General features: G+C 34.5%; 6 protein-coding genes and 1 pseudogene across 16 annotated transcripts; 2 read left to right on the plus strand and 5 right to left on the minus strand.

Moving 5' to 3' along the window:
• The first annotated feature begins 1,175 nt into the window (after nt 1-1,175).
• LOC110806626 (ArfGap/RecO-like zinc finger domain-containing protein) lies at nt 1,176-21,286 on the plus strand. 9 transcript variants are annotated; one of them, XM_088208706.1, is made up of 15 exons: nt 1,176-1,496; nt 1,945-2,063; nt 2,939-3,000; nt 3,226-3,313; nt 3,388-3,449; nt 3,569-3,662; nt 3,906-4,295; nt 16,443-17,018; nt 17,423-17,587; nt 17,661-17,768; nt 17,859-17,942; nt 19,119-19,248; nt 19,354-19,393; nt 20,569-20,640; nt 20,885-21,024. In XM_088208706.1, the coding sequence occupies exons 2-14, from the start codon at nt 1,965-1,967 to the stop codon at nt 20,594-20,596; spliced, it is 1,926 nt and encodes a 641-aa protein (XP_088064832.1). In that variant the 5' UTR covers nt 1,176-1,496; nt 1,945-1,964; the 3' UTR covers nt 20,597-20,640; nt 20,885-21,024. The 9 variants fall into 9 exon arrangements, with proteins under 9 accessions (XP_088064832.1, XP_088064833.1, XP_088064834.1 ...); XM_088208707.1 differs by lacking the exon at nt 20,569-20,640 and adding an exon at nt 19,511-19,570 and having other exon boundaries at nt 20,885-21,012; XM_088208708.1 differs by lacking the exon at nt 20,885-21,024 and adding an exon at nt 19,511-19,570.
• Nucleotides 21,287-21,606: 320 nt separating this feature from the next.
• Nucleotides 21,607-23,193, minus strand: MOT1 (molybdate transporter 1). Its single transcript, XM_022037814.2, has one exon. The coding sequence runs from the start codon at nt 23,089-23,091 to the stop codon at nt 21,760-21,762; it is 1,332 nt and encodes a 443-aa protein (XP_021893506.2). The 5' UTR covers nt 23,092-23,193; the 3' UTR covers nt 21,607-21,759.
• Nucleotides 23,194-25,713: 2,520 nt separating this feature from the next.
• On the minus strand, nt 25,714-34,144 carry LOC110811318 (Enhancer of polycomb-like transcription factor protein). Its single transcript, XM_022037776.2, has 5 exons — nt 33,917-34,144; nt 30,896-33,757; nt 28,774-30,555; nt 26,972-27,227; nt 25,714-26,889 (listed from the first exon to the last, which is right to left on the minus strand). The coding sequence occupies exons 2-5, from the start codon at nt 33,671-33,673 to the stop codon at nt 26,336-26,338; spliced, it is 5,370 nt and encodes a 1,789-aa protein (XP_021893468.2). The 5' UTR covers nt 33,674-33,757; nt 33,917-34,144; the 3' UTR covers nt 25,714-26,335.
• A 9,184-nt stretch (nt 34,145-43,328) lies between these two features.
• On the minus strand, nt 43,329-46,780 carry PPD5 (PsbP domain protein (Mog1/PsbP/DUF1795-like photosystem II reaction center PsbP family protein)). The gene is made up of 11 exons (XM_022037772.2): nt 46,656-46,780; nt 46,419-46,585; nt 46,066-46,174; nt 45,545-45,594; nt 45,209-45,276; nt 45,024-45,122; nt 44,495-44,554; nt 44,205-44,264; nt 44,058-44,112; nt 43,671-43,720; nt 43,329-43,565 (listed from the first exon to the last, which is right to left on the minus strand). Exons 1-11 carry the CDS (start codon nt 46,703-46,705, stop codon nt 43,467-43,469), a joined length of 867 nt encoding a protein of 288 aa, XP_021893464.1. The 5' UTR covers nt 46,706-46,780; the 3' UTR covers nt 43,329-43,466.
• An 8,364-nt stretch (nt 46,781-55,144) lies between these two features.
• Nucleotides 55,145-58,331, minus strand: LOC148252929 (uncharacterized). Its single transcript, XM_088207823.1, has 6 exons — nt 58,272-58,331; nt 57,070-57,139; nt 56,596-56,714; nt 56,378-56,497; nt 55,760-55,825; nt 55,145-55,597 (listed from the first exon to the last, which is right to left on the minus strand). Exons 1-6 carry the CDS (start codon nt 58,329-58,331, stop codon nt 55,145-55,147), a joined length of 888 nt encoding a protein of 295 aa, XP_088063949.1.
• A 5,000-nt stretch (nt 58,332-63,331) lies between these two features.
• CID5 (CTC-interacting domain 5) lies at nt 63,332-67,089 on the plus strand. 2 transcript variants are annotated; one of them, XM_022037853.2, is made up of 3 exons: nt 63,332-63,506; nt 64,622-65,037; nt 66,605-67,089. In XM_022037853.2, the coding sequence occupies exons 2-3, from the start codon at nt 64,684-64,686 to the stop codon at nt 66,764-66,766; spliced, it is 516 nt and encodes a 171-aa protein (XP_021893545.1). In that variant the 5' UTR covers nt 63,332-63,506; nt 64,622-64,683; the 3' UTR covers nt 66,767-67,089. The 2 variants fall into 2 exon arrangements, with proteins under 2 accessions (XP_021893545.1, XP_021893544.1); XM_022037852.2 differs by having other exon boundaries at nt 63,333-63,506; nt 64,561-65,037.
• Nucleotides 67,090-67,812: 723 nt separating this feature from the next.
• LOC148252930 (polyadenylate-binding protein-interacting protein 5 pseudogene) lies at nt 67,813-71,068 on the minus strand (annotated as a pseudogene). The gene is made up of 2 exons (XR_015813504.1): nt 70,568-71,068; nt 67,813-68,994 (listed from the first exon to the last, which is right to left on the minus strand). The product of XR_015813504.1 is annotated as a polyadenylate-binding protein-interacting protein 5 pseudogene (transcript).
• Between the last annotated feature and the right edge of the window lie 43 nt (nt 71,069-71,111).

The following is a 71,111-nucleotide window of genomic DNA, read 5'->3' on the forward strand; positions in this document are numbered from 1 at the left end:
TCCACCATATAAAGTCCCTATTACCTAGTGTGACAATCAAAGTGCAATTTCATTGAGAAGCAATCCTGTTTTCCATTCTCGAACCAAATATATAGAGGTAGATGTTCATTTCATAAGAGATAAAGTCATTGAGAAGAGGCTGAAGATCAGATCTGTGCCGTCTGAAGAACAAATTGCAGACAGCTTTACAAAAGCTCTTTGGAACAAGATTTAGTTACTTAAAAGACAAACTTGGAGTTGAAGAAATACTCCTTACAATTCCAAGTTTGAAGGGGGATGTTAGAATACATACTACTGCAGAAAATTATGCACCAACAAATGCAGATCATAAACCAACAGTTGTAGGAAATTATATATTTACAGCTACAGAGCATCAAACATCAACAACTTTTCAGTCCCTTCTCACTGGCCAAGATTGTCATTCTACAAGTTCTTTATAACAAACTTTGTCATTATTTGCTTTCTCTCTTACAACACATGTTCATCTTTCATTAATACATGTATAATCTTAATCCATAACAAAAATTATAAATCTATCAATAGAATTGATTTCTCTAAACAAATATAACTGAGAGTTGTCCGGTAATATTTAACAAAGATTTATCTAATGATATATTAGTTGAAGGATCTATAAATTATGCTTTATTGTATACTCTTAAAGCGTTTTATGCTATTTAAACTTTAAAAAGTTTTTGAAAATTTTTATAACTTAGAGTCATAAAGAATAAGTGTACCGTGTACAATTTTAAATAAGAGAAAGAAGTGAGGAATCATTTTTTCTATTACGATCTTCCCACTTTAATTGTAATTTTTTATATATTTGATACAAGGATAAGGAAGTTTCAATAGAAAAATAAAGTATATGTGCTTTATTTTATAAATGAATTTTAAAAGATATACAAATATAAGAATGTGTATTGTACCCCTTGTTCACTGAAAAATTGATAAAAATAATATGTAACAAGATTTTTTCAAACCATTAATATATGTGTGTGTGTATATATATATAGTCTTTAAAATTAAACATATATCTGATTTTATTCCTTTGCTGAAAATCCAGTATTTTCACCAGACCTTATTCGTTACTTTGGTATTTTCAGTTTTTTTTTTTTTTTTATAATAATTTTTTTAACTTTTTTTTAATATTCTAATTTGGAGGAATGGATGACCGCATATTATACGTCATTCCCTCTTTTTCACAACGGTAATAACTCTACCGACTCGTCAGCGGAGTTTCAACGGCAAAAAACCGGTGACCGTCCTTCTGTTCCGGCGAAACTTCCGCTCTCGCTTTATTTGACATTTTTGTCTATTTTCCTCTAGTTTCTGTTCACCGGCTTTACTGTACACATGTCGATTTTTGGATTCTGCACATCCTGCAAAAGATTCCTTAGGACTACTGTGATCATCTCGCCATCTCCATTTTCTCTTCCATTCCCTAGGTTTTCTCTGCTAATTTTCCCTTCTCACCTTTGTTCATTGTCGAAGTGTAAAAGGTTTGTTAACAATCCTTAATCTCTCTCGGAAGTTTAGTCTCTTTTTATTGATTCGAAAAAATTACATATAAAATGGATAGGAGTTGGGATATGGTTGCATTCTGAGCATTTAGGCTTACTGAACGAGAAGTATTTTGTTTAGTTGGCAAGAAATATGGCATGCAGGGAATGTTGGGTTCTTCGGAGATTTTAGTATATTATTTGGGTTGCTAGGTAAATATGGGAAAGGAAAAGAAATATAAATTTCCAGCCTCAGGGTTTATAATCAATATGAGTTGACGGGAAAGTTTTGATTGAGAAAGAGAGAAATTTTATATAATTGCTATTTTGAATAAATTTTAATCGCTGTTGAGAACCTTTTTTTTTTTTTTTTTTTTCCTACTGATATTATCTTCTACTCTATTTGAGAGGGTAATAAATGCTGGTTTTTGTTTTTCTTTGGCTAAAGTAGGCATAAACTTCTGGAAAATGGCAAACCGGATGAAGGAAGATGAGAGAATTGAAAGGGCCATTCGTAGTCTCTTGAAACTTCCTGAGAATCGAAGATGTATCAACTGCAACTGTCTGGTATGGATTTCCTTTCTTATTTTTTCTATTATTTGCCTGATTTAGACGGGATACTATGGCAGCTTACAGCTCTGCAATGACAAGAATGGCTGAATATTTGTTTGTTCTATTTATATTTTCTTCCTATTTGACTGAGTGCTAAATTGTGGCACTTCCTAATTGCTTCATTTTCATATATCCCTTGTGGGAGATTGAAATATTTGCTTGTCACTGATGCTACCTCACATATTGCAAAATAGATTGCTTCAATTGTTGTTTGGAGCTCAAATGATTGGTGAGGAAACTGCAGTAAAGCTCTCGATATTAAGATGTTATGAACATTCTGACAGCATCTTTGAAACAATTCTAATGTTAGGCGGATACTGATTTGGGTTTGTGATTGACAGTTGAAGTCACACTTACTATTTATCATTTTTTATTTATTGCATTCTTTATGTTTGAATTTAATACATTTAATTCTCTTTGAGCTCTATCCTATGGGTGAAAGCTCATGGCTAGTTTTTGGACACTGGTCTCTAGGTGTTACATAGGAATTGGTAGGCATTAATCTTCTAATGTTTTGGAATATGGACACTATACTCCTCTTGTTGGTCTTTTTTTTTTTGTTTTCTCATTTGTTACTGTGCTTCTTCTAGTTGAATATGCGAGGAGGATGTCTTATTCTTCACATTTGTAACTTCTTTCTCTTCCTAATAATTCTTCTTTTTCTAAATAAAAAAAAAATCTCTTTGAGTTCTATTGGCTTAAAAACTTTATATGTCTATCTATTATTGCATATGAGCAAATGATCGAATTGGTTATAGGAGAAGGAAAATCATAAAATTATATCACCATGATGTTACCATGACAGTAGACCTTACATTCCTTTCTAACAGGGTCCACAGTATGTATGCACAACGTTCCTGACATTTGTTTGCACAAACTGTAGTGGAATCCAGTAAGTCTTGTAGAAAATCCCTTAACTTCTTTAAATTTCATTTCGTAGTTTTAGGTTCCATTACTGCACATGTAAATTAGACAGGTGACCAAAAATGAATGTTAAAGACTCTACATGAAATTGGTGGAGGTTGGAAGCTTGAGCCATATTCAGTCTAATACTAGATTTTCTTGTATAAGCAAAAGGCAATGAGTTGATTTTTTATGCGTTTCTAAACAATTACAGTCGAGAATTCACACATCGCGTGAAATCTGTATCAATGGCAAAGTTTACTGCAGAAGAAGTTAGTGCTCTTCAAGAAGGAGGGAATGAGGTCTGCACATGGATTGGCTAGTTGCTTCATAAATTTTGTGGTTTTATTTGTCTAACTTTGCTGTTATTTCATAGCAAGCAAGGAAAATTTATTTTAAGAAGTGGGATCCTCAGCGTAACTCTTATCCTGATGGCAGGTTATTAAGCACCGCTTCTATATTTATTTTTTATAAGCCAATTAGTAATTTATCGAGTTTACTTAGGATACACCATAGAGAAATGTCATCTAATTCAATTTTTTGATTGTTTGCTTCAGTAATCTCCATCGACTTCGAGATTTTATCAAACATGTATATGTGGACAAAAAGTACACTGGTGAGAGCAATGATAAGCTCCCAACTTTGAGGCTGGTAAACTATTAAAAATTTAACCACATTGAACACCTTAAATTGATTCAATTATTCTTCTTCTTGTCTGATCATGGCTGCTGTATATTTCCTTATGATATTAACAAACTTGGACACTAAGAAAATAAGAGTAACTCCACTGTCCAAGTTAGCAGCTGCATTTATTTACACTGTCTAGTTGGCTAGATTCTTGAGTTGCTTTTTGGAATTATAATGCTGCCATCTTTATTAACAATTCTTGTGCAGAATGACAGAGATGAGACGTATGGAAGCAAGAAGATCATCAATGCATATTCTCTCAGGTCTAGAAGTCCACATTATGAGGATAGGTACGAATGGTCTAATAATGAAAGAGTTGTTAATGCTGGAAGAGAAAGAAGAAGTCCACATTCTGCTCAAGAAAGTTCTAGATCTGGAAGCTCTCGGAAAACTACTCTCCGGTTTGAGGTTGTTGATGATAGGTTTCGAGATGATGGAAATGGCAGGAGATATGAAGGTCTTAACTTTGCAAATAGGGATTCCAAAATAGCCAGGTCAAATGATCCTAAGAAGAAAATGGAAAGGTCAAGCTCTGCAGTTACCTGCCCTGATATTTTAGGGGATTATCCTCCTCCTATGCAGGAGGGCAAGGTTCAGGTATGGTAATTACTATTTTTTTTTATCTAGAACAAGGGTACTCTCACTGTAGTTCTCTTGGGCTCTTCAGGTGTCTGTTGCTTGCGTGCAACATATACACGGGGACTTTCATTGTGATTAAACTTAGGAAGGAAGTTTATGATTTTAGTGATTTTTTCTGAAAGAAGTTTGTTATCAATCAGTAGCAAATACGTACATGTATGTGTTTATGTTTATGTTTAGGAGACAAAGTTATCAAGATAAGGTTTTGGTTTCAATGACAACATAGAATCAAATAGGATATAAAGTTATTAGGATAAGAATTTGGTTTCAATCAAATTATTGAAAGATTTGATCAGGCACGGATGCAGCACTCTCTTTAGATTTTACATAGAATGCAGCAACTCAAAGTGATGGGAAAGAGTAAAAGGCATGCTAGCATGCAATGATTGTGAAAGAATTGTCTGAATCTGTGAGGACAGAATCGAATGAAGAGAAAGATTCAGGGCTAGTTGAAAAGTGAAGGGAGGATGAAGGATAAGAAGAGTCGCTTAAATGGGTGGCAGTTTCAGTGGAGAAACTGAAGGCGATATCATTGGTGGTTGGGGCTGAGGGGATGGAATCATTGGCCCAAGAGGGAGAAGTTTATTTATGAATGGCAGATGGAGGAAGATGATGAGACTGATTCAAATATTAACAGTATCATTATTCGACTTTCTGGAGGTAGAGGAAGAAGTTGAATTCTGATATGGGCAGTGGAGAAATGGAAGCTGCAGAAGAGGAACCAGGTGTGGGTAAGGGTTTTGAGGAATGGGAGGGTTTACAATGTTTTGGGGAATTACCCTGACTTGGAGGAGCATGGAAGGTCTCCTAATGAGTGGCAACAAAGAGCTGTTGATAATAAGAACAAATGGCAAGCCAACGATCTATATCTGACTAGGGAGTTGAGCCTTCCAGGAGTCGCATTGGCAATCCATCCAGTTCTTTTAAAATAGTCAGTAACCCCTCTAAGGCCAAAAAAAATATTAACGTCAATTCCATGGTAAGCAATGAAGGTGGTAAAGAGTTTGTTGGCAATGGCATCCTAGCCGTTTGTGGTAACTATCAGGGAGACTCAACGACTTACGTGGCATAGACGGGAAGGTGCTGTTAAAGGACTTCCTTTTCTTGAAGTCTCTATTCAAAAATCTTGATACAGAAAATCTAAATGTCTTGCTGGGGGATCTGGATTTTAGGCTAGAGGGGGAGTCGGGAAAGGAGGTGAGAGTATTGGTGTCTCCCAAGACATATATGTGGAGAAGGAAGAAGGTAGACCCAAAAATTAAGAGTTCAGTGACTAGAAGAAAACATTGGGAAGGGGAGGGACAAAATGTAGTTGTCAATAGATATAGTGAGCTAAAATGTTAATGAGTTGGGATGAAGGATTAACGAAGAAAATTAATGAGATAATTTATAGGGCGGACCTAGATGTACTCATGCAAAACCTGGGATCAGCAGCGGAATCCAAAACCCCGCATATAAATCAGTAGTTAGAAACTCAAATCCTTAAATAAACTCTCTCTATTTGTGTAACGACCCCGGAAATATTAAAATGAAATTAGTATTTAAATATATCAAATGCGGAAGCGAGATCAAAATTTCAGTTAACATCCCTTACACGAAAAACCAAAAACGTATTTAAAATATAAAAGATTAAACTAACTAAGAGAGAAACTCGAAAATAAAACTATGAGTATGACTACAGAGTCTCTAGGCATCCCCTTCGTCGTCCTCCTGCGGAACGGGCTCGGGAACCATGTCTTCCTGATCTGAAATGGTTAAATAAGGAGTGAGCTACACTAGCTCAATAAGAACATCACGATATCTCACCGTCACGGAGGTAAAGGTGGGTAGAAAAACACAAAAAGACCAATGGAGCATAATTTACAACAAACTCGTTTATTAACATGAAAACCTTTACCATCCACTTACCTCGGTGGAATTTATGAAAACAATATAAGAAAAACAATAACATTATCATAATCATTGAATAATATGAGCTGTAAAACATAACACTTATCACGCCTCTTGTAATTCAATCATTGTACAACATATCCTTTTCTCATTTACCAGCCTACTAGTATCCGTGGGGGTCCATAGGGGTTCCGCTACCCGTTAATCTTTAACATTCATAATCAGTTTCCAGGGCCGTCCCCATACCCCGTCCGGTATGGGCGCCAAAACCATGAACCTCAATACCCCGTCCGGTATGAGGGTGAAACGGGCCGTCCCCATACCCCGTCCGGTATGGGCGCCAAAACCATAAACCTCAATACCCCGTCCGGTATGGGCGCCAAAACCATAAGATCTCCATACCCCGTCCGGCATGTGAGACCACAATCCCGGTAGGGTTCCCTACGGACCCGGTCCGTCCACCATCTCCCAGGATATCTAGTCAGGCTGACCCCCATAATACAATTATCAGTCTACACAATCTTTCATTTTCATTTTCCTCAGTCAGCATCATCAATTCACATACAAACAAGCAAAACAGTAATTCATGCCAAACAGACAACATACAGTATCAGTTTTTTCAGTCATTCAACCCATGATAAATAAAAACGTAGTATATGCACACAAATCTGTAAAATGAACACATCAAACCTCATTTTGCATTTAAAGCTGTAAACAGGCCAAATAACAGTAAATCACCAATCACACTAGACTCGGGCTCCATTAGCCACCTTAAGCAATTTCACACATTCGTTAATTCAAGAAATACCGTTTTATCATTTTGAACTTTAATACCGTGATAGGAAATAGAGTGAGGGGTCCTTGCTTGTTTTCGGGATCCGAATACGATTCACAGTGAGCCTGCAGGCCGTCCCTAATTTTTCCCTGAATTTTTTCCGGGGAACTGAAACACACTAACAGTACCTGCACGTGTTCCAAAAAAAAACCCAAATTAGGCCCAGGGCCTCTTTCGGCCCAAATCGCAACTCCGGCATGGCGGCTCCGCCGTGCTCCGGCGACGGCGCCGCCGCTGGCGGCGGCGAGTCGCCTCGGGTTGGCTGTTTTCGGCCGTTTTCGGCCGAATTCGGCCACACTCGCATTGGTCATTGTCAGAAAACAACCCTAGGGCCCTCGGGGGGCCAAAAAATCACGGAAAAACGGAGCTTACCGGCGGCGGCGCTCTCGGGTGCGGCGGCTCTCCGGCGAGGTTCGTGTTTTGGTGATTCGGCTCCGATCAACCTGTAGAGAAAAGAATGGTGATCACGGTGATATAAAAATTGCATCGAACGGAGGCCGGGAAGGGCCTCGTCGGAGGCAAAAACCGAGAGGGGGCGCGGCGGCGCCGCTGGGCTTCGGCCGCGTATTCCGGCCGTTTGGCCGGGATTTCGGCCTCGATTTGGCCATAGGAGGAATCAGCGGAGAAAAACGAGTCGGGGGTATGAAATTTACCTCGATCGGCGGTCGGAAATTTCCCCGGTGCGGCGGCGGGTGGCGGCGGTCGGCCTCTGGTTCGTCTTCTCCGGCGAGCGGCGGGCGGCTAGGGTTTGTGGTCTGGTGTGGGGGTTCTATTTATAACCCCTTGCCTTTTAATCTCAGCCGTTCATTTCGTTTTAATCTGGGCCGTTCGTTTTTTATTGAATCTGGGCCGTCCGTGCGATTGAATCTGGACCGTCCGATCGCGCGATTGATCTGAGCCGTCGGATCGCACCCACGCGGATCGCCAACGTGGCTCCTTTCGGAGTGACGCGGTCTTACCACGTGGCAGGCCCCGGTTGGCCGGGACTGCTGACCGGGCCTGCTGACATGGCTGCTGACGTGGCCCCCTTTTTTTTTTTTTTTTTCCTCCTTTCCGGGTGCTACAATTTGACTCACAGTCAATAGAGGAGTGAAAACCAAAATAATAGAGATAAATGAATTAATTAGAACGCCACAAGAAAAATCTCGATAAATTCAAATTAATTAAAAATAAATAAACGCTATAAGTTACCTTAATAATGAAACATGAATTCTACACTCAACAAGAAAATTGAAGAAAATTTTACTGGTTGAAATTAAAATCTTGTAATTTTATTGTTCTCAAAACTTCAATTATTATGAGTAGGAATTGATGACCTATTTATAGTGTAGGTCATGTGAATAATAAGGAAAATAATCTCCTAATTTAATGAAAAAATTAAATAGAAAATCAAATATAGAATAGAATAGTAAACTAGCAAAATTAAAGAATTACAACTGAAATATGATAGATATGATATTTTTTTGTAGAAATCTTATTAAATATTGAGTATTTCTTAAATTAAAGATCTTTTGAAGACTTCTTAATTTAAAAAAGATCTCTTAAAAATTTCTTAATTAAAGATCTTTTGAAGATCTCTTAATTAAAGAAAATCTTTTAAAAATCTCTTAATTTAAAAAAAATCTCGTGAAAATCTCTTAATTTAAAGAAATTTTTTTTTATTTCTTATGAAAGTAAATCTGTCTATGATCCTGTGATAAATGCCTAAAATTTATCGATGATCTCCCTCTATTTTCTCCATGTGTAAATATACTCTTTTAGAAAAATATGATCGTAACTTGGAAATTTGAAAAAATATGATCTTGATTCTCCATTTAAGAAGAAATTCTTTTCCCTTTACTTACTCAAATCATGTACTATTAGTTCAAGAAGCTAAATGGGAATCTAGGTTTGAGGATTTGGTGATGATTTCCTCATTCAAGGTGTTAGAGGAAATGTTAATGATATAGGATGCTAGGTTTCTTAACTAGATTGACTCTACTAAAGGTGTCTTCTCTTTATTAGTGTTGCTTCCTATGAGAGGGAAGGGGAATTGGTGGTTTAGTTGTGTGTATGGGCCTACTAATCTAAGGAATAGATCATTTCTTTAGAAGGAACTGTTTTATTTATCACAACTATGCAACTCATTCTAGTGTATTAGGGGAGATTTTAATGCATAGAGAACTCAATAAATTGTAAAGTCCCAATTTATTGGTCAGTTGATGGGGAGGGTTTTGTTCCTTTCACATTGATGGATTCTTGATTTCACCTCGTTGGGAGGATAGTTTTTGATATGGTATAAGAGGTTCTTCCAAATCATATATTGGACCATTTCCTAATTCTTCTTGACTCTCAACCTTAGATGGTGTCCTACTCCTTTTTACTTTAAAACTATTTTGTTAGAACATCCAAATTTTTGAATAAGTTGAAGGAGTGGTGGTAGGGGGGATCAGGGAAGGTTGGGGAGGATAAGCTCCAATATTTGAAGGATAAATTAGAAACATGGAACAAAGAGTTGCTAGGAGACATGGGTATGAGAAAGAAAGAGATTTCAGAGGAAATGATAGGATTGGGCAATTTGACATTAGAGAGTAACATATTTGAAATTCAAATAAGTTGATTATCTGAGTTAAAAATAAAGTTGAGTATGATAGGGTGACGAAAGCACTACTTACTGAGTTAACGAGGTAGTTGAATAAACTAGGAAGATTAAAAGGAAAAGGCTTAGTTCTAAAAGTTAGACTTCGAGGAACCGTATGATAAAGTGAATTGGAGATTTCTAAACCAAAAGGATAAGGGGTTTGGTTTGAGATGGAGAATGTGGGGTACAGGATGTTTGAATTCAATTTCCTTCTTGGTGATTGCTAATAGAAAACCCCATGATTGGTTTAGGACATCGAGAGGATTGAGGCAGGCGATCCACTCCCACGACTTTTGTTTACTGTGGTAGTTGATATATTAATATGCTGACTAGAGCACAGCAAAAGGGTAGGATGCATGGGATAGAGGTTGGAAGGGAAGGAACATAATTGAAGTTTCTCATCTCCAATTTGCTAATCTCACGATTTTTTTTTACAACATAATAGTAGGTCCTTGAAGAATGCACTCACACATATTCAAGTGTTCGAGCAATCTTAGGTTTAAAGATTACTCTAGCAAAAAGTGGGCTTATCGGGATTAATAGGATTAATTTGATTGGTATTAATGTGGAGGATGAAGTGTTCGACTTTCTTGTGGGGTCCCTAGGTTACTCTAAACTAACCTCATCAATTGTCTACTAAGATCTTCCCTTGGAGGCAAATCTAAATGGGGGTTGCTTTTTTTGGATACAATAGAGAGTAAAATGGCTAGGCAATTAGAGAGTTAGAAAGGTGGAGTGTTTTCATTAGGAGGGACAATTACTTTGATCTAGTCTTGTTTAGCTAACATTTCCTTTTAATATCTGTCTTTATTTAGAATACCTTATGGTTAGCTGAGAGATTAGAGGGTGATATGCTAAAGTTTGAATGGGCTGGTGGAGAGGAAAGTAAAGACCATTTCGTGAAGTGGGAGGTTTGTTATCAATCTAAGAGTTCAGGGTGATATTAGAATTTAATATCAAAAAACATATCTCTATTGAAAAATGACTTTGATGTTTTCTACGTGAACCGAACTTTTCATGGAATAAGATGATTAAAAGCATCCACAGGAGTAGAAGGGATGGATGACGTTTATATTTCGCTAATGTGCATATATCGTGGTGTAAATGCTCATAATAAGAATTTTTAATTATAGAGGAAACATAATATTTAAAGTAGAAAAGAATGGTGTTGAGATCTCAAAAAATCATTAACAATTGCAGTGGTTGATAAGAATTCTTATATATCCGAGTAATTGCAATGGTTGATAAAAATTTTCATACAGTTACAATAGTTGATTAAGGATTCTCATATATCTTTTCATATTTATAAATTATAATTCTAAATCAAATTAAGACATCTAACTTTTGGAATAAAATACAAGATTATTTCTTCTTTTCTCTCTAAACTTCCTATCTCTCTCTCTTCCTCTTCTCCCTCTCACTTTCTCTCTCTATCTCTGCTACTTTCTCTATCTATAGTCTCTTTCTCTCTCTATCTCTCTAATAGCCTATCTTTCTCTCTCTAAATTCTCTCGCTCTCTTCTTGATCTGTCTTTTTGTCTCCCCTTTACTCCCTTTTTTCTCTCTCTTCTTTCCAAAATCTTCTTTTTTTCTCTATATTCTTTTTTTAACCCCACTATTTTCTTAAATTCAAATTTTACCCCAATATTTTCTCAAATTCAAATTCTGTCTCACTACATCCTTCATTTCATATTCGACCTATCATTTGAATTTTTTTCCAACTTATCCCTATTTCTTAATTTTTACCACAAATACTACAAATTAATTTCTTTTGCCAAAATTAAAGTTCTAGTGAATTACATGTCAAGGTCGAGTCCTAACAGATGGATGGATGGTTAAATCTCTTGCAATAGAATCAAAGCTTGTTCTTAGGGTCAGTAGAGACGGCGGACAGAGATCGAACAAATATATCCAAGTAGTACAATTTGTTTATAGCCTCAGTACCTCTAATCATGTTACTCAAGTTCTATCTTAAAAATCAACAGTGAGAAGGAAAAAAAAATTACTTTGCAGTCTAATTCTTGTGATAAATGACTAAAATAAGATTTATACATAGTTTAAAAACATGCGATATATTTTCTAGAATCAGGGTAGGACTTGGTGTGATGTTGCCCTTCCCAGCGATGATGTTTGGAGAGTCATTTGTCATGTCAATTTTCCCATTACTAGGGCATGACATGTAACTGTAAAAGTATTTGAAAGTATCGATCATATGGTAGATAGCCACTTAATCCACTATCTATGAGGTTTCAAATAATCTATCCAAAATATTAAAAACTATGTGAGAAAGAAAGCATAACTGGGTATTTCATTAGACTTATACTTGTGGGTTTCTCAAGATCTTCTAATTTACCTCACAATTGTTCTATTTCATCCTTAAATTCATTGAGATTAGTAGTTTTGTCTTCTACCTTATGGTGGGCCACATCGGTCTATTTGTGGGTTTTTTATGGAGTATTCTTGTAACCTCAATCCTTGCTTGAGGCATAGAACTTGCAATGAAGTTTACAACATTTATCTTTGGTATGTTTCAACTTTATGCAAAAAGTACACAAAAAATTATTCCTATTGTCAGCACTAAACCTGGAATTTTCTACTTGACTTAGTTCCTTTCTCTGTTGGTGCGGCTTGAGGCTTTCAAAGATTAATGCTGAGCTATCGACGAGCCAAAATTCTAACATGATCCTTCTCCTGCTCTCTTTTGCTGATACAATAGTAATTGCTTTATTTAATGATGACATTTTGTCTTTCCCTAAGTCTTTATCCACAAACTATTTGAGGTGGGTACATCCGTGCTACAATCCATTGTAAGATTGCAATGTTGATCTAATTCCTGCCACCAACCTTTCTGCATTACTTGTTAGATATTCAATGACTGACCTAATTTATTACTTCATGTATCATATCTTGACATTCAAGTCATAAATCTAGACTGCATTTTTTACTTTAAACTAGGTTTCTCTGATAGCGTCCTATACTTCTTTACTTGTAGACAAAAACATAATTATTTTGCTTATCTCAGGCGATATAGAGTTCCAGAGTCGCGCCATTATCATTGAGTCTTCTTCATCCCATACGTCAAAGGCAGAGTCCTCCTGGTTTTGTTTTAGTGCCTAAAAGGTGGCTGAGTTTTCTTTTTTTCTTGATAATGATCCGAATTAATTTCAACTTGTTGACTAGGATATTTTATTATTTAATCATTCTAGTTTATTATTTAATTAGTTAAAATGATATAATTAGAATTTTATGATAATAGTAATATTATATAAATAGAATTCTAATAAACTAAAATTTTTTTTATTAGTAGATTAGAAATTGTATAAATACTTTAAATGTAATAAGATAAAGGGTAAGAAATAAAATTATTATTTTTTATTCAAAAATCAATATGGTATCAAAGTCAAATAAAACTATTTTAGAATTTTAATTTCAAAATTCTTTCAAATCCTAAAATAGCAACAATAGACTGGATTGGTACCCGTTTATCCAGATCAACTCTCATCGCTATCCTAAAAAGCTAGATCTGAGAGAGAGAGAGTAAGAACCAGCTCAAATTGCAGCAGTGAGTGGCGGTTGGTAGGAGAGAGTTGATCTGGATACCAAATCCGGCGCGACACCAGAAGAAGGTGCGTTGCCGGCGAAGCGATCGGTGAGGCGGCCCCAATTTGGAAAAAATAGTCTATGCATCTCCACACGAAGTGAAGCAGATCGAGGTGGAGGAAGTTGTGAAAGGGCAGATCTACTCAGATCTGAGCTGGACCGATAGGCACATGAGAAAACAGTAGCCGAAGGAGTAGGACCTGACCCAGATCTGTGCGTGAAGGAAAGCAGACCGCTGCGGGAGAGAACCATTTTTTGGGTCTGCATGTGGCGGAAAATAACCAGATCTGTCAGGAGCCGAGTTGAGTGAGTCGAACCACTTTTGAGCCGAGCCGCCTCCGAGTCAAGACGATATGAGCCAAGCTGATCTGAGCCGAGTCGAGCCAAGTTGAGCTGAACTGAGCAGAGTTGAGCCGAGCACATCTGAGCCAAGCCGAGCTACTGCCTTACGAGACAGATCTGCTTCCTCCGTGCGCGAGCTGCTCCAACTAGCTTTTTATGATCCTTTTTCTGGCTCCTCCGGATGCATACGCCTTTGTAGACTGCAGGATGACTTTTCAGACTTTGTTTTATAAGTTGGACATATATGATCTCATTACGCTAACTTGGGGGGGGGGATGATATTTTATTATTTACTTATTTTATTTTATTATTTAATTAGTTAAGATGATATAATTAAAATTTTATAAAAATAGTAATCTCATATAAATAAAAATTTACTACAATAAACTTTCTTTATCAATAAGTTGGGAATTTTATAAGTACTCTAAGTGTAGCAACCTAAAGGGTGAGAAATAAAATTATTATTTTTTCTTCAAAAATCAACACAACTAACTCTAGTAATCTTTCTCGGTGAAGTGATAATTAGCTTGGATTGGCTGAAATTCGCTATCGTTTTAAGTAGAGGTGTCCATGTGGGAATCTGTTCATGTACTTTTAAATGTTGTTATCCAACATATTTTGAGAGTTGCAGGTCAATTAAGGCCAAATAAAAGGTCACATGAAGGATATTACCACTAGATAGTGTTGCTCTGTTTGGACAGAACAGCTGGCTAGAGCAGTTGAGTAAGAAGACAGCAATGCGGGTATCAGCAACCTAGACAGAGAAGTGCGGTGCAGGATGGCTGTGGCTTCATCTGCATGCGATTGGGCATTGTGCAGCCAAGGAGGCTGTGTGCATGGCAGAAGAAGCTTGGTGTGCGGCTGTAGCAGGGATGGAGAGGATGTACAGGTGTAGGTGTGTAATTCTGGCAGTTCCTTTTGGGTACTCTTGGCCGTGAGGTTCTGGTGGTTAGGGCCAACCATAAAGGCTGACTTGTGTGGAAATAGCCGGTCTTTAGTGACCGGCAATGAAGACAGAAATCCTAGACTCTTTTACAATGGTAGAGTCATTTTGATAGCATGAGATGAATGGTTAAATGTGTATTTTATTAAATATTACAGTTTTACATATACAAATTTTTTAAAATAAAAAAACCATTAATTATATTAATTACATCGGGAGTATTTTACTTTAATGCTTTTAACCTAATTCCATTTTGGAATGGTTGGTAATGGATTTTCTAAAAGGCTTGAATGCTTGAAGAGAGCCTTGTTTTCTTATGTGTTGTACAGCCATCTTGATACAAACCTATCTCTCTGGTATTCCTCTTTATTGTTTATCCTTGTTTAGAATTATTGTGGTCCCGAGAGGTTGAAGAAGGTTATGAGGAAGCTCCTGCTACCTAGGATAGAGAAGGTTTCAAAAGATCATTTCACGAGGCATGAATTGTGTCGTCTTCCTAAAAACAATGGTGGCTTAGGATTCGGAATTTGGTGTCAAAGAATTTTTTTATTGGCTAATACTAGATTTGGCATTTTCTATAGGAACCTTGTTCATTGTTGCATAGGATGATTAAGACTACTCATAGAAGTCACAAGAATGGATAGGATTCTGTTGCCAAAAATTCTATTATTCATAAAAGTCCCTAGAAGGTCATCTCTCGTTTGCTTGATAACTTTATCTTTTTACCTGCCTCAGGGTGGGATATGGATCCTGTACTTTTTTTCGAGAGAATTTTGGAGGCGTGATAGCCATTAGCCAATCATTTTCCTCGTCTTTATAAAACTTTTGCATATTATGATGTCCATATTTCTTATTTCATTAACCACAGGGAAGGGATACATATTGGAATTTGTATTTTTTCATAAACCTTAATGATCAAGGGACTATTGACATGTTAGCTCTGGTAAGGCTCTTGGAGAACTTCCACTATTTTCACTAGCCTAATAGTAGGAGTTGAACCTTAGATTCTTCTGGAATTGACCATATTCCCATAATAGTAACTGCTACATTACTTAATTTACCAATTTGTTTTGGAAAGTGAAACTCTCTTCTAAGGTTAAGCTTTTTGCCTGGCCTGTCGTTCTTCACCAGATATTTGTGTTATGTGTTTTAGAAATAGGGAGACTTATGATCACCAGTTGCTTCACTATGATGTGGCTTGAAAGATGCATGCCTAGACTGTTTGATACTTTTGGATTGGTGTAGGTTGCTCTATTTTCACTATAAGTTTCATGAGCTCAAACCTGTTGAGGAGGGTGTGAGAGAGGAAGCTAAAATTCTTTGGAGAGGAGCATTTTTTGCAGGTTTCTGGCCATTGTGGTTGGAGAGGAATTATATGATTTTCGAAAGACTGATTTCTTGATTTTCAGTTTCTATGGGAAAGGATGATCTTTTTGCCTTCTCTATGGGCTAAGGTCCATGGCCACTTTATTGAGATTTCCGTTGGTGTTACAAAGAAATTGACAGATAATATTGTATTGATTTTTTGGTTTTTGTTGTTTTGTTGTCCTGGTTTTCAGGACTTAGAAGGCTGTAGGAAGATATCTTGTTGTTGAAATTGTATTTTCTTTCTTAATTTTTTAAATAATGTTTTTTTTATCCAAAGAAAAATATTAACCATTTGTTGGTATTACTGACTTTTTAATAAACCTTGATTCACCATTAACAAGCAAGTACTGAAGTTTGAACTTTTAAGATACTTGTGTGAAATCATTTCAGTTCCTTCCTCTTGCTTGCTTTTAACAAATTGAATCTCAATAAATGATTTCTAACTTCGAAAACTTAAGTTGACAATACTTCTACAGAATTATACTATTTGGCTGTTTCATATTGCAGAAGGCCACATCATCTGATAACCTGCAGTCTATTGATGCAAATCCAGTGGAAGAGATAAAAGGCAATCTAGAAATCTTGATTGATTTTACTGATAGCGAGCCTCCTGATGCTGCAACAGCACTGAAAGCAGAGCAAACCTCCCCATCTAATAATAGTGGTAATGAGTCCTTGTGTGAAGTCTCTTCAAAGGAGAAGGCATCTCAAGCTCCATGTGCAAATTCTTTAGAATCTTTGCTATTCGAACTGTCAAGTCCCTCTTTTGGAGCTGAATGTAACAAGTCCAAAACTCCAAGTGATAATGATTCTTCATTAACTGCATCTGGAGGCAGGACAACTGGTGTTGTCTATAATGATGTCGGTGTTTCTACTTCATCCATTACCAATGTGCATATTCAATCTACTAATGGAGGTTCTCCTCACTCGCCACATGTTATTACTGGTGAACCTGTTATGAAACTTCCTGGTATACTGCAGTTTCATAGCACACAGCAACATCAGCTTTCCTCTCTATCAGCTAGAAATAGTACCTCTAATACACAACAGACTACTTCGTCAGTTATGGTGCTAAATAACAAGGTCCGTATCAGCAATTCAAAGAAATTACATGGTTGTCCAGGAGTCAACATGTTTTGATCTGTCCTTGGGGAATGAACCTAATTCCCAGTATACTGTATATCCTTGTAAAAATGGATTATGGCTTGTTGAAGGGTTTGGTATAGATCGCATTTCACACCAATTACATCTGGTCTAGATCACTTTCAAAAATTAAAAGTTCATTTCTTCAATTCCTTGCTACCATACCAAGTTAAATCATATACACTATTCCAAAATTTTAAACTTCAGTTTCAACATGAAGACAAACAAATTAGAACACGATCATAAACTTTATTACAGTTCATGATGGTAATGACTATGTAAAATGTCAAGAAAACTTGGTCATTCAAAATTTATTCACTTTTTGATGTCATGTGCATATGCAGCCTTGGACACCGTCAACCACACCTAATACTCAAGGACTGTCTAATGCTTCTGTTGGGCAATCATCTAAGTATGTGCCAGAACTTGCACAGGATACCATGGCTGGAGTTGGGTCAGGGTGTAACCAAACAGAGACAGAATCTAGTGGAAGAAAGGAACTTCCAGCAGTACAGTTTCTAGCTTTTGCTGTTCCGGAGTTTCCCTGAGCTCTTTTGGTGACAATTTTTATATCTTATGCAGGATCTTTTTACAGCAAGCTACTCAGAAGCAAATCTGCAAGTTCCTAGCTGGCAACCCGGCCCGCATCATGGTGTGGGATTTGGCATGCAGTATTATCCTAACCCAGTGGTACCTTATGCACTAGGATTTATCAAGTGAATAAGTACTGTTTTAATTATTAATATGTCCTAATCTATTTATGTTATTTTCTGTTTGCAGGTCATGGGAGGATTCCCATGCTCTGTGAAGTCAACAAACCCATTTGACCTTAACAGTGATAGAAATCCAACACAAGTATCACCAGTATGCACAACATTAAACTGATACAACACAATTGCATCACTGACTTATTTCCTTATCTTTTGTTGAACACTTGAACTTTTAAACAATTTCATAAAATTAGTTGTGCTTATTAGGTGTTCTGCACGGTTTTTTTGTATATTCACTTGAATTCTATCTTTTTAAGTGTTAAACAGTCATAATTCTGCTTCATTACCATAAGCTTGATAAAGGAAATTGTGATTAAATCCATAAATTGTGTTTTCATATATTTTATTCACACTGAATTCTACCTATAATGATATTTCCCAGAACCAGTCCTTTTACATTAGGTATCAATAGTTGTTAATACATGCTCTGGGGTTGAAAACACACTAGGGAGTATGACTCTGTTTGAACAATTTATTTATAGCAATTTGCATATGCTTGACACATGCCAGGCTGCAAAAATGCAACATTAAGTTTATAGGCATTTATTAGTTGGTAAAGGCTATTCTGCCTCTTTGTCGTAAATGACTGATGAACAGGCATCTTATTTTGGATAACTTGGCTAATGGGTCCCAACAGTTACTCATTATCTCTTAATCACAACTCCGTATCTTTTGGCTTAAGGTTGAGGACATGAGTTAGTGTGCTTAATATTCTGGATGACAGAAGAGTTGGGATAAAAAGAGGAGGCAGGGAGGGACTTGTCTGACTCAGCTATGGTTTATTCTTGTTCCTTATTCTAATTCAGGCATGATATGTCAAGATCTTGCAAAATCGTAGATAAAATTTGTCAGGGGCTAATGTTTAATTAGAGTAACTCTGGATTCCATCAATGAATTTCGTTCCTCCTGCCCATTAGTCTCTGATTGTATGAAGAAGACACAAAAGCCCCAAATTTCCTTGACTTGCTCCTTTGAAGTTTCTGCTGATAACTCCTATCATACCCATCACCATTTACAGAGAAATCTCCCGTAACGCCATAATTTTTGAGATAATGTTAAGATATTTTCAGACAGTTGATAATAGATATTTCAGTCCAAATATGTTTAATTGACAATTGAATACTTTGAAATTTTAAATTGAGGAAAGAGAATCTTTTGGTTCGTGTTTCTTTTAGATGGTTAGAAAGAATTTTTTGTTTTCTCAAACTTCAGCACTTAATTGAGTACACGAACTTGTATTAACCTTTAAAGATGTGTTGTACATGTGTAGTTTCCCTCCATGGAATCTCTGGTAGGAGCGATCCCTAATGTTTCAGCCCCTACAGGCTTGTTCCAGTCTTCCAGTTCAAGTTCCAGTACTGTCACATCTCAATCACCATTTGCTTCTGGAGTGACTCCTGGTATTCTTCCTTTTCACCATTATTTCTTCTGGTAAATTTACGATGACATCTTGGTGTTGCTTTTATTTAAAATCCATTATGAATAGTTTCATATGTTGATCCCAGATGCATATATGGGGCAACAAGTCAATATGCCACCTTCCAGGTATGCTCTTGGTCTTGACTGTCTTGTGTTGAAAGTAAATTCTGCTTTCTGTGAAAGCAAACCACTCTGAATAATGACGATCTCATGAAGTACTGCCAATATTGTTTTTCTTTCAAGTTGTGTCAAGAGCTTACTCTCTTAGATAAGGAAATTCAGTTTCCTCACACACATAATAAGGTAAGGAGTCTGATGAAATTCAACTGATATATATATATATATATATATTGTTCCAGAGTTGCTTGTACTTGTACTCACCTATGATGCATTTTCTGAAGCATTATTTTGGGTCTTCGATGAAGGAAAATGAAAATTTACTGTTAGCCTAAAGTTTGGGCAAAACATTGAAAATATAAGACTACCTCCCTTATTCAAAACTTGCAATTTATTCTGCGTTTACTCTTCTAGTTAATCAAACGTTGTTCAACTGCTTGTAGACCACTTTGTCATCTCAGTACCTTATTTTGGAAGCTCAAGATCACCACTCTCTATAAATTGTCAATCATCTAAAAAAATGAAAACTTAAATATTTAATACATTAAAACTTCTTTAAAAAACATATTTTTTTGGGAAAATATTATCATTTACTAAAGTACTTGAAAATTGTTCTAATGTTTTAGCTTATTCCTAAATAATCAGATACATGAGTTAAACCACAAAATTAATCCTTCATTAAGATTAAAAGATGATATTTTAATTCAAGAAAAAAACAAGAGCTGAGAAAACTGGAGGAAATGGAAAGGGATTGGAAGGGAGTTTAGTTCCATCCTTCTGTTGCAAGTTCTTATTAATTTATAAATAATAAATTAGATCATTTCTAATTGAAAAAAACTGTAGATTTTATTCTATGGTTTCCTCTCATTCTTTATAGGATTGGGTATCTAATCAGCATCACCCAAAAATAAGAAAGAAAATATACTTCTAAAAGATTTAGGAAACATTTCTCTATTTAAGATTCTAATATCAAATTTAAATCCTTTTTTTTCTTCTAAATATTCTCCTTGTTATTTCTACATATTTCTTCTCCTAAATTTTCTCTTAATATTTCTCTACTAATCAATTTAAATTTTTGAGAAAATCAAACAAGTACACTTTTTAACATAGGACAGAGCCAAATGTCTAGAGTTGAAATCCTTATTTCTTAGTTGCTGTTAATTAACATTCAGCACAAATTACAGGAGATCTAATGCTCGATCAACATGTTGAGCCTAATAAGTTTGCCCATGAGGAAGTGTGATAATAGATAAATAGTAAGTCAAATAATTTCCGGTCAATTTAAATTTTTAGAAAAATCAGTTCAGTTATATTATTTAACATTTTTATCGGTATTCTTTGTTTAAGATCTAGATAAAACTTGTTTATCTAGAATTTTATTGTGTATGCTTGCGAAATTGGCTATAAAGCGACCCTTTGCATGCATTGATTGCTAATTTTTCATGTTACTATCGTCCCTAACAGAAATAAAATATTTGAGGTTCTGGTTTGTATTTGCAGGCTACAAGGAGTTGCTTGTTTTGGCATTGATGGAGATGCCTTTGGCACGTCAAAAGTGGTAGTCCGACCTCCTAGTGGATACCCAGCAGCCATGAACAACAATTATTTTCATTCAAGAAGAGGAAACCCATTTGGATAGATGGATTTTAGCATTATCCATTCTATTTGATTGTATTTGTTTCTGGCCTCCTAGCCTCTGACTGAAAAGTCTAGCATCTTTTCAGCTGGAATTAAATAGACAGGTTGTCTGAATGAGGTGATGTCTTTCCTTATCATCTGGCCAACAGATACTGGATATATGCACACTGCAAGCAATTTGGAGGTCTGAAATTGACCATTCTGGGTTTAAGTTAAGTTCTGGTATTACTTCCAATTAATAACCATAGAATGGCTTCTCCTGCCTCTCTTTTTTTTCCCCTAATAATTTCATGTCTTGCTGCTTTTAATGATCAAAGCTCACTAATTTCATGCTGGTTGCTCCGTGCTTTATTTACAGTGAATATATTAGACATAAAGGAGAAGAAAGGAAGTTGTAGTAGCACTCACGGACACTCTTTCAGAATTTACAGCATGGATTTATAAGCCTCTCTCAATCTGTACTTGCAGTTTTGTTGTTGTAGGCTAACATCAATGACCTGTTAGCATAATCACCAAGAGCCTTTACAAAGTAAAACATTTGTACAATAAATCTAGTGTATAAATATGTTTATGCAAAGCAAGAGTGGTCATCATGGAAATTATACATTGATAGAACCGATTAAAATACAACTAAATGTTCGAGAACAACATGAAAACTCACTGCGTCTCTAAGCTGTTTCTGTGCTTTTATTCATACAACTGGGTACTCTAAATAGAACATGAAAAACAGAAAGGTGCTAAGGAGTCCTATGGATCCATGTTGTAGGCCAAGGCTGATCACGGTTAAAATTTCTTAGCTTGAGGAGGATGTGTACAACAATCCCACACAGAAAGCCCAGTGCTGCGCTTGAGCCCATCAGAGAAGCTGCTGTGCATATAAGCATGACAAAGCATTCTTCCTTAGAATTCATATCCCTTGAAGCCATGGCTAGCTCAATCCCAGCAAACAACAACAGAACCCCTAATACTCCAACAGGAAACTGGTTCAGAACCATCACCAGAGAAGTGCCTATAACCAAACCCAACACCACTTTAGCTGCGCCAAGAATTGCTACACACCCACCACTCCTACCACCAAACTTGTACTGCCCTGCTAGCCCCCCTGCACCATGGCAACATGGCATGGCACCAAACCAACACCCTACCAAGTTCATGAGCCCCACCGTCATGGAAACCGAGGTTGCTGAAAAATCCTTTCCTGGAAAAAGATCAGATGTCAACTTACACACAGCAATAACTGAGTTGAGTATTGAGAGTGGGAGTTGGGGAATCGTGCCCTTAATGAATCCTTCTTTCCATGCATCCTTTGAAATTTTCACTATTTCAATATGAGATGGGCCAAATTTGATGTCATGAATCACCTGAGGCCTCCTTATAAATGCCAAAACCACACCCACCACAAATATAATGAAAGCTGAGGGAATACTGGCTATGATTTTCTTCAATCTCCTGCTTCTTCTGGTTCTCTCTCCATCACAATTACTCTCCTCTTCTTCCCTTTCCTCACCTGAGCCATTAACAAGAATTATGAAACAAGCACAGACAATAGCCAAAACCAACCCATCTAATCCCACCCAGTGCCTCTTCCCAATAGACTTGGACTTCGAAAAATCCTGAATATTCCTAATGTACTTGACACCACTAATGGCAAATGACAAGCCCTGTGACAACTGAATTCCCCTCACAACAGATAGAGGAATAAGATTGTAGACTAACTGCATTAACCCTGTAAGACCCAGAAGCAACAAAATCCCTCCTGTGCAAATCCCGGCCGCCATGATTTCAGGGATACCAAAATCCAACCCATCAGAAATAGCAACTGCAGCAATTGATTTCATGGGTTGGACGGGCATTGGCACACCATAAATGGCTCCTGTGATGATGTTGTAGATGCCGGTGAAAATCAAGGTGGTGCCTAAGTTGAGGTCTTTGGCTAATGTCAGGGCCAATACTATTGGTATATATGTGCCCAAATCTCCCATTGCTCCATTTATCTCTGCCCATTTGGACCGAAAAACCAAGTTGTTTCTGAGTTTATGGAGAATGCTGAACTGATTGGGGGTGTCCATGGCAGACTGTAATGGCGTCTGCAGCGGTGAAGGTGCCTTAAATAAATAAAACTTTCTCCCTGTGAAAGGATTTATGTTGACGTGTGAGAAAGATTAGAAGAGAATTGCATTAAATACAAGAAAATACATGGGAGCTGTTCATGACAGCTAACATTTCAAAAACTACAATATATATATATATATGTACCTTGCTTATAGGCATAATCAACCTTCTTACTATATGGAAATGGTAATAAGTTGCTGACTAATATAATTTTATCAGCCATCCATTAAAAAAAGTATTACTAATTAAAAAGTAACTGGATGATTATTTTATGAAATTTAACATTAATCTTTAATTAAGTATAAATTGTTAGACCTTTTAATATGAGGTAGAGACTCACCATATATATATATATATAATTATATTTTAAATTTTGGACTAAAAAACACTCAAGAACCCTAAAAAAATAAAAAATAGATGAGAAAAAAAAAAGTATTTTAGAATTTAGGCATGGAATTTAATATCATTATATTTAAGCTTGAGATTTATTTTTATTAAAAGAATTTTATTTTTTAAATTTTGAGATATAATCGTTTTTTTTTTTTTGAATAATTTCATAGTTATATTCGAATTAAATCTTTAACTTAACTTAAAATTATATTTTAGATTTTTTATATTTATAATTTTTTTATAATTATAATAAATAACTATATATTCAAATTTTGAGTTACAAGATTAATAACTATTTATCTTAATAATTAATAAATTTTTTTTATAAGACATTTCATGTCATGTCATGTTGTAATATATTTCAATAACTATTTAATTTAATAGTTAATAAATTTTTTTATAAGAAATTGTAAATTTAAATTAAATTATAATTTTATGTATATTCTTAAATTTCTCAATATTTAAAGTAACAAGGATTACAAAAAATAAGTATAAAAATGTATTTTTTAGAAGTATTTATAATACATGATTACATATTCAAATTTTAAATTATAAAATTAATAATTATTTATTTTAATAGTTAATTTTTTTTTATAAGATTCATAATTATTTAATTTAATAATTAGTAATTTTTTTAAAAAAAAAATTATAAATTTGAATAAAATTGTAATTTTATATGTATTCTTAAATTTCCCACTATTTAGGTTATAAAAAAAAAAGCATGGAAAATGCATCTTTTTAGAAGAATTTAATGCGTCTTGTCCTTTAGTTTTGTGAGAGGCCGTCAATACATGAGCAAAAGAAGCCACTAGTTTTAGGCGAAGGCATCTTTATACCGCCGTTGACCAAGGCTACGGTCACAACGTCATATGATTGGAGCAGGTTATTTCTTTATAAACCCAAATTTCAGTTCACTGTGATGTCCTAATTGTAACAGGGCTGTGATGCTAACCAAGAAATTAGCGTGGGAGGGAAGCCATCCATCCAATTTGGTTACTTTGGAATTTGATGCACGGCTTAAAATGATGGAATGGATGTGACATTGAACGTCAAAATCTCTCTAATTTAACCATTTGAAATTTTAAATACGTAAATATTTGAAATTATATTTCACTTGGAGGTTTATAAAATTTATTTGAAACAACAAAAATAAATAAATACCATATGAAATTCAGTGTATAATACATTATAGATTTTTTTTTTTAAAAAAAAAAAAAAAAAAAAGACTCATTCTAACATTTTGATTGATCAAAATATTTTAAATATAAAATTTTGAGTTTCTCTTATCTTGTGCTTTTTATAAATTAAATAAAAGTAGTAAGAAATAATAATAATATCTACTTCGTTCAGAGTTTATTTTATTAATTTATATTATTCATATTTTATTATAATATTTTAATTACTAGACTACAATTAAGAACAGAGTATTGTTCAATTCAGTTTAAAAATTCTAATTATAATATTTTAATTATTAAACTATGATTAGGAAGGAGCATTAATTGAATATTCGAACCAAATTATGCTTCGGTCTGGATTCATTCTAGTTTGATCAAGTTCTAATTAGTTCAAAATTAAATTATACACAAGAGTCAGAGATTTACCGATTTTTCTCTGCTTCTCCGGCCAGCACGGGAGCCAGCAACTCAAGATTCAAGCCACTTCAAGTCCATGCAGGACTGTGGAGTTGCTCCGCTACAGTATGTATGTATATATTAATATATACATATTGAGTAGGAATAAGTGTGGATCTACTTTTTTGTTTGTGTATCATATACAAAGTGTGAAGTGTGAATGTGTGAGAAAATTTTGATATATTTCACTCTGGACTGAACTAAAATTTTTCCACTCTAATCCGTTCTGATCAAAACTACATCAACCAGTCCTCAATTCCAAATTTTTTTCTATTTTGGAGAATTGCTCACCCTTAGCTGCAGCATAACCCAACTCAAACAACCAAAAAACACATCAATCTGCAGCACAATGACCACGGTTCATGTTTGCAACAGAATCTCTGCAACAGAACCACGTGTTTCGACCGAATCTCACATAATAACCTGATCTGACAAGTATTATGCACTTACTATATGAAAAAGAAAATTCTTTCGCTTCGGTTTACCACGTAGTTAACTACCTGGCTGACAATAATATGTACTTCCTCAAACATAACATAAATTAACATGGGCAGAACAAACCACAAGATGCAAATCTATTGCTTGACAAAGATTAGTTACTGATTAAAATATGCAACAAGGGGAAGCAACAGATTCCTAAACTCTTCATGAATCTCTATGAAACTATAAAATAATTACTTACAGAATTTTTTTTTCTCCATTTTTCAGAGAGAAATTTTTCATTTCATTCTAAAGGGTGTATATATGATTCAGGCCAACTGCTACTTCGATTCCAGGGATAAGGAGGGAATGAAAAGAAAAAAAGAGGGGGAGGAAAATTTTTCTGTACAGAGATTGGCAGCCAAAAAATTCATACACCCTTACCTGCAGGATCAATAGAACAGTTGCCACTGATCTGAGCAAACTGCTGCTTGGACTAAACAAAAGAACTAGTGGGTGGCAAAACTGTGAAGTTGCACAAGAAAAGACCACAATATGTGGCACAAGTGAAAATATCTCGTCATGATGACACAGCTCTCTGATTAGATTCTCCTATATATATATGATGCCACGAGGCCACCACCATTGACCAGGAAAAAACAGATCCTTCCAGCAAAACCAGTGTCCTATCTTAAGATCTCTTGGCCACAGTTGGCCAGTTCCTTTCTTCCCTCATCATCTCATATTCATTCTTGTCATTCTATCCATCACCAAAGTCCTCAGAAGAAGCTTCAATGGCCTCAGCAGTCATGAGAGCAACCACAGCCTTGTGAATTGCTAGATCTGCTCTGTAGAGCAACCTCTGAGCTTTTTCTCTCTTGAGCTTAGCCATGTTAAGCGCATGCTGAGCTGCACCTGATGCATCACGCAACCTGAACTCATCAAGATCAGAGCCATTCAAATTTTCCTGGTTATGTCTCTGAGGACCATCTGAATAGTAGAGACGTGGGCTTGGCCAATCAGAATAGCCTGTGTTCCATCGATGAATTCCATTCCTCCTGCCCATTAGTCTCTGATTGTACGAAGAAGATACAAAAGCCCCAAATTTCCTTGACTTGCTCCTTTGAAGTTTCTGCTGATGACTCCTATCATATCCATCACCATTCACAGAGAAATAACCCATAATGCTAGAATCCCGAGGCGAAAATACCCTTGGTGATGTCTGAGGCAATGGACATTCCTCTAGAGATTCATAGATGTGCCCTGGGCCCAAGACTTTTTCATCGCTAGAAGCAAAGCCATTTGATCTTCTTCCTGGTATAACAAAATAAATCAGATACAGGTTAATACTGGAGGTTGAAATTTTTACACAACGTGTACAAGTTAAGAGAAGTACCAAAATTATGTAATCCATCATGATCTCCAGATGCAGTGATATTTTGCCCAGAAACTGAAATTTTCTTCTGTGATCTCTGTTTTGATCCCTTGTTGGGCACTTCCAAGCCTCGTGGTTTCAAACAGAAAGCAAACATGGCTGGCTTCTCAACAGCTGCAGCCTTCTTTTGACAGACACCACTAATGGTGGTATTGATCTTGGTCATGGCTAACTCCCACTCTCTAACTTGCTGCTGATACCTTTCCCATAGTGGCGGCTAAATCCAGGAAAAATTACGGTTAGAGCAGGAAAGCCACAAACCGTTCCACAAAAGACAAAATAAAGCTAAAAGTTTGAACATAAGCAGAAAGAGAGCTTAAGGAAATGCAGGTAAATTGTTTCTTTAACGACCCTCCACAACTTTGAATCAGCAATAAGAAAAACAGATTTTCAACACAACGTAATCAAATGAAAATTGCAGTTGACTACAAGGACCGCTGCTGAAAACTGTCTGGTACAAGTCTTCAAGATACATTCCTAGAGTTAAGAAAAACACACCCCTCATTGCACATGCAAATATGTCTAAACAATTTACAAATCAAAACCAACTCGAAAGGGCCGCAAAGAAGGTTTAACAATCTACTAAATGGAAACCAACTCAGTGTGTCAAGAGAATGTTGATAAGAGGGAAACTGTAATACGCAAGAAAACATATACATATGTGTAAGATTTAATAAATTTATTAACAAAATTTAGCACAATAGTGAAGACAAACGTGCTGCTATCCTACCCAAACAAGGAAAGATATGCCTGATGCAGTAAGAAGAATCGTTAAGCCTTCTACCTGCTTTTTTTTGGAAAATTTTTACCTGCAATTTTGATCTTCAATTTACCATTTTTTCGATAAACAAGATAAATCCTTAAAATATTACCTATTTAATTTTGTAAACTAACAAGACTTAACTTAGATCTTTTTAATCATGGTGGAATTTTTACCAGTGCAACATGCAACTCAAAGAATGAATGAAACGTCTCGAAGTATTATCTTACTCAACCTTGCCAAGAAGAAATGAAAACTAATTAGATTATCCCCAACATACCCCAACATATGACAGCAAGAAGTTCTATGAGCAAGAGATGAACAACAAACGATAAACTCAGCAAATTTAAGAAAGCAAACACCCTTCCTAGTCAGAGGATCCATCCAGCTAAATAATGCTCTTCTCAATAAACAAAACCTAGCACACAAAAATTACACAACTACAAGCATAAGAGCAGAATCAATGAGTTTATGCTCTAACAGAAATTTCAGCACTAAATCTGTCCAGTTCACAACAGTTTTGATCCCCAGGAAAAAAAATTTCTAAAAAAAAATAAAAATGCAGTATATGCCATTAAATACAACTACCAATAGGGTACCAACCCGTATGCAAAAATATGTACATGTTATTCAGAAAGTCAAAAAGTCGCAAATTTTTCCAAAGAATATAGAAGATGGGCCACATGCTTTTTCTCACCACTAATTCCCTTCCAGGCTCAATTTGATTCCCAGTAAAATTTCTTCCCACTACTAATATCCATCATCACTATCTTTCAGAATGAGCCAATTCCTACTTACAGATATTAGGTAAGGTGAAAAGACTAGTTCTAGGGTCAGAAAAAGCATGAAAATACAATTGAGAAAAGGCATAAGCTGATACATGAAAAGCAAACAAGATATCATTTTTCCAAAGAAGATGATGTGCAATCTTCAATCAGCTTACATTACATAGGAGCAGTGTATAATTAAACCATAAAAGACAGGCAGGAAATAGACAAAATACCTGGAGATGGCGAATCAATGGCATTCGATTCCTCTGCCTTTTCAGCCTCCAGTGCTCATAGATTCTTCTAATTATGGCAATAGGCCCAACTCCAGCCATGAAGTCTTCTACTTCCTCAGATGTTAAATGATCACGCTTGTGCACGTATGCAGCTTTCTCAAACATGTCCATTGCCTTCTCAAACATTTCTTCAGAAATATCCCATGAGCTGCCATTGTCAACCTCAGAACACTGACGAGTTCTCAGGATCCATTGTTCATCATCACTATCCATGTCATACAAGACACGTGATGGATCCAAAGCCATTTCAGCATCATTTTCAAGCTGCCGAAAGAACTTAGAGGAGCTGCGAATAAATGGTACTTCCGTTCCATTGTCATCATTTTCCTCTATCAAGCAAACCCCAGGAATTGGGATGTTTTTTACTGAAGCAGCACGAATGTTTCGATTGTGACACTCTTCATGCATCTCCTTGAAAAGAGCCCATTGGCTTCTATCTGGAAACTCCAAGGTCCAGTCTTTCCCTCCTTTCCACATCATTGCATGAGTAAACCGGTTTGTAGACCCAGGCTGTAAAAATTGGTGCGCCTTGTATGAATACTTTGTAGCCCCAGAAATTTTTACAGCAAGCTTCCACTCATTATGATCAAAAAGCTCTAGCACAATCTGTGCCCCGCATTCTCTCCATCCCCTGTCGCCAAGTGTGACTAAAACATTTGCATCACAAGATAACAACTCCAGGTTTTTTCGAGAACCCTTAGAAATATCAGTTGATCTCTTGTCACTAGCCCGCCTAATCCTTTTGTGAGGAACCCCTTTCTGATGATGGCCCTTACTCCTTGAGCCGTAATCAAAACCTCCAAAAGGCAATGAGTATGAGACCTGAGTACGTGGCTTCTTAGGTCCATTTCCAAAATTATTATGCAAAAAGTCGGCCTTTCCTTCTGACCATCCATGAGAGAGGTACCCAAGTGACAAAGAAGTACTTCTATTTCGATGCCACGTACTTCTAGGAGCAGTTGGATTTGGGGTTGGAATAATACCACCATTCACATTCCAAGTTAGATCTGCTGATTGTTGAGGACCATGTAGTTCCCTATCAACATTTTTTTCTGTCTGGTTAATAGGAATTTCAACCCTGATATCATCAAAAAGAGAATCACGTTCAACATCAGCTTTGTCTCTATCAACTGAAGGACTTGATGATGAAACACATTGTTCTGACTCTGGCTGCTGACACTGCCATTTCTTCAAGGGAACAATAGATTCACTTACAATTTCTTCAAGGCCATGGGAGCTGGCAGAAGTTCCAGCAACATCCACAGCATCATTTGGACACTTCCCAGATGACATATCCCAATGTCTACCACTGGAACCAGAGAAATCACCAGTTTTTAACTCTGATTTAGCACTAGACAAGCATGCATGACAAGTAGCATCCTCTGACAGTTCCTTCAAATTATTCTCAAAAGTACTTTGATGACATCTGTTCGAACAGTCCACTATGCTAGAGCATTCATCCACTGTCAAACCCCCAAAACTTTCCATGTGCTCCAACAAACAATGGTCAGAAAAGTTCATGTTAGCCAGGCTATTTTCCATAAGCAGCTTAAGATGCAAACTAAGAAAGAAAGTGGGTGCAGCAGCAAAAGAAAGGGCAAATGGAGGAACACAACTCCGCTTTTTGTCAGAATCAGAATCAAACAGACTGATGTTACCATAAGAAGATTCCTTGCATACACTCATTAGAGTGACATTCTGCCTAAACCTTCTATGCAACCCCTGCAACAAAAAAGAACCTCTTAGCAGTTAATAACAAAAATAAAAAAGAAAACTAGACAGAAATTAGCTTATTTACAAAGCAACGCACCAAACTGATACCAATGCTGCCAATATCCATGCAAAGAAAATAATATAATTGTAGGCATAAATAAGTTGCACTCAAGACAGAACAAGTAAAAGTAGAGAAATGCAAGAGAGGTGCCTTGAAAAGAAAAACATAAAGAATGATAACCATGCTTCTCTTCCTTCCCCTTCAACCCCAGCAGGAAAGAAACAGAAACAAAACAAGCAGTGTTTTTATTTCTTCTCAACTTTTTTAAAAATATGAAAATAAGAATACCTCTGTAGAAGATGCATCCCCACAAGCAACAGAACTGACTAACTGATTAGCCCCATTCTGAAGCGCCTTAGTATTATCATAGGTGCATTCTGAGAGAGGCAAGTGCCTATAAAGCAGACAATGTCTTTTCAGCACATTGTCTACGTATAGCCACTTTGAATTCTTCACTCCGGCAAAGTTACAGAAAACAAACACAAGCTGCTTCATAAGATTTTGGATGCAAGAAAGTTTGAACCTGATTGACGTGATCGGCAACTGCAGGTTAGCACACTTTCCTTGGTCAGTAGATTGACTAAATACAGTTAGTACTTGGAATACCAATGCTATTGCTTGCTTTAAACAGCCTTCAAAAAGGAGAAATCTTAATCCAACTACATTGTCTACAAAAAGCATCTCCAAATGAACTCTTGGCCACATATTCACCACTGTACCAAATTGAAGCAGCAATTCTGCACGGAACAACCACAAATTCTCTGCTCCAAACAAATAATTCAGAACTGGAACTGCAGACAAACTCAAGTCAAATCTAAATTGTTTTGATTCTATCAATGGAATAGATAATTTTAACAGTCCCAGATCATCCTTGAGCCACAAGGCTGCCTGATGATCCAAACTTCCCACGGCATCATATTCTCCCAAATTCGACAACCTATCAACAACAGGAACAAAAGAGGTAGCAGGTTCATATGCAAACCCACCAGCATTATTGCCTCCAGCAGTACTGGGAGAAGCTTTTCCTGTCCTACGAAATCGGCGCCTAAAATAAACAATTGGAAGTTTGTTGTTTTTTGGGCAAGTTGAACCCTTTGACACAGATTCATTGGACCTCCTAACCTCATCCAGTTTTTCTAATGACATAGAATTAATTTGTAATTGAAGTTTATCCCTTTTCAATAACTGCCATGTGACACAGCCATCTGCACTCACAGCTTCACTAGATAGTAAGGTTGGTGCATCAATCAGCGGTTGGCTAGATGTTTTTTGCTTCTTCATACTACGAAATGCAGAAGATTTGACCCGACGTGTAGATCGGGTCAACCATGAGATGATAGGTTCTGAGTCCATATAACTACCCATACAACTATCATCGTCTACAGTCAAGTTTCTCTTTTCCTTACCTTTGTTGGGTTTCCCTTTTCCCTTGTGAGAATATCTGTCACTTACCCGAGATCTTTTCCGCTGAGCCTTGCCAGGAACTTCACTGGGAAATAGCAAAAGTTTAAATCTTTCATTATGTAAATTAATCCACTCCTCATCACGATCATCATATTTCACATGATGCAGCTTTCTTTCTGTGTCATAATCATTTACGAGACCATAATACCAACTCTGGTCCAAAGGCCAAAAAACCTTGATTCGTCTGTTCAACACCCAGTCTGCATCAAAATCTTCTGAGAAAATTTCATAAAAATGGCGCCTCTTCCGGGAGTTTCCTTTCTCTTTGTGATTCTTCCGTGGCCTCAATACTCTACCAGCAGCATCAAGTGATACAGATCCAGATGTAGAGGAAGATTTAGATCCACGACTAACAAACTTCCGATCAGAAGATAATAAGAAAGACAACCCGTTGATAGATGGAGCAGAAACTTTGCTGTTTGAAACAAATCCTGTGCAGCTTGGATCAAACCGTGAAGATAGCATCCTTGCAGCATTCTCTTCAAGGTTCTCCTCATCATCATCTATCTTGCTAAAAGTATCAACAGAAGCCTCAGCATCTCGTCCAAGACTTTTGCTACCTTGTGCCAATGCCTTCCCTTTCCTGTGACTATTCCTAGACTTTTTCCAGGAGGATTCACCATTATTTACAGCATTCTCTTCAAGGTTCTCCTCATGATCTTCTGGCAAATCATCACATCGCTTGCTAGAAGTATCAGCAGGAGCATCGGCATCCTGTGCAAGAGTTTTGCTATCCAGTGCCAATACTCTCCGTTTCCTGTGACTACTTTGAGACTTTCTCAACAAGGATTCGCCATTATGTACAGCATTCTTTTTAAGGTTGTCCCCATCATCTTCTGGCAAATCATCTCCTTTCTTGCTAGAAGTATCAACTGAGGCCTCAGCATCCTGAGCACGATTTTTGCTACCTGGTACCAATGCTTTCCTTTTCCTGTGACTACCACAAGACTTTTTCAAGGAGGATTCACCATTATTTACAGCTGAGTGACCAGCCTGCCTACGCTCCTCTTTATTCTGAGCAGAATTTGAACCTTTATTTCTATTTTCCTTTAATTCATCTAAACCTTTCTTCAGTGTAACCTTAGAAAGCTCAGCCTGAGAGCCTGAATCTTCATCAGCTATCTTAGTTATAGGATTAACCAGGTTCGTTTTACTTGTTGATTGCTCTGCTGGCTTCGACGCTTGATTACTCTCAAATTTGTTCCTCCCAATAAACCCACGCTTTCGCTTTGGAATCTGTACGACACTATCATCCAAACAAAGGGAAATGCAGTTAAAACCATTTCCATTATTCAATTTCTGACCCAAACCCAGCTTCGTTTCCTGCAAATCATGCACACTCACATCACCATTGGGCACATCCTCTAAACTCTTTCTGCTATTACTATCAACATTTTTTAAACTACTGAGAGAAACTGCTTTCCTACTTTTTTTGATCTTCTTCTTCTTATCACCATCACCAGCTACTGAGCTATCCTTCCTCTTCAAACTCTTTTTTGGCGATTCCTTTGTGAACTTAGATTTATACAGACTCTTAAGATCCAAAGATCTTGATTTCTTCGGAATTTCCTCTCCACTTGAGTTTCTTATTCTATTTTCCATGAACAATCCTCAACCCACAGACCAAAAATCCAAAAACCACAATTTTCACATTCCATCATATGCTCGTGCACACATTTTTTAGATCTGTAACACGAAAACCAACCCAAAAAATCAAAAGAAGTCCCTAAAATCCGCCAAGCTTTTCAAAATTCATCGATCAACCTATTTTCCTCAGCAAGTATGACGAGTTCATGCAATAAATTAACTAAATCAACGAAAAATCATAGAAAACAAAATGCATACCTGTGTCGATATCACGGAACATTGAATTCTTCAAGGAATCCGAAAACTAGGAACACAAGAAAAAAGTTACGATTCGAACAAATGGATTTTGATTTGAAACCCCCAACAGATTTATGAAATTTTCATATTAGTTTTTCGTTAATTTCAATTTTACCGTGAGAAACGGAAGAGAGCTAGGGTTTCTTTTGACGGGAGTAAGGAGGGTTTAGATCGAAAAATAACAAAAAATAAATTAAAAGTCGATAAATTTGAAATTTAGTGAAATTATATAGAGCGTTAAGATTCACGTACGTGGCAATTTTTAACCCGTAGGATTTGCCAAGTGTGCTTAGAGCTTCCTCTTTGTACTTTGAATCGTACGCTAATCCTCTTTTCCGGCCAACATGAAGACACATAAACGGGCAGGATTTGCTTACCGTGAGACGTGTAGGAATGAGATTTAAATTGTTTTAAGAGGTGTATGGTAAGTAAGCAATTCCATTATATTGATAAAATAGCATTTTCATAGTACATGGAAAATAAAAGGCTATATAACTTTATATTTGTGACCCTAACTTGCGCCAAATATCGATCTACTCGAGCTTTGAAGTTGAGAAGCGTCATCGAGAAAATCAAACCCTATTCATTAAGAGTAGTTTATATTAAATATTCATTCTCTCTAGCTAACAAGTAATCGAAAACGATAAAAGTCCCTCGACAGGTGCATGGTTTGCTTTGTTAGTGAGGGGAGAATGAGTACCATATTCAAATCATTAGTGTTCAAAAACAGATTGATAATATATCAAGAGATAAGGTCAAAACCAACAACTGAGACGACGGAGAAAAAAAGAGTTATTAAAAATACTGTGAATAGTATAATATAATATCTTATATATTTTAGTATTATATTGTATTAATATTGTATATTTATCTTTAAAATATCTAGTTAATAAACAAGTGAAATATAAATATTAAATTATGATCTACATTTTGCAATATAAGTTATAATCAAAAAGTATTTATTTGCAGCTTTTTATTCAAGTTCATCAAAATAAAATCATATTTTTTTTCTTTTAAATAAATTTTTTTTTTTTTTTTATCTTTTGACATAACTTCTATTTTTTTAAGTCAAAATAAAATAGATAAATACTTAATTAATACTAAAAAATTTTACGTCGATAACATAAAGATATTTTCATGTTGATTCTATTAACTCGTCCATGTAATACTACAAAATCACTTAACGCATGCAAATTCTTTTACCAAATATAGGCTCTTTATTCAAGTATTTAATTAGAAAATTTTAGTGCAACCTAAATCACAAAAGTTTACTACAAAACGTAACTTATTTCTTTAAGAGCATTCCTCAAAGAGATAGTGAATTAATTAAGAAATAAAAATTCTAAAAATCTCATCAATTTAATTAATTCCTTACCATTCAAAATGTTCAATGAGTTTTCTCGCTTATACTTTCCTTACTTGTTACGTAAATATACTCCTAAAAGTTGTTAGTTTCTTCATATTCTTAAACAAGTTTGTCATTTTATGTAGGTTCTAAACTCATATCATCTCCTTATGAATGCTGAAAATAAATAAAGATATATCTCTAAGGATCATCTCCTTTTAAACTCGTCTATACTTTCCTTTACCAAAAATAGGCTTTTTATTCAAGTATTTGATTAGAAAATTTCATGCAACCTAAATCCAAAAAGCTTGCTAAAAAACGTAACTTATTTCCCTAAAGGTATTCTTAAAAAAGATAGTGAATACAAACCTCATCAATTTAATTTAAGTCCTCACCATTCAAAACGTTCAACGAGTTTCTTTGCCTAGTTTCTTTATTTACCACGTAAACATACTCTTGAAATTCGTTGGTTTCTCTATATTCTTAAATGAGTCTGTCATTTTATGAAGCTTCTAACTCATATCATCTCCTTATGAATGCTGACAGGAAATGAAGATATATCTCTAAGGATCATCTCCTTTTAAACTCGTCTATACTTTCATACCAAATATAGGCTCTTTATTCAAGTATTTAATTAGGAAATTTTAGTGCAACCTAAATCCACAAAGTTTACTAAAAACCGTAAACTAGTTCTTTAAAGGCATTCCTCAAAAAGACAATGAATCAATTAAGAAATAAAAATTCTAAAAATCTCATCGATTCAATTTAAGTTCTTATCATTTAAAGCATTCAATGAGTTTCATTGCCTATACTGTCCTTACTTGTCACGTAAAGATACCTATACTTTCGTTACTTTTCATGTAAACATGCTCCTGAAATCCTATAGTTTCTCCATATTCCTAAGTGAGTATGTCATTTTATGTAGTTTCTAAACTCTGATTATCTCCTTATGAATGCTGAAAGTAACTAAAGGTACACATTTGAGGATCATCTCCTTCTAAACTCGTCTACACTTTTTTTTACCAAATATAGTCTCTTTATTAAAGTATTTAATTAAAAAAATTTAATACAACCTAAATCCAAAAAGTTTACTAAAAAACATAACATATCTCTTTAAAGGCGTTTCTCAAAAAGACTGTGAAAAATCAATTAAGAAATAAAAATTTTAAAAACCTCATCAATTCAATTTAGGTCCTTACCATTCAAAATATTTAATGAGTTTCCTCACCTGTACTTTCCTTATTTGCCACATAAATATACACTTGAAATCTTATGGTTTCTCCATATTCTTGTTAATGCGGTTTGAATTTTGGAGATACCTTATCTATATTTTAGGGAATAGTTTATATTTATCATACTAGATATTTTATGTATATCTTAGAAATATTTTATATTTATCATAAAAAATATTTGATATATATCCTGAAGAGTTTTATGAGAGAAAAACTTTCATAGTCTCTCTATATATTAGGCTGAAAACCTATTGGTAATGTACTCTCTTTTGATCATAGTGAAAATTTTTCTTGTCGGTCTTACCTGAGAATGTAGGCACACTACTGACCCACGTTAAATCTTAGGTGTTCTTTTTTATTTGTTTTACTTTGTTGTGATTGTGCATGATTTAAAAATTTATTTTCTCAAATATTCTTAAGTGAGTCTATCATTTTATGTAGCTTCTAAACTCGGATCATCTCCTTATGAATATTGAAAGGAAATGAAGATATATCTCTAAGGATCATTTCATTCTAAACTCGCATATACTTTCTTTTATTAAATATAAACTCTTTATTAAAGTATTTAATTAGAAGATTTTAGTGCAACCTAACTCCAAAACTTTTACTGAAAATGTAACCTATTTCTTTAACGACATTTCTAAAAATAAAAAGTGAATCAATTAAGAAATAAAAATTTTAAGAAGCTCATCGATTCAATTTAAGTCTTTACCATTCAAAGAGTTCAATGAGTTTCATCGCTTATAGTTTCTTTACTTGCCACGTAAATATACTCCTGAAATATGTTGGTTTCTCCATATTCTTAAATGAGTCTCATTTTATGTAACTTCAAAACTTGGATGATCTCTTTATGAATGTTGAAAGGAAATAAAGATACATATATGAGGATCATCTTTTTTTTTACCAAGTATAAACCCTTTATTCAAGTACTTAATTAGAAAATTTTAAGTGCAACCTAAATTAAAAAAGTTCAATAAAAAACGTAACATATTTTTTTAAAGACGTTCCTAAAAAATATAGTAAATCAATTAAGAAATAAAAATTCTAACAACCTCATCGATTCAATTTAAGTCCTTACTATACGAAGTGTTTAATGAGTTTCCTCACTATACTTTCTTTACTTGTCACGTAAATATACTCTTGAAATTTACTAGTTTCTCCATATTTTTAAACGAGTATGTCATTTTTGTAGCTTTTAAACTCGAATAATCTCCTTATGAATGCTTAAAGAAAATAGAGATATATCTTTAAGGGTGATCAATGCCTCCAATGCAATGTAACAGAGAAGATAAACTTCGATTCATCTGTGACTGCCCCTATCAAGAGATGTATGGAAGGATTTTATCAATTTAAGGTTTTTTCACATGTTTTCCTCTCTATTCCTTTGATTTTTTGATTAAATAGAACTTGAAGACCAATGTCAGCTCTCATGGCATCCATAGCTAGAAAACAATCTTCCCAACTACAATGTGAATCCTTTAAAAGAAAATAAAATGAAGTGATTTTTGAAGGGTGATGACAAAAAAATTTATTCCTACCACTAGCTATATTATTCATATAGCACTTGAGTCATAAGCCGATTATAAGCTAGTTCAAACGATCGGCCATCAGGTAAGACAAGTCAGATTTTCATGGGTGGGTTAAATAAGCCAACCTTTGGAGTGGTTCAAGCTCAATATGAACATCTCAATTTGGGGCGTGATTGGTCATGTAATCGTTAGGCGTCTTATCACGAACAACCATGAAGAATGGGCTGATGGCTTCATGTGCAATCTTAAAATTTGATGTGTGATGCAAGTTGAGACTTAGAGGGTTCTATGTAGTGCCCTAATTAATTTTAATTGTAATTAAAATTAATAAATAAATATAATTTTTTAATTTTTTAATTCTTATTTGATGTAAAAATTAAAAAAATTAAATGGAGGATGAAATTGAAAAAATTTTGAAAAAAATAGGTGAAAATTTTAGTTCTGGGATATTTTTGAAAGAAAAATTAAAAACTATGGATCAAAACGTAATTTAGAAAAATTATGCCACGTAAGATGCCCAGTCAGCAGCCTCGACAAACCGGAGCGCGCTGCATGGTAAGAGACGTTGACGCGGTGCCACACTGGTGATCCGCGTGCCCGCGATTAGATGGTCCAGATTCATTCCCATGCGTACGGACGATTCAGACCAATTTCCTCCCCAGACACGATCGGACGGTCTAGATCCATTTCTTATTTAAATGCAATCAGACGATCCATATTCACTCTATATTTAATCGTGATCGAACGGTTCAGATCAAGTGCGATAGAAAATCCAGATTAAAAGGAGAGAGATATAAATAACCTTCTTTACATCAAATCACCCTAACTGCCAGACACCCCTGCTGGAGAAGAAGACCCAGTCGCAGGGAAGAAAGCCAATCATCGTCGCTGTTGCGCTAGAACCACTTCCAACCGCCAAAAGATGTAAAAATTATCTCATTTGCTCGAAATTTGATTTTAAACATTTCTATGGCCAAATCGGAGCAAAAGGACTAGCGGATTGACAAAAAACTGCGAGTAAAGTCCTGCGGCGGAGCTGCAGAAAAATGTAAAAATGGCCTTCGATGAGACACTTTCCGATTCCCGTTCTGCATAATTCTTCCACCATTATAATCACAATTTCCTTCTCTACAGGTTAACCGAAGCACAACACTCAATCGCGAAGATGAGCTGGTGGAGCTGCTGTACCGGAGAAACCCGCCGCCGATAAGTTTCGATTTTTTCAACTTTTTTAGGTAACCAAAGCGCATTAACATGTTTCCTCGCATGGATTGGTACAAAACTGGCCGAATTTGGCAGAAAACGGCCAAAAACAGCCAACCCGAGGTAAACCGCCGCCACGAGCGATGGTGCCATCGCCATGTCAAAATTTCAAAATTGACCAAAAAAAAGTTCCTAACACTGATTTTGGGTCTTTTGGGATATTTTTAGGTACTTGAAATGCATTTTAATCTCCGAAGAAAAATTTAGGGAACTTGAGAACCAACCAGTAGACGCAGTCAAAAGTTAGCATTTTGGACATTAGTTTAAGTAAGAATTTCTCACCTTATTCCCTATTATGGAATTGATGTTTAATTTAAAAAAAACATAGTATTTTGTAAAATTTAAAAAATATTCATAATTAATTATAGGTTACTAATGGAGGCAGAACCGATTATTTACTATTATTTGTTATGTTTAACCGATTGCCTAATTTTACAATTTTTGAATATATGATAATACACTAAAATTTGTATGATAATGCAATTATATTCCTTTGATGCATGTTTTGTTTGTTTTATGTGATTACGGTTGAATTGAAAAACTGGAATTTAAACGTAAACGGAAAATTATTTGATTAAGTGGATGAATGAAACAACAGCCCTACTGGATATCCTGGGAGATGGTGGACGGACTGGTGACATACGGAACCCAACCGTGAAGTTGCCTCATACTAGACGAGGTATCGAGATTTGGTAATTTGACGCTCATACCGGACGGAGTATGGGGACGACCCATTTCACCCTTATACTGAACGGGGTATTAAAGGATGATATCTTTTGGTGTTCATACCAGACAGGGTATGGGGACGACCCTTAATTGAAAATGTAAAAAAGAGAGTTCACGTGTAATGGAGACATCCCTATGGACCCCCATGAATACAAATAGGCTGATGAAAGGGAAGGTTGTTGTTCCGACTGATTGTATATAAAATTATGATATATATTACGTTATTGACTCTATAGGTTGTTTTTTAAAAATCTCACTACAGTAAGTATGCGGTAAATTATTTTATTTATGATAAACGAATTTACTTAAATTAAGAACTCAATTAGTTATTTTTATGATTACTACCAACCTTCATTTCTGTGTCGGTAAGTAGCGTGATATTCTTATTGGGATAGTATAACTCACTCTTTGATTAACTATTTCAGATCAAAAGGACTAGAATCCAAAGCTCGATCCACAAAAGGATTGTGAGTAGAACGTTCAATTTGTTTTACTTTTAATTTATTTCTTTGGTTATTAGTTGTTCTTTTATAATGGTTATTCTCGTAAGGCCTATTTAATACTTTCAGTTATTGTGTAAGGAGTGTAAACTTTAACTATTTATTTCGCTTCCATACTAAATTTATAATTTGTCTTATTTAGACAGACTGTTACATTCTAGAAGGCCTTTAGCTTGCTTGAAAGAATGATGTAATTATTGAGATCGATTCCTTGTATGTTTAAATAACTCCTTCAATAATTAAGAAATCATGGCTACTCTAAAACTATATGAATGAAATTAAGGCGCTTCTCGAAATAAATTAGAAGATCCCTATCTTGCACATCCATAGAAAGGGTAATTCGTAGGTTGGTCGCCTTGTATAATGGGCTCACAATATGTTGGTAGGGTGCATTAGGCTAGCTTAAGCTCCCCAGGATCTTCATAGTTATCTTTACTTAGATTATTTTAGTATTGCTTAGGCTAAGTTAATTGCTCATTCGTGCCTATATTTTTTATTTTATTTCTTTTGTAGTAAAAAAAAAACGTTCAATAAATTATAAGAGAATTAATAATCATAGGTAAAATTAGAAGATTCAAAATAACAAGTCTATAAATGTTGATCTTCATATGCTTATAAAAGTCCATAATGAAAAAGAAAAAACAAGTGACTTGCATCATCATTTACTTATCATGGTCATGGAATGTTATTGCCACTATTACAATTATTATAATTGATGCGCTTGTTTCAATGAAGATATAAAAGGAAGTCTACACTTAATTGAAGTTAGATGAATCTATTTATAGGATTTTTGTCTGATTTCCACATTTTTAATTGACTTTTAATTAATATTCTTAATTGGTATATTCTTAATTGATCTACATTTAACTCAATCTAGACTTCTTCTTATGTCTTTGTTAAAACAAATATATCAATTATACCGATCTTAACAATGATAGTAACATTCCACGACCTCACTTCTACTGTTGGCTTGAAGAAAGTTGACAACTTCCTACTTTACATCACTAGGTATTAAGTACCAAAAGAATATGAAGATCAGGTTATATGAACACAAACACAAAAGCTATCATAACATGCAAGCGTTAACGTAACATTAAGAAGTGATGTTTTTTATTTCTCTATTTTGCAATGATTATTCTTTTTATTTAATTTATTTTTTAAAATTAACACATAACCATTTAATTAAAAATATAAAGGTTAAGGTATTCTAGAGATCGAAAGAGGTGGCATGAAGTGCTTGTGGTGCTACCATAAGGGGTCTTGATGATTTATTGTTTATACCAGGTTTTCTTCTTCTTATCTTGGTTTTGTTTGGATTTCAAAAGTAGTGAGTGATGTATGTATGTGTATATGTATGTATAAAATATTATATATTTTAGAATGAATAAAGGGTTTGATTTTATGTGAAAAAGTCATTGTTTGTGAGAGAATAGAAAGAGAGTAATGAATAGGAGAGAAAGACAGAAGAAAAGAGAGAGTGTTTAATGAAAACAATGAAAAATTATTTCTTAAATAATTTCAAAGTTAGTTTTCCTTCTATTTCTTAAAATTTTAAATCCTTTTGAAAAACTTAGGAATTTAAGAATTACTTTATAACAAAAGTAAATTTATGACTAAAGAAAAAAAAATTGTTAAAGAAGTTCACGAACTAAATCAATGATTTGCTATAATAATATTAATATGATGATGATGATAATTATGATGAAAATTAAACTCAAAATCAAAATCAAAATCAAAATCAAATTTGGAAAGCAATAAAAGTTAGAGTAAATTAGAACATGGAAATGGACAAATGTTAAATACATTCATTTTGTCCCCAAAAAAAAAAAAAATTCAATTAAGAAAAGAAAAATCAAAGAGCAAACCATAGGATTAAGAAAAATAAAATAAAAGAGCATATGATTAAAACAAAATAAATAAAAATATTATAAATAGAAGAAAAACAAAGGAGGGTGAGGAAAGTATACTTGTATTAACATGATTAATATATGATATACAACTTTAAATCAATAAAATAAGGTAATGATTCTACATATTATAATACTTAATTAGATTATTTATACAAACATAATGCAAAATTAATTGCAAAATCAATTCAAACAATAAAAATGAGAGACCAGTCAAATGTTGATTGATGTTGTTTACATATAAATCAATTCAAAAGACTAATTAGGTTATTTAAGGTACTTAATTAGGATGATATTAGGTGTACATACTAAACTAATATTCTTCATGGAACTTTAAATTCTAATAAGATTTGTAAACTTTTAGTTGAACTAGAATCAAATATGTCTGTAGAATGGAGAATTTTTCAATCAATTCAAGTTTATTTGGAAATACTTAAAAATTTTGTAAAAAGAAATTTAATATTATTCTGACTTTAGAGTTAATTAACATTATTAATCCATTTAGAATTGTAATTAAATTATTATTTTTATGGGTTTTCAATTGTTATTAGTTCATTAACCTTATTCAATATTACATTAGGGGAGTGATGTCTTTCAAATTCAGTAATAATCTAGGTATTCTAACGGGCTAATACTTATATAATATTTTGTATGTATGTATCTTCGTCCCTTTCAATACATACACTATTCTGATATCAACTTATTGCCATGTGACAAATTGACTATAACATCAGTGATGTTTAACGGACATGTATCTATTTGTTTGAAAGTAGAGGAATAACAAAAACAAAAAAAATATTACGAGACTAATTCGAATATTTAAAAATAATGTGTAAACTAATTTAGTATTTAAGCCCGAAAAAAGTGACGATTAGAAACAAGAACCCTATAATCACAAAACTCATTATAATATCCAGCATGCCTCATCATAAAAAGGGAAAGTAAAACTGAATTTGTTATTACCAACAAGATTACATGAGAAAAAATTGACAAAGAAAAGAAAAACAAATCACCAAAATCTCCATGGATCTTTGTATGGAGGAACATAGTCATCTGTGAGAGGAAGAAGACGAAAAGAAGACACAGTTCTTTCCAACAACGGCCCCATCTGCGAACATAGAGTTCAACATGCCATCAAACCATATACAGGCATAGCACATTCTTACACACACAAGTAGACAAATTGCTAAGAAAGAGAGAGAGAGAGAAAGACCTTGCTCCATTGCTTGTTAAGGGTTGAAGCACTTATCGAGTATAAATATCCTGGAAAAAAATGGCGGGGCCGAATGAAACAGAGTAGAGAAAGAAGGCGATTTGATAAAACAACACCTTTGCAAATACATTCTGCCAAACCAGTGATGAAGGCAAGCTAAAAAATTTCTAGATTTTTCCTTGTTTCTCCACCATGTTTTTGTCTCAAGGCGTTTATTGTTCTTTTGGCATCTATTGCATCACATTCTCAAATTCTATTCTTACAAATTAATAATCCTTTGTGTCACTAAGAGGAAGCAAATTGAACTGAGATCAGATTAGAGTTATTTTCTAACACTTGAAACAAGGGAATAATTAGCAGCAGGAGTTACAACCATTTTGGTCATACCATCTCTTTCCGCTGTTGAAGTTATATAGTGTCGGAAAAGGTTTGCTTCCGGAGCCTGCACAAAACAATCCATTTGAGGCATCATCATCCTGCAATATTGTAAAAAGCCTTCCACTAACAATTTCTATTTGAGCAAGAAACGCTTACAGTTTTGGTAGGTGATTTGCGAACCAGATATTCGTAGTACCAATATGGCTCACCATCAATCTACGGAAACAAATTATTGAGACAAATTCCACATTCACATAAACTTAGGCACATGAAATTTTAAATGATGTAATATTCTTTATATTTTCCATCAGCTGTGTCAGCTATAGGCACATACATGTATGTATAGATTCTCTAAGAAATGTTTACAGCTGTGTAGAACACACCCCATCAGAAATGCCCTATATCAATATTGGAAAATGTAAACTGAGCAAGGCTTTGCAGCTTACTTCACTACCATGCACATCAAGCACTGAACTCTCTTCCATGCGTTGACTTGAAGTGACCCGCTGCATATAGATAAGGATGCCAATCTTGAAGTCAGTGAGTTAAATTTCCAGAAAGAAGTAGAAGCAGAGAAGCTTCTGCTCTTCTATGCAAACATCTTGGAAATTTGTTATCATTCTTTTACAAAGCAAAATATGATAAAGAGACAAGATTTCAGCTTTCCTTCCCTTCTAGAAAAGTGCTCAAACATTCACCTTCTACACATTTTTTGACCCCAGTATTTATACAGTATGATTAGACTTCTAAAAGTTCAACAAAGATAATCTCTCTTCAAGAAATTAGCTTCAAATAAATTTCAACCTTAAATTGAATCCATGAAAACGTTTCAGATAGCACATAAAACAAACTTTATCCATAGCAAAATTCATTCAGAATTCATATTTCAGTACATTCAGTATATGATTCTAAGCTGAGAACAAATCAAATTTTATGAATTTAGTAAAACAGACTAAAAAGAGAAAGTTGGATTACCAATGCAGATTTGTCAGACAAAACAGAGTCAGCGACATCTTTGGCTGTCCATGTACTCTTATCCTTTGATTTTATAAATTGAAAATTTGGGGGACCTATCTGGATAAATGAACATAAATAATAAACTCCAAGTAATAAATAGAAGGAACTGAGGTTAGTAAGAATTAGGTTGCACAGAAACTTACTGCGACGGAAATTATGAGGTTGTCAATTATGTCAACACGTTCTGACACAATACGCAGGCGTGCATTAGCTGTGTCATATTTATGCCAATACCTTATTAGTTATATAATATCATAACAAGAGTTATCCAACTTGACCTTAAAAAGCAAGTGTTCAAGGCAGGATATTGCTAAAAAAAGAAAATGATCCAGAAACAGCTTTGCTGATGTTTTGCCACCAATATGTTCTCCGACTTAAAATTATTTGGAGTGGCAAAGGGAAAATGCTTAAAGATTTGAGTTCACTTGTTTTACTTGATCATTTGGATAAAAAACTAACATTAGAATGACTGAACTTACGCGATAATGGAGCTGCTGACGAGTACCGTTCTGGCTTCCTAGATTCCACCCTTCAAAAAGAAAGAAAAAAAAAAAAAAAACTAAACAAAGCAAGTTTCACATTGCTACATTCTAATTTAGGCCAAAAACGTAGTTCATCTTTGTAATCGTATTGTAGAGAAAATAGCTGTCTCTATATTTCATTTAAGGAAACAAAGGGCAAACTTTTGAACTACGCGTGTCATTTTGTAGGAATATGGAGATGCCATTCCTACAAAATCCCCTACTTTGGAGTCAAATGAAGCAACTCCCACCCCATATTCAACATAAACGATATGATGACATGTTGTAAAAGTACCAGACGGAGCCTTAACTTTTCAGGCATACATGCATTGTTTTTAACATATCTTATATATCTACCATAGAGAATAAACATGTAATATTTCCTAACTTGAACAAAACAATCAAAATGTATAAAAAGAAAAAAGAAAGGAAAAATGAAAAAATTTGTAACAAAGTTAACTTTGATGCAGAAATTCTACCATTTGAAAACGAACTTGTTAGATGGCAACTCTACTGGGTACAAGTAGGTATAAGCATTTATCTCATCAACGAAAGGGGCCATTTTGAGATCTTCCTCAGCAAGGGTTCCTGCAATGGAGCTGATATAGTAAATTAATCTGTAACTGAGGCAATTTGATCCATCATCAAATCGTGGTGGTTTCCAATATCATGACCAGTGCGACCTATAACGCATCAGCTACTTTTATAGGGAAAGACTGGGCGAAATGAAATGAGGGTCAGGAAGCCATGAAAGAGAAGCTTAAAAGTATAATGTATGCGGAAAGTATTCTTAATTCTCCATTAAAATAAAAAATAAAAAAAAAGTGTCAACCTGAAAAGGGGAAGAGTAGAGATAGCGAAGAAGAAAGACCAAAAAGCAGCAAATCTCTTCTGCAAAATCCATCTGATGAAGCGAGTTTTGAAGGAGAGAAAGAACATGAAATGAATTTCTCATGTAACCTGCTATTCTTCTGGTTTACAAAGGCACCCGCTCTGCAACTGAAAAACCCACATATGAAAATTATGAGGTACGAGAAGGGAGAGAATGAAAGAGTGGGTTTCAGTTTACCTGAACAGGGAAAGGCTTGGCAAGGAAAGAGTGGAAGAGAGAAGAACCATTGTTCTTGCTCTCTGTTGCTGGTTTTTTCGCTTACCAACCTCATCCACCACAGGACAGTACAGTAATTATTTTATTTATAATTTAAGAAAAAATTAAATAGTTATATTTCTCCCAAATCCAAATTTAATTTGGTTAAACTAACGGTTAAAAAATAAATATAAAAATTGGTAATAAAAATTAGATGTGTTCACACATTAAATTAGTCTTGTCTGCACTTAAAAAATTAGATTAGATATTTGTGGGTCTAATTCTAATTAAATTTCAATATAATTTAAATGAAAAATAAATATTTTACTATTTTTCTTTTTTAGCCTTATTTTTTAAATGTAGAAAAATTAATATAAAAATATTTAGTTACTATATATTATTGTTTCATATTATTTTATGTAAAGCCAAATTATAATATCATTTCTTAGTTATTGATACATTATGTTATGCAAAAAGCAAATCCAATAAACCAATAATAAAATAGACTCCATCCCCCTTACTCTTTTTGTATTTTTGAATACTAGTATCTCTAAATTTAAATTTATTTAACTAACTAATTTTAACCTAATAATTATCTTTATTTTCTTTTATATTGATTATGTATTATTTAATATATTTAATTGTAAAATATAAATATTATGTATCTTAAAATGCTGAGTATTTTTTATAATTTAAAATTTAAAAAATATTAAATATTTATATTTCTGTCAAACTAAAATTTAATTTGGTTAAACTATAACAATCGTGTTCTTATAAGTAAATATTTTTTAAAAAATAATAATAAAAATAAAAGTTTCCCATGTTATACAATTTTTTTTTTTTCTATGTAACATATTGAGATGGGTATTAAGTAAGTTAACATTATGAAATTATCTATTTAATAATAATATTATTATTTTGGTATAATGGAGATAAGACATTGGATGAATGTCTACTATAATTTTGAATGCTGAAAAATTATTCAAGGGTTATTGATTTCTTTTCCTTAAGATCTCTTCTTAAAGTGGTAGCATAGGTATTAGGTATTACATATTTAATTTGATTAAGTTTGAAGAAACTCATACATAGTATAAAAGTAAATGCATATCTAGTTTGTAATATAAAACTAAAAATTTATTGTGTGCCATGTTAAAATTTAAGAGAAAACTATTTTTAATTTTATTCCGTACATCTGTTAATATTTTTATTTGTAATTACTAATACAATTTAATGTTAAATTTTAAATTTATTATATGGGCTTATATGTATAAATTAATGTGTATAAAAGTCTATTAAATTAATTGGGTTCGATTAAAAAGTGATATTCTAATGATCCAAACTCTCACTCAGAGTCCTGACTGAATGTCTATAATTTATAATAAGATAATCAATAGGAATACTTCGCATAGCAAATCTTAAAATAATAAAAGTACATCCCTTATATACTTAACTTAAAATATTCAATATCTATGAAACATATCTAAACTCTAAAATAAGTACTTACTAAAAACGAAATAATTAACGTTAAGTATCATTCGAATTAAAATAAAAATTAAAAGATCTCTTAACAAGTCTCTCTTTGTTCAAGAGCAGAAATTTTGAATATCCTGATCTAGAATAAATAAATAATAAATATGATGAGTTTATCATATGCTCAGTATGCATGTAAGCACCAACAAATAATAGGATAATCTATCCAAGTTGGTAGAAAACATAAAACTATCGACGGAGATGGTTCAAAATATTTTTCTCTTTAATTCAGAAAACGTGTGGTATCTACACTCTAATTCAAGCACCAAATCTTCTAAATCAGCTTATTTAGTAAACGTTTAGAATTTTTTATTTCAGTATTATAATTCATGGCGTAAATAGTTCAATAAATAGCATAATTCAGTATTCAGTATCATAATTTAAGCAGTTCAGTAGATATTAATTTTTTAGTATCGTAAACTCTACTCATGACTTTCAATTCATTCCTATCCGTTTATATTTTATTAAAAATAATTTCATTGCGCGATGCCATTTTCACCGGTATAAGTTAGAGCAGTAAAGATCCCTTCTACCACGTGAATATATTACAATTCAATTTGTAGTACACAGTTCTTATCGTTTTGCCACATCTTGCTAAAACCGTATCCACATGTAGAGTTCACCACAGTCACACGCCAAAAGGCTACACACACATCCACTCCTCGGTGATACCGGTTAAATAAGTTTTTCAAATCTTTTAATGTCTATTAATTTATTTTAACTCACTAATAAATTATTTAATTTTATTATTTAATATATTCTATACCTATAACATACATACTGTAACTATTCATCACCTTAAACTCTTTTACATATCCTTAATATACTCCCAATTATATAGCAATCAGTACATATACGAATTCAGTTAGAAAATATAATACCTGGGCCTAGAATTTGGTTCAGAATCAATTTTAATATTTTAAATATATAATTTTTTAAAAAATAATTTATTTTAATTTTTATTAAATTTATGAAAAAATAGGTTAATGATGAAATTAAAAACAATTTTTGGAAAAAATGAGTAAAAATTTGGATTCGATGAGTGTTTTTGAAAGAAAAATCGGAAACTAGGGGTCAGAGTGCAAATAAGAAAAATTTTGCCACGTAGAACCGCCCAGTCAGTAACCCTGATGAACCAGAGCACGCAGCGTAATAAGACATGCTGACTTCGATGCCACGTGGGCGATTCGCATGCCCTGTGATTGAATGGCCCAGGATCAATCTTACAGGTGAGGACGACCCGAATTTGTTTTTTCTTTAAACGCTATCGGACAGTCAATATCAAATTACGATGAACGGTCCAAATTCATTTTCTCCTTAAATGCGATCGGATGGTTAAGATCAAATCGTGATGAACAGTCTAGATTCGTTTTTTCCTTAGATGCGATCGAACAATTGAGATCAAACGCAATGAACGGCCTAGATTAACGCAAGATGAGTATAAATATTTCGCATCACACTGAACCCGAACCCTACTCGTCAGCCTCCCGTCAAAGAAGAAGAACCAGTTACTAGAGAAATGAGCCAACCGCAAACTGCCGCTGCACCAGAGCCACTTTTGACCGTAAAAAATGGTAAAAATTCTCTTACCTGCTCGGAATTCGATTTTGAACACCCCTGTAGTCATATCGGAGCAAAATGAATGGTGGGTAAGCCGAAAATCGCGGGCATAACCCCTAACTTCCTCCTATGAGCTCTTTCCTAATTCATGTTTTATGTGATTTTTCAACCATTATGTTCATTATCTTTTTCTGTGCAGGTTGACCAAAGAAAGAATCTTAATTGCGAAGGAGAACTGGCGGAGCCGCCGCGCCCGGAGGTCTCTTCCTGCCAGTGAGTTTGATTTTTTACGTTTTTCGGTTAACCGAGGCTCCTAACATGTTTTTCTACAGGGATACAACTAAAATCGCCCAAAAACTGGTCAAAACTAACTAGGCCAAGGCGAACTACTGCCGCGGACGGCAGAGCTAGCGCCAGAGTGCGGCAGTGTCGCCGTGCTGGGACCCTGAAATTGGCCGAAACAAGTTTTAGACACCGATTTTAGATTCCTAAGGTATTTTTAGGTATGTGACAAGTATTTTGAATTCTACAGAGATAATTCAGGAAATTCGGTACCCATTAGAAAACGTAATAGACAGTGCGGCGTCCCAAAATACTGATCCAGATAAGTATCCCTCATCATTTTCTCCATTATTGAAAATTGAGGCTTAATAACTAATAATTGTGTATTTTTATAAAAAAATTAGAGAACTTTAAAAATAATTATACATCACTAATGGAGCGAAAACCGGTTAGTTCACAGTCATTTCTATTTTCTATATTTGTTTACTATTATACTATGCGTAATTTGATTGATAGTTTTTAGGATCTTTTTGGTTATTTTTTTATTTGTTTCCCATGCATTGCGTGCCGGTATTCCGGTCGTTGGTTATTTTGTTGTGTTAAACTATATTGTTATTTAAGTGAACGGTGAGTATAAAATGAGATATGTTTATTGCATGGTTGATTGTTATGCTTATGGAAATCTGTATAGAAAAGACTTACTGGGTATCCGGAAAAGGGTGGATGGACCCAATACATAAAGAAATTTACCGTGAACGTTACCTCAGTCGGATGAGGCTGAGAAGTCCCTTACCAGTAAGGTTTTGGGAGATATGATTCACGCTCATACCGGATAGAGTATCGAGATGGTGGCATATTTGGCGCCCATACCAAGCGGGGTATGGGGATGACCGGTTAACTGTTTAATTGGATATTAGATTCACAACTAGGAGGATATCCATATGGACTCCCAAGGGTACTGGTAAGTAGGTAAAAATGTAAAATGATCGTTTTTTGTTATCTTCTATGTGATAAATAATAATGCATGAATATGAGTTTTCATAAGTTATTGTTGGAAAAGATTTGTTACACAAATATGAAATAAATGAGTTTCTTTATAATAAATGAATTTATATTAAATTAAGGGTTCCATTGATTATTTTTTTTTATTTTTACCAATATTCAGTTTTCCGTATCTGTGATTAGTGTGATATTCTTATTGCATTAGAGTAGCTCACCTTTTTATTAACTATTTCATATCAAAAGGACCAAGATTTAGATCCCGATCAATAAGGAGTTGTGAATAGTTCACCACCCGGACTCCATTCAAAAGCTAGTGAAAGTCGTCTTAGGATTACTTAGTTATTTGTTTTTCGTTTATTTCTTTGATTTTTGTCTATTTTTTTAGAATGGACATTCTCGTAACCCTATTGGGTATTCTAAATTATTGTGTAAGGAATGTAAATCCTAACTTTATTATTTTATTTCCACATTTAATTTATAATTTTATTTCCATTTAAGTTTCGGGCATTTACACAAAATATAGTAGAACAATTTATTAACAATTTCATAATAAACGTAAATAAGAATACAAAAATCAATAATAAAATCTCATTGGAATTATGTACTTATTAATAAATTGTCAATTATTAAACTTCATAGTTTTAGTATTTTAAACAAATTAAACTATATTTGTAAGTGCTAACGCACTTACCTGATTTTTGCCTAAATCTTTTTCATGAAATTATTCTTGAGATACAAGACTAACATGTTATAGTGATATTTGTATTGGGTTAGTAATGAATTGGCTATCTTTTAATTTTAAACACGTGTATCTAGACTTATTCGTAATTTTAAACCGGATAAACAATTCATTGCATCATAATTAAACATGGTTAATTAACCTTATATATAAAATGGTAAACTATTAGGATTTTTGAACTCATCAACTCAAACTGGGTTCCTAGGACTCATTATGTATAGCCACCGGAAGTCTGCGTGCCTCCACACGCGCCGCCGTCACTCACCATTGCGGATTGGCCGAAATTCACCACAAAATGCTTCGCGCCCTCAAATCAGGCACAAATCTAGTGGTACCATGCCGAAGCACGCTCGAGAATGCGAAGTCACACTTGGCCGCCACTACGGGGTTCTTCTCTAGTCCCACCGCCGCGCACATCACCAGCTTCTCCTTCTCATTCTTTTTCTTCCTCTCATCTCTTGGCTGCTGCTTGGTGATAACTGCAGCCTCTCTCTATCTCTCTCTGTAACACCCAAATTTATTATTTTTATTTTTTAATTTATTTTAATTTATATTAGAATTTTAGTTTAATTTTTCAGTATTTAATTTATAAGTTTTTAATTTAATTTAATTTAATTTAATAAAAATAAAAAAATAATAATGATAAAATAGGGTAAAATTATTTTTGGGATTTAATTGAAATTGATTTTGAAAAAAAGGAGTGAAAATTTGGATTATGGGGGTGTTTTTAAAAAGAAAATCAGAAACCGATAGTCAAAATACAATTTAGGAAAGTTGTGCCACGTCAGCAGCCTAATCAGCAGCCCCGGCCAACCAGAACACGTTGCGCGGCAAGGAAGTTGACGCGGGACAGAGCCACGTGGGCGATCTGCGTGCACGCGATCGAACGGTCCAGATCTCACGCGTGCGAACGGTCCAGATCTCACGCGCACGGACTGCCCAGATCTCACGCCTGCGGACGACCCAGATTGAATCATGCATGGACGGTCCAGTTCGCATTGCGATGGACGGCCCAGATTTATTCCCATTTTAATCGGGATCGAATGGCCCAGATTAAATCGTGATAGACGGCTGAGATTAAAAGGAGAAAGCTATAAATAACCTCACCCACACCCGACCCCAAACCCTAGCCACTAGTACCCTCGCCGGAGAAGAAGAACCAGTCACCGAAGGAGCCGACCGCCGCCACCTGCCGTCGCACCAGAGGGTTTTCCGACCGCCAAACGAGGTAAATTTTCTCACTTTGCCTCGTTTTTCGATGCTGAATCCACCTATGGCTAAATCGGAGCCAAACCATCGGCCAATTGGCCGAAAAACACCGCCGAAGTCCAGCGGTGCCGTCGCGACTTCCCTCAGTTTTTGCCTCCGATGAGGCCCTTTTCAGTTCCTGTTCGATGTAATTTTTACACCACTTTGATCACCATCCTTTTCTCTACAGGTTGACTGGAGCAAAACATCAAATCGCGACTCGCGCCAGAGAAGCCGCCGTACCCAAGAGCTCTGCCGCCGGTAAGTCTTGATTTTTGTGATTTTTTGGCCCACCGAGGGCCCTAGGGTTGTTTTATCGCAGGAACCAATGCAAATTTAGCCGAATTTGGCTGAAAACGGCCAACATGAGGCGGATCGCCGCCGCAGGCAGCGGTGCCGTCGCCGAAACTCTGATATTGGCCAAAAAGGGGCCCTGGGTTTGATTTGAGATTTTTTTGGGACACGTGCAGGTACCGGTAGTGCGTTTCAATTTCCCGAAGAAAATTCAAAAAATTTAGGGACAGCCCGTATGCACATTGTAGAGCTAATTTCAGACCCCGAAACAAGTAAGAATTTCTCACCCTATTTTCTATCACGGTATTAAAGCTCAATAAATAATAAAACAGTATTTCATGAATTAATAGATATGTATAATTAATTAAGGTTGCTAATGGAGCTCGAATCTGATATATTTTCGGTCAGTTGCTGTTTTAGTTATTTTACAATTTTAAATGCATTATGGTATCTGATCTATTTATTTTATGGTTTTGAATGCATGAATCACTGTTTACTTCATTATGACTTGATTTTGTGAATCCGATGATATGCCTGCCTTGTTGGATGCTCTTTACTGGTTTAAATATTCATGATTATGTGAGAAACAGAAAACTAAGAAAAAAAAATAGAAAAGGTATGTAAATTGATAAATGGATAATGTGGACAGCCTGACTAGATATCCTGAGAGATGGTGGACGGACCGGATCCGTAGGGAACCCTACCGGGAACGTGGTCTCTCATATCGGATGGGGTATAGAGACCTTATGTATTTTGGCACCCATACCGGACGGGGTATGGGGACGACCCATTTCACCCTCATACCGGACGGGGTATTGAAGTTTGTAGTTTTGGCGCCCATACCGGACGAGGTATGGGGACGGTCCTGGAATCAGGTTATTAATGTTAATGGTTCACGTGTAGCGGGGACCTCCTATGGATCCCTATGGATACTAGTGGCTGGTAAAAGAGGAAATTTGTTGTCTGATTATTGAAGTGCAAAAGTATAATATGTGTTATGTTACAAAGTGTATATGATTTTATGATGGTTATAATGTTAGTGTTTCCATATGTTATTTTCACAAATCTCACCGAGTGAGTTTGTTATAAATTATGCTCAATTGGTCGTTTTTGTTTTCTACCAACTTTTACTTCTGTGGCAGTGAGATAGTGTGATGTCTTTACTAGGCTAATGTAGCTCATTCCTTATTTAATCATTTCAGATCAGGAAGACGTAGTTCCCGAGCCTGTTCTGCAGGAAGACGGCGAGTTAGATGCCTAAAAATTTTATAGTTCTATTTATAGTTTTTATTTCGAGTATTTCTTTTAATTAGTTCATTCTTTCATACGTTGAATACGTTTATGGTTATTGTGTAAAGGATGTTAATCAGAATTTTTATTTCGTTTTCGCATTTAAAATTTTTAATACATACATCTTTATTTAAATTTCTGGGGCCGTTACACTCTCTCTCTCTTTTCCTACAGCAATTTCCCTCTATCTCTTCGCGCAACTCACCTTTTATAGGGAAAAGCAAAAGGAGTCCTATACGACCCTTCTTCCTCGGTATGCAGGTCCCCTCTTCTTCTTTTTCGGCCGGTAGTAGAGGCATACACGCCTCTGCCTCTTCACCTTCCCCGACCAGAGGCAAACAGGCCTCTGGTTTTTTTTTTCTTTATATTCAAAATGGTGCTATTTTGGAGTTTCCCAAAATGACATCGTTTTGGTCAATTACAATCTCTCTCCCTTAGAAAAGTTTGGTTCTCCAAATTTATTTTATTAATATAAAATATCATTACATAAAGCTAAACTAAATTACAAAACATTAAATAAATGGGGTTACTTGTCTCGAAATTTTATTTCTAGCTCCCAAGTGGCTTCCTCTTGAGTGTGGTTTTGCCACAAGACCTTGACTAGGGGAATCACTTTGTTCCGAAGCACCTTCTCCTTCTGGTCCAAGATAGTGACATGAACTTCTTCATAGGATAGATCCTTTCGAATTGAAAGAGGCCTGTAAAGTATCACATGAGATGGATCAGAATCGTACTTTTGTAGCATCGATACATGGAATACTTTGTGAACTCGAGATAACTCTGAAGGCAATGCTAGTCGGTAGCTGGTTGCTTCAATTCTCTCTGAAACCTCAAATGAGCCAATAAATCGAGGGTTTAGCTTTCCCCTTTTTCTTAATCTACTGATGCCTTTGAGAGGTGTGATCTTTAGAAAGACATGATCACCTATCTCGAATTTTAGATCCCTTCTTCGGTTATCAGCATAGTTTTTATGTCTACTCTACGCTACATGAATATTTTTCCTGACCTTAAGAATGTTTGCAGTAGTTTCGTTTACTAACTCTGGGCCACTTAACTTCTTTTCCCCAACTTTTTCCTAACAGATGGGTGACCTACAAGGTTGGCCACATAATGCTTTATAGGAGGCCATACTAATGCTTACCTGGTAGCTGTTGTTATAAGCAAATTCTATTAGTGACAAATGGTCATCCCAAGATCCGCTAAAAGTCTAAAACACATGCTTGTAGCATATCCTCCAATATGCGAATGGTTCTCTTTGATTATCCATCTATATAAGGATAAAAAACAATGTTGAAAGATGGCTGGGTGCCCATGGCTTGCTGAAAGCTTATAAAAAACCTAGAGATAAATTTAGGATCTTTATCACATACTACTAAAACTGGAATCCCATGTAGTCTTACAATCTCGCAGATATAAGTTCTAGCTAACTTCTCCAAAAAGTTTATCATTTTCATTGTCAAGAAGTGGGAGGACTTGGTTAACCTATCCAAGATCACCCAGATAGTATCATGGCATGTTCGAGTCCTAAGCAATCTAATCACGAAGTTCATGGTGATATGTTCTCATTTCCACTCAAGAATTGATAAAGGTTAGAGAGCTCTACCAGGACGCTGTTTTTTTACTTTCACATGCTGACAAGTAAGACATTTAGAAACATACTCAGCAATGTTTCTTTTATACCATTCCACCAAAATTGGGCTATCAAATTCTGATACATTTTAGTACTTCCTGAATATATGGCGAATTTAGAATAATGTACCTCAGTCAAAATGTCTTTCTTTAATTTATCATTATTGGGAACACACACCCTGTCATTGAATCTGAGTAACCCATCATCCGACACTCTGAACACTAACTCCAACCTTGCTTTGTGTCCTTCCTAATGGCCAACAATATGGAGTAACTCAACTGATCATCTCTAATCTATTGTAGTATTGTAGGTTGGACATTTAAACTGATCAAATAATCACATTTAGCCTGATCATGAAGTTGAATTTCCTGCACAGCCTCTAACAACTTCCACTCAAAAACCATTATGCAAGCCAATGTACCTATATTCTTCTTATTAAGTGCATCTGCTACTACATTACTCGTACCTGAATTATATAAGATCTTACAGTCATAATCCTTTAGTAGTTCTATCAACTACCTCTAACGCATGTTGAGATCCTTTTGAGTGAAAATATATTTTTGACTTTTATGGTCAGTATACATATCAAATGTTTCACCATATAAATAATGACACTAGAGTTTTAGGGCTAGACAATTACAGCGAGCTCTAACTCATGAGTGAAGGAATTTCATTTATGTGTTTTCAGTTGTCTAGACCCATAAGTTATGACTCATTCATACTGCATCAAAACACATCCTAATCCCTAATAATAAGTATTACTGTATATTGTATATCCACTAGTTTTATTTAGTAAAGATAACATAGGAGTTGTGGTCAACCTTTTTTTGACTCTGTGAAACTTCTCTCACATGTTTCATCCCATTCGAATTTGACATCTTTCTTTGTAAGCTGAGTAAAAAGAGTTACAATCTTAGAGAATCTCTTCACAAATCTGTGGTAATACCCATCTAATCCTAAAAATCCTCTAATATTCTTGACCATAATAGGTCGTTCCCAATTTAACACAATCTCAATTTTGCGGGGATCCACTAATACACAATATTTTGATATTATATATCCTAGGCAACCTGATCAAGCCAAAAATTATACTTACTTAACTTTGCATACAACTTCTTTTCTTTAAGAATCTATAAAACTTAAGCTAGATGTGAAATATGTTCCTCTTTATTCTTAGCATAGACCAAGATATCATCGATGAAGATTATGACAAATTGATCCAAAAACGATCTAAAGAGCCTATTCATCAAGTCTATGAAGATTGCGGGCACATTAGTCAACCCAAATGACATGACAATAAACTCATAATGTCCTTATGTAGTCTGGAAAGCTGTTTTCAGAATGTCTTCAACTTTTATCTTTATCTGATGATACCTCGAACATAGGTTAATCTTAAAAAAACACTCGTACACCCTGTACTGGTAAAAAAGATCATTAATTATGGGGAGATAATACTTATTCTTGATTATAACTCTATTTAGCTCCCTGTAATCTATGCATCATCATTCTTCTTTGCAAATGTAACTGGAGCACCCTAAGGCAATACACTATACCAAATGAAACCCTAATCCAAAAGTTCTTGAACCTATTTCCCAACTCTTTCATTGTAATTCGGCTCATCTTGTATGGGGCCAATGAAATCGGTTGAGTACCTAGCTAAAGATTGATGGCGAATTTCACTTCTCGATCTACAGGTAATCCTGGCAAGTCATTAGGGAAGACATCTAGGAATTCCTTGACTACTGGAATTCCTTGGATATCAGTTCCCTTACTTGTTTTGCATAATACATATTAAGATTGTTAAATCACATCACATAAATAAAAATCAATAGATTATTTTCTTTGTACACAAATAATTAAGAAAGAAGAAAAGGAAAAGTCATTAGCACAAAAATGGTACTTGATTAGGAATATTGAATACAAGTTTCTTATGGTAGCAATCAATAATAACATGATAGACTACTAACTAGTTTATTCTTAGTATTATGTTAAAATCCCTAATATCTAATAATATTAAATTTACCTCAAATTCTTTATCTGCGACATCTATAATACATGACTTGTAGACTATACTGGCTGCCATATTACCATTTATAGGGATGGATACTGCTAAAGTAAAATGAAGGGACACTCGAACAACGCTTAAATATTGTGCAAATGAATGTGAAACAAAAGAATATGTAGATCTAGGTTTAATTAAAATATGTGTTATGTGCTTACAGATAAGGTACGTATCTTGAATTACATCGGGAGTAGCTTCAAAATCTTTGGTTGTAATTATATAAACTCGGCCTAGGATGCTAGTCTAGCTTGTAATTGAGGCTTGGGGCAATCACGGACCTGATGATTAGTACTTCCATATCTGAAACATGCATTGTTAAGTCGATAGCATGATATGTCTCCATGATTCTTGCCACAATGAACGAAACTCTGATCTTGTCTAGCTGGTAGAATTTACAGTGGGGTAGTGTGAGCTATCTTAAATCACTTATTCTGATGGCCTTGACTTGAGAGTAGCTTTTTATAAGGGACTAGAGGCTTGGAGCTACAAGTTATTGGTGCAGAGGTCCTAATAATACTCTTAATGAGTTGTGCATTGACCAGAACCTGCTGATAGGTACGAAGCTCAAGTACTATCAATGAGTTCCTAATCTCTAGATGGAGACCCCATTGAAATTTTTAGGCCATCTTTCCTTCATCAGATGTAATCTTGGGAGAGTAATGGCTAAGCTCTATGAATCTTCTAACATAATCAGTGACTAAGAGGCTTCCCTAGGTAAGCTGCGCGAACTTTATCGGCTTCTGATGATGAATGTAATCGGGGAAGTATTCAACATTAAACGCATCTAAAAAGTGTTCTCATATGATGGACGTGGGTAGAGTAGTCTGCTTAACTTCCCACCAGCGCTCTGTTTCTCCCTCAAGCATAAAGGTGGCGAGGATAACCTTATGTTTATCAGTCACTCCTAGAACTCTAAAACACTTTTCAGTTGCATTTAGCCAATTTTTAGCCTCATAAAAAGTCAATGCTCCTGCAAATGGGACTGGATTTAGTCGCTTGTATTTCTTAATATAACTTAAATCTATCTCTAGTAGAGTTGGGCCCCGTTGAAGCGGAGGAGGAGGTGGAGGATTTGACAGGTATCCCCTTGTAGGAACTGGGGGAGGATCAAGAAGCTCCCTTCTTTTTTCTCTAGCCTGCTGACTAGTAACGAGCCTCTTCGCCAAGTTGTAAAGACGACCAACATCTTCAGTAATGACTTTATCTTAGAAGATTTGTTCATAAGGGGTCCTCTTCACCTCATTTTCATTTGCCTACATCACCAAACAAAATTTTAAGATTTACCATTTTGAAATTATATTCTCAACTATAGTCTTATCCTTAAGCCTCATGTGTAAGGGATGGTTCGGAAGAATGTGAGCTCTGATGCCAATTGTAATGGCCCGAACTTTCATACAGTGTCCTGATCGAATGCCCACAATATTATGATAAGGTAATCAATAAAAATACTTCGCACAATAAATCTTAAAATAACAAAAGTACATCCCCTATATACTTAGTTCAAAATATCCAATATCCATTAAATATGTCTAAGTTCTAAAATAAGTACTTACTAAAAACGAAATAATTAACATTAAGTATTGTTCGAATTAAAATAAAAATTAAACAATCTCCTAACAAGTTTCTTACTGTTCAGGAGCGAGATTCTGAATATCCTGATAGGGAAAAAAAAGAATAATAAATAATAAACTCATATGCTCAATAAGCATGTAAATACCAACAAATAATAAGATAATCTGTCTAAATTGGTAGAAAATATAAAACTACTGACATATATGGTTCAAAACACTTTTTTCTTTAATTCAGAAAACACGTGGTTTCTACAGCCTAATTCAATCACAAAATCTTCTAAATCAGTTTATTCAGTAAACGTTCAGAATTTTTTATTTTAATATTATAACTCAGAGTGTAAATAATTCAACAAATAACATAATTCAGTATTCGATATCACAATTTAAGCAATTCAGTAGATATTAATTTAGTTTTTCAGTATCATAAACTCTACTCTTGACTTCCTATTTATTCTTATAAATTTATATCTTATTAAAAATAATTTTACTGCCTGATGCCATTTTCGCTGGTATCAATAAGAGCAGTAAGGATTCTCTCTACTACGTGAATATGTCATAATTCAGTTTGTAGTACGCAGTATACAATTTATAATTTTTATCGCTTCGCCGTCTGGCTAAAGCCGTATACACGTGTAGGGTTCACCACAATCACAAGCCAAAATGTTACACACACATCCGCCCCTCAATGATACTAATTAAATGAATTTTTCAAATCTTTCAATGTCTATTTATTTATTTAACTCACTAATAAATTTTTTAATTTTATTATTTAACATATTCCATACCTATAACATATATATTGTAACTATTTATTACCTTAAACTCTTCTACATATCCTTAATATACTCATATTTATATAGCAACCAGTACATATACTAATTCAGTTACAAAACATAGCAAAACAATTTATTAGCAATTTCATAATAAATATAAATAAGAATACAAAAATCAATAATAAAATCTCGTCGTAATTCTGTACCAATTAATAAATTGTCAATTATTAAACACCTATTTCATAATAAATATAAATAAGAATACAAAAATCAATAATAAAATCTCGTCGTAATTCTGCACCAATTAATAAATTGTCAATTATTAAACACCTATAATTTTAGTATCTTAAGCAAATTAAACTATATTTGTAAGCGCTTACGCTTTTACCTGATTTTTGCCTAAATTTTTTTCGTGAAATTATCTCCGAGATACAAAATCAACTTATTACAGTGATATCCGTATCGGGTTAGTAATGAATTGACTATCTCTTAATTTTAAACACACATGTCTAGACTTATTCCTAATTCTAAACCAAATAAATAATTCATTACATCAAAATTAAATAGGATTAATTAATCTTAAATTTAAAACGGTAACTATCAAGATTTTTGAACTCACCTAATCGAACCGAGTTCCTAGGACTCACTATACGCAACCATTGAAAGTTCACGCGCCTCCACACATGCCACCATTGGACCGCCACGCGCTGCTGTCGCTAGTCATCGATCGTCCCCGCCACTCGTTGCTGATCGTCATCATCACTTGTCGCTGCAGAGTGGTCGAAACTCACCGCAGAACACTTTGTGCCCTCAGATCTGGCATAGATCTGGTGGTACCACGCCAAAGCATGCTCGAGAATGTGAAGTCGCACTTGGCCGCCACTACAGGGTTCTTCTTCTCTGGTCTCATCGTTGCGTGCAACACTAGCTTTTCGTTCTCCTTATTCTTCTTCTTCTCCTTTTTCTTCCTCTCCTCTCTCGGCTGCCACTTGGTGATAACTGCAGCCTCTCTCTTTTTATCTCTCTCTCTCTCTCTCTTCCTACATCAATCTCCCTCTCTCTCTTTGTACAATTGACCTTTTTATAGGGAGAAGCAAGAAGAGTCCTACATGACCCTTCTTCCTCGGCATGCATGTCCCCTTTTCTTCTTTTTCAACCGGTGGCAGAGGCATACATGCCTTTGCCTCTTCACCTTCCCCGACCGGAGGCAAACATGCCTTTGATCTTTTTTTTTTCTTTTTTATATCCAAAACGGTGCCGTATTGATCTATATTACAAATATGATATGGTTCAAAATATATTGAACCTTAATGTATCAAATTAAAGTGTAAGTTTTATTTTTGTGTAGAGACCAATTTTTTAATTCATAATTTTGTGATGAGTCAAATTAATAGTATAAAAAATTTACAGGTAGAGTTTACTTATAAATTGACAGTTATGGTCCCTAAATTATATGTAATATTTTTCTATTCGGATATCCCATAACCAGAAATAGATATAATGTGAGAACTCAAAAGTCTATGTACTAATTTAGAAGATCTACCACATGACGTGCAGATTTTTTACGTTGTGTATTCACATACTCTTCCGTTACAGATATAATATCTTTGATTTGATATTAATATAATTATTTAGATTTCAAACATAATTTTGAAATCCTTACATTTAGTATTGTTATTATCAATAGATATATTATTATTATTAGTAATTATTTTTTGATAAAAAAAATAAGTTGTATTTTTAACAAGATGTAACTATCACAGTTAAAAAAATCTATTTACTACGAAATATTCATTTCATCCATGAATATAATAGACTCATTGTCACCTAATTTAATTTGATTGTCTCAGTGAAATTTGAATTCATAATTTTTAAATAAAATATAAAAAATTTAAGCATTAATAATTAATAATTCATCCCACAATAATTAATAATTATTTTGTACTACTAATAATTGTCTGATTAATATTAATCAATATATTATTATAACATAAAGTAATAAATAAAAAAAATAAAATATGTCCAACACGTGAACAAATTATTAAAATAAGTGGCATAATCATATTATGAGACTAATTTAAAGTGAATATTCCAAAGAACTAAATAAATAATCACACATAAAATATCAGTAATCAAGTTGAAAAAGATTTTATTTTTGGTAAAATTTATATTTTCACCTTATATAATATAGTTTTATTACAATTCAAATCTTATAGTTTTTATGTGAGATTTTAAACCATTATTATTTTTTTAATTTTTTCCCTTAATAATCTGAATTTGTTTTAATCTGATTTATAAACTTAAACATGCAAAAATATTTTTTTAACTTATTAAAATAATAAAATTATAAAATAATGAAATTCAAATATGAAATATTGACAAATCATATTTTTGACCGACCTACTGTTTTACATTTTCTACAACACTCTCCTACGAAAATTTTGAACATTCTTAAAAGAGATATTACGGAGTTCTTCTGACTTAAAATGTGTAATATTTAGATGTTGTCTTTTTTAATTTTTTTTATGCTTAGTATTTTTTAGTACAAAAAAAAAAATCATAATTAATTAAATTATCACAAAAAATCATATGTTTAAACTGCAAAAAGTTGTTATTATTATTTAATTAAACGGATCCTAGTCAATTTCCGGTTCAGGATAAGCTAATAAAGTCTCCTCCTTTGCACTAATTAGGAGTAAACGTCCTCTCTTTCATTTCATGTTACTCAAAAATAATCCTCCATTATTAGCTTTCATTTGCCCTCCTTTTTCATTCCCTTTCGCAGATCTCTCTTCTCTTCGATCATTCCTTTTCGTTCGTTTTTCTGCGATCTTGAAAACTAGGGTTTCCTGGTAAAATAATCTTTCTGTTTCTTTCGTCTTTTCTTTTTAATCTGGTGTTTCATTTATGCATCTTTTAACATCACGATCATCTAATAATTCGTCTTGATTGTTTTTCTGCAAATTATTGTTCGGTCTGAGTTTTCGTTTAAATGTTTGTTGTTAGTTATCATGAATTTTATCCGCTGCATTCAGATAATAGCATCATCCGGTCGGACCGTCAGTAGTGTTCTTGTCGATCGTCTGCATGCTTTCTTTTCCTTGTTTTTGTTTGATTTTAAATTGATTTCCTGTGAAAGCGGGAGAACGAATAAGAAGAACAAGATCAAGAACAAGAAAAATAATGAGGGAAAAAAATGCCTGATTCGGTAGTGTCATCGGGTTTGGAGGTGGTTAAGAAGTATTTAGCCTTCGCTTAGGGGGTAAAACTACTGATTCTTTAGCATGATTTAAGAAATTGGTTGTGACGGAAGAACATGGTGTAGTTTAGAGATGGAGACTAATGAGGGGAGATCCTGGTTTGGCTTGATTCAAATCCTGCAATGAATAAGAAAATGCAATTTTTTTCATCTTACCAACATCTCTGTTTATCATAGTCTTCTTATGATTATGGCATGGCCGGTTAGATTAATATGTTGGATGGAATGTTGCCTCACGGTTTCTTTATATAATTACTAGGTTCTCTGAGTCATCGTTTCTGTGATTCATGGCTTATAAATGGTATAGATGCAACTCGATAATTTGAATGGACTTCTTGGAACGCTTTGTACAGTGAGTTTACAGGACTTTTAGGTGAAAACAGGTGTTAGTTTGAATTTTTTCTTATCTTTTTATGTTTGCTAAAACAAGAAGTTAGTGAAATAGGGATAATCAATTTGTCAAATGTACACGATTCCTTCTTGAAAACCTCAATTATTTTTATTTATGATATTTAATTTCCTCTTACTCCTCGCTATGCGATTCGATTTCCATGATTTAAGTCAAAACCCTCTCTATATGTTTATTTCTGTTCCAACTCTCACATATTAAACAGCAAAAGTTACTGATATTTACTTCAAATGGCTAGTGATATCTTTTGTGAGCTGAAGCAATGAAACCGAGAGTTTCTTCTTTGAACCCGTATGCAGCATCATACATACCACTGTCTAGGAGGGGGCCACAAAATCATATTGATGTTAATAGAACTCCTATGGAAGATTTTGTTGCTGGCATCGAGATTCCTTGGTGCATGCCTTGTACTAATCACACAGAGAGCCAAAGCGACAGTAGAGTTTCTCTTGATTTTGACAGCCTTGGCAATGAGAAGCATATCAGTCCAGAAGACTTTACAAAGAAGAAACTATCTGTCCCAGGTTCATGTGACTCTTTGCTACAGAGTCCTGATCAAATGGCGGACAAGCAGATTATAGATGATGAGTGGGATGTACATATGGAGTTTCTTAAGATGCACTTTCCAGGATTATCTGATCAGTCCATAGCAGATGTGTACATCGCAAACAATGGTGACCTGGAGGCTACTGTGGACATGCTGAACCAGCTAGAGGTAAATATTTTGTTGGCTTCCCTATAGGTACATATACATAGTCTAACTATCTAGTTTTCTTTAGGCCCTTTTTTTAATCTCAAAAAAATCTTGCAGTACCTTGACTTCAGTGGTTCAACTGCATTAAAGTTTTTATATACATATTTCAACCCCTCTCAAGCTTGTTTGACATTTTTTCTCTTGCTTGTTTGATGTCCTCGTATTTTTCAAGAAGTGATTGTTTACTTTTTATTGATCAGTAGTTTAATTTGTGATTTTATGTTTATCTGCCCTGGATATAAATTTCTATTTGATATATTAAATATTTTTTATGTATATTGATGTCATCATGTTTGCTTTTCGTAAAAGAAGAAGCTTTATTAAGATAAGAGGGAAAATAAGTTCAAAGAATGGAGGATAAAACATCCTCCTAGTTATGACAAGCTATAATGAGCAAACAACAAAATAGAGAGATACAATATATATAGATGTGTGATCCGAAGTGCCAAAATAATAATCCCCCAATACAATGGGGTCGCAAATAGCTATATCCTAGTATTTTTCATGTACCTTGACCCTTAGTGTTGCCAAAAAGTCATTCTCTCCAATAGTTCATTAATGGTGTATGCCGGTCTTAAAAGATTTTCCAGTTTCTGGCAAGTCATAAAGTCCATAGACCTGAAAAATTTTGCTCCTTGCCACAATGACTTTGCTTCCTTTCTAACCCCATTCCCTCTGATGTAAATACACAACAAAAGCTCTCAACTGGGTCGAGATGTGTAACCCACTTAATGCCAAAGACACTAAACATCTTTGTTGAAATCTTCCAAGCTATCTCGCAATAATAAATAAATGGAAATGCGTTTCTCCTTCTCTAAAGCACAGAACCCAAATGTTCAGAGCAATACAGATATTGAAGTCAGATCATTAGGAAGAACATCACTTTTCTGGATTATCTTATCCACTGGTTTCTTTGTAATGTTCACTTCTATTTTTCTCAACTACTTCTTTCTCTATTTAAAAAAGTTGTTAGGAAGAATCATTTATTATGACGAGGAAGACAATTTGCTAGCCGGCCTTTTGAAGTTGGAATAGTAGGAAATGATTTTTTTGTAACAGAAAAGGTAATTTGCTAGCATGCCTACCTTTTGATTGTAAGGACCATCCTTTTTTATTTTGTCGTAATTTTTTAAATTTAAGTTTTGCTAGCCTGCGTTATAGGACTCTCAGATTGAAACTTAATTAACTGGAAATGTTCAGTTCTTTCGGAAATAATTTCATGAATGTAGGAAAAGCCAATGAATTCTTTTAATTTCTTCACCTTCTTTGAACTTCTCTCTATATTTTCTTAAGATATCAATTTTTTTTGGCAAAACCTGTCTTAATCTCCTTTAGGCTTTAGCGCTGGTCAATGTTGTAAGTTAATGCTAAATCACAAAACCTCCTGATTTAGCCTTAGCTGGAGTGATCTACGTGTTCTCTGGAGAGTTTTTGTGTAGAATTATTTAACGGCTTCCTGATAAGTTTATTTTCAGCACAGCTTATTGTATTCTATTTTCTTTCTTGCTGATCCTATGACATGCTGCAGGTTTATGCTACTGAGTCTCCAGAAGCTCTTCCAGACACTTTGGATATTGGTGATGTCCCAGAATCTGGGACTTCGACGGCATCCACTTTGAAACTGAAGAATGTGGCAGGTGAAACTGGTGCATCTGCATCTGGTTCCTCAGACTCAGCTGTTGCCTCCTGAATGACTTTGTGAAAAATACTTCCATTTGGTTTTTTGTCTTTTACTTTGCTATGGAAGAAAGCGGAGCCTTCCTTTTTGCTGAAGGTGGGAAATATTGATACTTCAGTAATAGGTTTCGTACCTAAGATTGTATGAAGGTGGGAAATATTGATACTTCAGTACCAATTTTCCTACCTAAGATTGTATAGTTGTATGCTTCTGGTGTCCAATTTTCTCAAAGCCTGGGGCTTTGTAGCTTATGTTTGGTCAGAAGCTCCTTGAGTAACCTTGTGCAGTTGTCATGGATGGAGTTTGCAATTCACTGAATGAAGGTTGCTTGTTAATACTCTTCTTTCTTTCTTCCTTTCTTTATTTTCGTGGATCAAGTGGCAATCTGGTTTTGCTACCTCGAATCCTCATTTCATACAGTTTTTACATGCAGTTTAGTAGCATCTTTGCCACATTCTCGAGGGTTAGCTTTTGAGTTATTTCATTATTATTCAGAATGTTATTATTACAGTGCGGAAGCATAAAAAAGTAAACAACTCTTTGGTGCACGAACCTTCAAGATCTTGTTCCGGATGTCATCACAGTTAACATTAGAAGTTCCAACCAAAAATTTACAGGCAGAGGGAACAGAAAAATTACAAGTAAAAGATTGTTTATTTCCCCAAATAATTTTCCCTTGCACACCATATATATACACGTTTAGATGGCTGAGTATGATTATCAGATAATTCACCCAAGAACTCTCCATAAATTTGGTTTCATGGCATGGTACAGGAGCTGCAACATGGCAGATCAGGTCTCAACGTAATAGTTGTACCTTCTCCGGTGCCCAAAATAAGTATATATGATGTGAAATAGGCCTGGGACATGTATAAAGGAACTAAAAGTTTTTGCATATCACATATATTGAATGTATGGCAAATATTTATGTCATAAGCAAACCATATTTATGCTCGTTATATGGAGTTTTATAAGAACTCAATAATCGTATGTATATTTATTAAATGTGACATTGAAATATCACATTTGTGATCCAATAGACCCAACACTATTAACCCAATAATTTTTTGAACCTAAATAATTGGTTTTTAAAAAAACTCAAACACAAATTATTGATAATATTTGACTTAGAGCCGTTATGTAGAGTCTAACAATCTGTATTTTTTTATGTGGAGATAGAGTTATCATAATTTCCATCATTCAAATTTTTGATATTTTATTTGTAACGTTATAAATAATTTTTTAATTTAGAATATTATAATATTCATCAATTCAGAATTACCAACTTAGTATGTGCTTTGATATCATTGGATTATAACTAGCTCAAGTATTACGATTCTAACAACTCTTTGAATCTAAAATACCAGTTCTTAAAATCTTAAATACCAATGTTTCGATATTATTGGTGGTAGTGTGTAACTTGAGACGTTATATAATGTAATATTAAAGTATTACATGTAATTCATTTAATCATATTAAATAAATCACACAATACACTTAAGTAAGTAATAATGTATAAAAATATAAAAACTAAAAAAATTTAAAAAACATAAATTCACCAAAATTTACTAGAGTTGCTTGGGTGAATTTTCTTGCTCCATTTACCTTGGTTATTGGCTGAGTTTTAGACATTGGTTGAAGCAAGCAACAATATCGGCATGACCTTAAGAAAGACTTAATATATTGTCTTCTCTAATTTGTGTAACACAAGCTAGAAAGTATTTTAGTCTTTTTTCATAATAACACTTCCTCTAATAATAATGTTCATATTGGAAGCTGTAGTCCTAGAAAGGCAACTAGGAAGAGTCTAGGACGAGGAAGAAGTGAGAAAAATTGTCCCCCAAATAGCCACAAGCTTGCTTGGTTTTGAAAGAATTTCTCCCAAACTGAGCAATAAGACGCAAGAGACAAATAGAAGAGAAAAGAAGTTTGAATCACCTACCATATGATGTAGATTAATTAGATTATAATTTGCATATAGTTTACTGTATTGTGATTATGGTATAAGCATAAGAAAGGCTCCACTTTCATCCATAGCACAGTAACAGACAAAAATCCAAATTGGAAGTATTTTTCACAAAGTCATTCAGGAGGCAACAGCTGAGTCTGAGGAACCAGATGAAGATTTCACCTGCTACATTCTTCAGTTTCAAAGTGGATGTTGTGGAAGTCCCAGATTCCCATATATCACCAATATCCAAAGTGTCTGGAAGAGTTTTAGTAGACTCAGTAGTGTAAATCTACAGTCCATTTCATAGGATCAACAAGAAAGAAAATACAATATAATAAGTTATGGTAGGAATGTAACTTCTCAGAGAGCCTTTAAAATAATTCTACACAACAACTCTCGAGAGAACATGTTGATCACTCCAGCTAAGGATTGACCAGGACTAGAGCCTAAATGAGATTAAGACAGGTTTTGCCAAAAACAAAAATTGATATCTTAAGAAAATATAGAGAGAAGTTCAAAGAAGGTGAAGAAATTAAAAAAATTCATTGGCTTTTCCAACGTTCATGAAATTATTTCCAAAAGAACTGAACATTTCCAGTAAATTAAGTTTCAATCTAAAAGTCGTAAAAAGATTGATTATGATAAAATACAAAAGAATAGTCATTTCAAGCAAAAGGTAGGCAAGCTGGTAAATTGCCTTTTCTAATACTTCATCCGGGAGTTATCAGTATTTATCAAATCAGTTCCTATCTAACCAAACGCTATTGGTTACAGAAAAATCATTTCCTACTATTCCAACTTCAAAAGGCCGACTAGCAAATTGCCATTCTCGTCATAAGAAATCATTCTTCCTAACATTTTTTTTAATAGAAAAAGAAGTATTGTTGGGAGATAGAAGTGAACATTACAAAGAAAGCAGTGGATAAGATATCCAGAAAAGTGAAGTTCTTCCTATCATTCTGACGTCAATATCTGCATTACCCTGAACATCAGTGTTCTATGCTTTAGAGGAGGAGAAACACATTTCCATTTATCTCTTCATTGCGAGATAGCTTGGAAGATTTCAACAAAATTTTTTAGTCTTTTTGGCATTAAGTGGGTTAAATCTCCACCAGTTGAGAGCTCCTTGGATGTTTACATCGAAGGGAATGGGATTAGAAAGGAAGCGAAGTCATTGTGGCAAGAGGCAATTTTTCAGGTCTATGTATTCTATGACTTGCCAGACTCTGGAAAAGCTTTTAAGACCGGTATACAGCATTCAATGAGCTATGGGAGAGAATGACTTTTTGGCAACACTATGGGTCAAGGTACATGAAAAATACTAGGATATAGCTATTTGCGACCCCATTGTATTGGAAATTATTATTTTGGCACTTAGGATCCCACATTCTATATATATTGTGTCTCTCTATTTTGTTGTTTGCTCATTATAGCTTGTCATAACTAGAAGGATGTCTTACCCTCCATTCTTTGAACTAGGAAGATGTCTTTCCCTCTTACCCTAATAAAGCTTCTTTTATGAAAAGAAAACACTATGACATCAATATGCAATAAAAATATTTAATATATCAAATGGGAAATTATATCCAAGGGATAGAAACATAAAATCACAAATTAAACTACTGATCAATAAGAAAATAAACAAACACTTACTGAGAAATAGGGCGATATCAAACAAGCAAGAGAAAAAATGTCAAACAAGCTTGAGAGGGGTTGAAATATGTATATAAAAACTTTAATGCAGTTGAACCACTGAAGTCAAGGTACTGCAAGATTTTTTTTGAGATAAAAAAATGGCCTAAAGAAAACTAGATAGTTAGACTATGTATATGTACCTATAGGGAAGCCAACAAAATATTTACCTCTTGCTGGTTCAGCATGTCAACAGTAGCCTCCAGGTTACCATTGTTTGCGATGTACACATCTGCTATGGACTGATCGGATACTCCTGGAAAGTGCATCTTAAGAAACTCCATATGTACATCCCACTCATCATCTATAATCTGCTTGTCTGCCATTTGATCAGGACTCTGTATCAAAGAGCCACAGGAACCTGGGACAGATGGAGTTTTTTATGTAAAGTCTTCTGGACTGATATGCTTCTCATTGCCAAGGCTGTCAGAATCAAGAGAAACTTTGCTCTCTGTGTGATTAGTACAAGGCATGCACCAAGGAGTCTCGATGCCAGCAACAAAATCTTCCATAGGAGTTCTATTAACATCAATATGATTTTGTGGCCCCCTCCTAGACAGTGGTATGTATGATGCTGCATACGGGTTCAAAGAAGAAACTCTCGGTTTCATTGCTTCAGCTCACAAAAGATATCACTAGCCATTTGAAGTAAATATCAGTAACTTTTGCTGTTTAATATGTAAGAGCTGGTTGGAAAATAACATATAGAGAGGG

The sequence above is a fragment of the Carica papaya genome, chromosome 7, assembly GCF_054855325.1.
Source record: "Carica papaya isolate Zhongbai chromosome 7, ASM5485532v1, whole genome shotgun sequence".
Classification (NCBI taxonomy): Eukaryota; Viridiplantae; Streptophyta; class Magnoliopsida; order Brassicales; family Caricaceae; genus Carica; species Carica papaya.

Coding starts and splice junctions, on each gene's coding strand:
- CID5 (XM_022037852.2), top strand. CDS start 64,585: ATGAAACCGAGAGTTTCTTCTTTGAACCCGTATGCAGCATCATACATA. Junction 65,038..66,604: donor ACATGCTGAACCAGCTAGAG/GTAAATATTTTG, acceptor GACATGCTGCAG/GTTTATGCTACTGAGTCTCC.
- LOC110806626 (XM_088208704.1), top strand. CDS start 1,965: ATGGCAAACCGGATGAAGGAAGATGAGAGAATTGAAAGGGCCATTCGT. Junction 3,314..3,387: donor TTCAAGAAGGAGGGAATGAG/GTCTGCACATGG, acceptor GTTATTTCATAG/CAAGCAAGGAAAATTTATTT. Junction 19,394..20,884: donor GTCAATATGCCACCTTCCAG/GTATGCTCTTGG, acceptor TTGTATTTGCAG/GCTACAAGGAGTTGCTTGTT.
- LOC110811318 (XM_022037776.2), bottom strand. CDS start 33,673: ATGGAAAATAGAATAAGAAACTCAAGTGGAGAGGAAATTCCGAAGAAA. Junction 27,228..28,773: donor CATTGATTCGCCATCTCCAG/GTATTTTGTCTA, acceptor TCCTGGATTTAG/CCGCCACTATGGGAAAGGTA. Junction 26,890..26,971: donor TGATGGATTACATAATTTTG/GTACTTCTCTTA, acceptor TTGTTATACCAG/GAAGAAGATCAAATGGCTTT.
- LOC148252929 (XM_088207823.1), bottom strand. CDS start 58,331: ATGGCAGCCAGTATAGTCTACAAGTCATGTATTATAGATGTCGCAGAT. Junction 56,498..56,595: donor AAATTCAACTTCATGATCAG/GCTAAATGTGAT, acceptor GTTGGCCATTAG/GAAGGACACAAAGCAAGGTT. Junction 55,826..56,377: donor AGAAAGACATTTTGACTGAG/GTACATTATTCT, acceptor CATGTGTTTTAG/ACTTTTAGCGGATCTTGGGA.
- MOT1 (XM_022037814.2), bottom strand. CDS start 23,091: ATGGACACCCCCAATCAGTTCAGCATTCTCCATAAACTCAGAAACAAC.
- PPD5 (XM_022037772.2), bottom strand. CDS start 46,705: ATGGTTCTTCTCTCTTCCACTCTTTCCTTGCCAAGCCTTTCCCTGTTC. Junction 46,175..46,418: donor TCTACTCTTCCCCTTTTCAG/GTTGACACTTTT, acceptor GCTCCATTGCAG/GAACCCTTGCTGAGGAAGAT. Junction 44,555..45,023: donor TGTCTGACAAATCTGCATTG/GTAATCCAACTT, acceptor ATCTATATGCAG/CGGGTCACTTCAAGTCAACG.